This window comes from Mustela putorius, unplaced genomic scaffold (genome assembly GCF_011764305.1).
Source record: "Mustela putorius furo isolate JIRA1106 unplaced genomic scaffold, ASM1176430v1.1 tig00000835_pilon_pilon_pilon, whole genome shotgun sequence".
Taxonomy (NCBI): Eukaryota; Metazoa; Chordata; class Mammalia; order Carnivora; family Mustelidae; genus Mustela; species Mustela putorius.
Genome location: NW_025421492.1, coordinates 8,725,952 through 8,795,264, shown reverse-complemented (window position 1 = coordinate 8,795,264; position 69,313 = coordinate 8,725,952). Strand labels below are relative to the sequence as shown.

General features: G+C 62.5%; 1 protein-coding gene across 4 annotated transcripts; it reads right to left on the bottom strand.

Annotated features, from left to right (window-relative positions):
- Positions 1-16,010: 16,010 nt before the first annotated feature.
- CTDP1 (CTD phosphatase subunit 1) lies at positions 16,011-67,454 on the bottom strand. Of its 4 annotated transcripts, XM_045085272.1 has the most exons (13): positions 66,982-67,452; positions 55,964-56,047; positions 55,279-55,372; positions 53,573-53,701; positions 51,311-51,461; positions 48,949-49,039; positions 46,983-47,149; positions 45,168-46,139; positions 43,526-43,667; positions 42,753-42,956; positions 33,619-33,778; positions 24,382-24,539; positions 16,281-16,579 (listed from the first exon to the last, which is right to left on the bottom strand). In XM_045085272.1, exons 1-13 carry the CDS (start codon positions 67,308-67,310, stop codon positions 16,426-16,428), a joined length of 2,835 nt encoding a protein of 944 aa, XP_044941207.1. In that variant the 5' UTR covers positions 67,311-67,452; the 3' UTR covers positions 16,281-16,425. The 4 variants fall into 4 exon arrangements, with proteins under 4 accessions (XP_044941206.1, XP_044941207.1, XP_044941209.1 ...); XM_045085271.1 differs by lacking the exon at positions 33,619-33,778 and having other exon boundaries at positions 16,011-16,579; positions 66,982-67,454; XM_045085273.1 differs by lacking the exon at positions 24,382-24,539 and having other exon boundaries at positions 16,436-16,579; positions 66,982-67,453.
- Between the last annotated feature and the right edge of the window lie 1,859 nt (positions 67,455-69,313).

Here is a 69,313-nt window from a genome sequence, read left to right as displayed (position 1 = left end):
CCTGTGCTGGAGGGCAGGTGCCCGTGTCGCTCACAGAGCCTGGAACAGCATCTTGCCTGTGGCGGGCCCTGCCTTATATCCGTTATGTTTGTTCGAAGAGCAAAGACGATGCTTCCTGTGGGAACGCGTAGGGCTCCTCTGGCTCAGGGTCAGAGGTCTGAGGAACTGTCTGGAAGGCTTGCCCCCGGTAGAGCTCGGAAGGAGCAAAGGACAGACGGGCGGATGGCGGAGGCCCCTACTTCTGGGGCCTTTGAAGACCGTGGGTGGCCTCCTGGCTGCGGCGTGGGGACGGCACTGAGCCGGAGGGAACCGTCCTGCGAGCTTCGCTCACGGGCGAGAACAGCCGCTGTGCTTGGGGCTCAGAGCCGCTGTCCTTCAGCGCCGTCGTCCAAGTTTTCTGAAGGGAAGAGTCATTTTACAGTTCGGCAGCAACTGGTCACGTTTCCTGCATTTGAAACAACTGATCAGAAAACTTTTGAAACCAGGTGCGGGGAAGGGAGGTCCCTGCTGGCCAAAGGGGTCAACTGAAACATTTTCTGCCATTTCGGAACGGCCCTGTGGGCGGTCACCTTGCACCCTGGGAAGGAAGGAGAGTCAGGAGTCGCCTTCCCCACGTCACACCCTGAGGAGCCTCTGAGGGCTTGGCCGGCGGTGTCTGGTCTCTGGCGGCAGCGACGGGGCTGGCGGTGTGAGGGTCGGAGAACCGGAGTCCACGCGGACTCACGTGTCCATAAAGGCTTCGGCAGAAACACGGCAAGCATGACGGCAGAGGTGGATGGAGACGGTCTGCATCCAGGGCTCCTTGTGGCGTCGGGGGCGTGCGCGGCCTGGGGTCTGGGGTTGGCGGGCACGGCCCTCGGTGCACTCCAACCGCGGGAGGGTGTGTCCCGGTGAGGTGGGTCGCTGCGTTCCCGGAGTTCGGCCGAATAACGAGTGTCCTTTGATGGCGCGTCCGGGGCCGCAGACGTCCTCTCTGTCTGCCGGCCGGGGCTCCTGCGGCCAAGGAGGGACCCCATCCTCTAACGCCTGCGGTGGGGGCTTTGCCTTTGTTTCGGGCTGGAGATCAGGACCGTCTCTGCCCGCCAGAGAAGCCGAGTTATTTACCTCTCAGAGCAGATGGGCCTTCAGTGCAGGTGTTTGCTGCTTCCCCCAGGGTCCCTCCGCGGCAGCTCCCGGCCCCGCTGGTCTGCGCAAGGCTGACGGCGACCGCGAGTGCAGCGTCGCTCGGGAAGAATGGCGTCCAGCCCCCAGCCCGGAGGGAGCGCCCCATGGGCCGTGGACGCTGTCCTTCCCTCGTCCTGTGAGAACATGTGAGGCGGCTCCGTCCCGAGGGACCAGACGGAACCGAACCGACAGACGCCTGACAACTCTGCAGGCTCACTCGCAAGGGGAGGGCTCACCGGAACCCCACGTCACCTCTCCTTGCAAGGGGCGCGCCTTCTCAGGGCCCCCGCCGTCCTCGTCGGGCCGTCCCCGTGGGTCGCGGATCGGGGTGGGTGAGTTCAGGCGCTGGACTGTGGACGGAAGCATGTCGCCCACAGGGAACCCCCAGACTGCCCGGACGCGCGGAGAGTAGCCTGCGTACGCGTCCGTGAGGCATCCTTGGGACACGGGGACAGTAAAGGGTGAGGTGACCCGGTGCCTCGTGTTAAAGTCTCTCACACGTGCTCCCGCTTGGGCCCCGCCGGGGGTCGCGGGCGCTTTTTGCTTCTCCGTATTCCCTGGAAAGAACGCGTGCGACTTTCACCACAGCAGCAGGTGGGGTGCGAGGGAGGAGCGTCGCGCCGCCTCCCCTCCGACCCGCGCGACCTGCTCCTCTGCCAAGGCAGGTTTCGCGCCGGAGAGACTTGGAGTTTTTCAGGCCGTGCGGTCAGACGCGGAGGCTGAGAAGTGCTGTTCCCAACCAGAGGACGACTGGACAGTAAAGTTCAGCAGGAGAAACCCCTAATTTATTACAAAAGGAAGGAGAGAAAAGTAATTTGGACACGTTCCATTCCGGATCAGAGGGAAGGGGCTGTAGGGTTTGTGAAGACACTCCGCGCTCCTCCAGGGCCAGCCAAGGGGCCGTTCTGCTGTGTGGACGCACTTTGCCTCCTTCACGGAAACCCGCAGGCGTCGTGGCCGTAGAGCCGCCAGGACTCGGGCTCGGCCCGAGAAATGTTCTCCAGCCGGCTTCACCTTCGGAAGGCTCAGCCCCGTAACGTACTTGCTCAGGCCACGGCTCGGCCCCCGCGGGCCCGAGTGTAGGGTTTCGGCGAAGTCCTGGGTCCGTTTCTCCTTCGGCATCTTGGCCCCACTGTCCTCTCCAGTCGTTCTCAGCCGGCGGCGCACGTGGACAGAGGCCCTGAGGCCGGAGTCGTTCTAAGGATCCGCCGTCTCCTTTCTGTCCCAGAATAATACCACTGTGTCCAGAGGCTCAACTCCCTGGCGGGTCGGGCTGGGATGGTGGGGCCCGTGCAGGCCGGACAGAGCTCAGGACAGCCCGCACCGTGACCTCGCAGCCGCGGCTCCCTCAGCATTCGGGCGGGTCATTTCTCGGGGTGGGGGGCTGTCCTGGGCCCCACGGGATGCTCAGGAGCACCCCAGCTGCCCCCATACATAACCAAGACTGTCCAGACATGGCCGGACGTCCCCATGGAGGTGGTAGAGACACCACGTGAGCGTCATGGTGTTATCTGACGTCCACACCCCAGATCCTCGTAGAATAAAGAAAATCATGTATTTTAGAGCTGAAATGAGGTTCTCCCACTTAGACTTCCTCTCAGACGTCCTCTGGTGCTGTTGCCATGGGGGGAGGGGTGTTTAGTAACGCGGCGAGTACAGTTTGGCGGAACCGAGCGCCAGACCCCGGCTTGTTGTGCTTGCTCGAGGCCGACTGTCCGTCGCAGCGGGGGACGGCGTGACCCTGGCAACAGGCACGGGACAGAACCGTGCACCAGTGTGCTGCTGAGTCAGGAACGGCCCCTCCCCCCCGACAAGGCAGCCCCTAGTCCTGGCCGGTGACCCCCCATCGTCCCCTAAAGCCCCGAGGCGGGAATCGCAGGGGTAGGCGTGGACGGCGAACCCGGCGCGTCTTCCCCGAGAATTCAGGCTCCATCAGTGATTTCGCACAAGCTCTGCCTGCCCGTGCGTCACCCGCCTTGGGCTGGTGCGGGACCCGGCCGAGTCCTCGCTCTCGTGGGGCCGGAGCCGAGCCGGCGTCTGAAGTCGGGGCAGCCTTCGCCGAGGCTCCGGTCAGAGAAGGCGCCCGTCAGAGCAGAAGCCAGCCGAGCTGTCCCAGGGAAGACCCGCTCAGCCAGCAGCGTGGACAGCGACTGCGGGAATCCGGTGCGGCCCGTGCGGGTCTGTTTGGCGCAGACGGTGGCCGGCCAGCTCACCGGGGGCGTCTGCGTTTCGTGCGGGGTCGGCCAGTTGGGTCCTCCACAGACACCCCCGTTTTAGGCAGGGTTTCCTTCCCACACACCCCGAACGCTGCTGAATCACCCGCTTCCTGCACGTACAAGACGTGTCCTGCCAGGTAGGGGCTGGGCCCCGTGACGCAGCGTCTCATCAGGGAGGAGCTTCTCTCACGGGGGAGACGCACCCGCAGACAGGTAGCGGAGGTGATGGGACAGGCGGCGGTGTGACCGTGCCGGCGGTGTGGCCACCGTGACATGCCCCCTTCGCTACGTACTCTCACTGGTTCGGGGCCTCTTTCCTCCCAGTGGCCGGCGCCTGTCACCCCCAGTCCCGCGAAGGCGGTGCTTGGCAGCAGCATAGAGGTCTCTGGAGGGAGGAAGGAATGGCCTTGAGCTCCCTAAGAAGCGGGGCAGCGCCTGCGCCCCCAAACAGGTTTATTCGGGCCAGGCAAGGGCGGGGAGGGAGTGAGTTCTGCTGTCCGCTGAGCGCTCTCTCCTGACGCAGGACTCGCCTCTTCTCCCTGGTCCTCCCTCCGCTCCACTTGCGGACTCTGCTCTGACCCGTTTTCTAGATGGACCTGGTGCTCCGCAGCACGTCTTTCTGACGACCCCTGGTGACTTCCTACGGTGGTGTCCCCCTGCGTCTCTAGCACGTACAGACTCCCTTCTCCCACTCTGCACCCGTTTGCCGGGTGACCGTGGGCCAGGAGGGGAGGTCTTCAAGCAGGGAGTCATTTCTGCGCCTGTCCCTCCGGTGTCCCAGCAGCTTGAGGGAGACTGAGGGTGTGGGGCTTCCCTGGCCTTAAGTCCTTGTTGGATGCTGAATTTGGACCCATGTGGCTGAAAAACACGGAGCACAGAAAACAAAGCAAACCAAAAACTGCTGATTCCTTGGGGCAGCTCTAGAATGCAGAGTTGCTAGATCATTCTGAACTGGGAGCTGGCCCTGCGGGCAGCCGGGGAGCCTTGCTGAGCACATAGGAACTCGGGTCGCCGCGCAAGGACCTGTCTGGCAGGGGTGGCACCAGGGGACCCCTGCTGGGTCAGGAGTCCAGCTCTGCACTTGGCCACAGCTCCCCGGTGGTGCTGGACAGGCCCTGTACCTTGGGTCAAGATGGCCCGGCATCCGGCATGCTGTGGGGGGCACTTGTTCCCACGGCAACACCCCCGCTCCGGGTGGGGGGACTCAGGCCGTTGAGACAGGTGGAGACCCGGGCTGGAAGTAGGGGTGCGGGGAGCGGGGTGCCTGCCCCCGTCCGTTGCCGGCAGCTGCACCACCTGGCTGTCTTGGGGCCACAGCAGGGGAAACAGGACTGTGTTTTGAAAGGAGACTTCGGGGAGAGTGTTGTTCTGTTCAGATGGCCCCAAACATCTCGTCTGTCTGCTCCTTTCCCCCCGGCGGGGAGGCCTCGGGGGACACCCTCCCCGCCCCGTGCCGGGCATCACCAGCAGGCTCAGCAGCTGCCGGAGGGCCTGCCCCACATTCGGGGTCTGCAGCACCCACGGGGCCCCCCATGGCGTACAGGGTACAGGCCCTAGCTGATTCTGTCCCTCAGTCGACACGCAGGTCTGGAAACATTATTTAGGAAACCGTCATGGCATTGAGGAGACTTGAAGGGCAGAGGCCCGGAATTCGAACAGTTTCCAGGCTCACTTAGTTCCTGTGTTTGCTGAGGAAGGACTGGAAAGTCTCCATTTCTCAACACCTACGGGCCAGAGATGACCAAAACCAAACATTGAAAGACGCTGCACTGTTCCCAGGCAGGTGCAGTGCGTGCTGGAAGGCGTCCCCTAGGACGTCCCCCAGACACACTCCCCGAACGCCTCAGATAGCCAGAGCCGGTGGAAGGAACGCCGCGTGCCGCTAGCTTTAAGTTTTCCGTGTTTCTCAAAACAACAAACAAACAAACATCCAAGCCCCAAATACCTGTTTTCTTTTTCTCGTTTTGAACTCTGGCCAAGTTATGAAGCTGGAAATTAGGATTTTAGAAGGAAAAGCGGCAGCCCCCTGGTTGGAGACTGATCCCAGGTCTTGGGGAGAATGAGTGTCGTCGCAGAGCGTGAGCAGAGGGAGGAGGTCCCTTGTCGGAGCTTGACACGTCTTCCCGATAGAGCGCTGTGTGTTCCAGAACTCCCAGAGTCACGGCCTTCGTGACCACAGCGGCTGTGCCACGGGAGGCCACACGCCCTGACGAGACCCAGAGCCTAGTGGCAGGCGTGTGTGGGGGGTGTGTCCTTTGTGCTCCCAGGGACCCCTCAAGGGCCCTCCACTCTCAGGGATGGGACATCCATTCATCAGTAACAGGGCACGTGGGTGGCCGTGCTGCTCAGTCTGTCCCCGGGACGGCTGGATGCGGGTCCTCACCTCCCCCTGTGGACCAGGCCCATCTCAGCCTGGCCAGAAGGCAGCCGCTGCGAGCTGTGGCCTTGCCCAGGAAAGGCCGGTGTGCGACCAGAGAAGGGTTTGTGGGCCCTAGGGCTGCGGCTGAAGAGGCAGTGGCCACCACGGAGCCCAGCCGGAGGAGCGCGCCGGAGATGGTCGCTTCCTTGGTGGACGGAGGCTGGGAGCAGCTCTGGTTTACAGTACGTGCTGCGCGGTGTTCAGTGGGGTCGGCTGGCTCGGTTCTGAGACCCGGGATGCTGGCCACTGCACGAACGCCGGGCAGGCACCCGCGGGGCCGTGTGCTATGCAAACCAGTTCCAGGAGGGCAGCAGGATTCGGACCCAGTTACAGCTGGCCCCGGGTTGTGGCAGCGGGCCCATGCCCCCCTTCATCCCCCGCCTCCCCAAGGCAACAGCGGGGTTTGGGGCTGAAGCACCAGGGGTGTCCTGTCAGTGGGGCTGGGGAGCCAATGCGGGGGGTGCAGCCAAAGCCCCTGTTTGCACGGGTCGCCTCGTCCTGGCGGCGCTTCGTGTGTGTGCTGGTGAGGGCTCGGAGACAGCTGAGAACCCGTGTAAGAGGAGACGCAGGACGGGTGCCGGGGGGCAGGGGAGGGCCAGTGAGGTGAACCAGGTGGGGGGGGGGCTCGTGAGACGGAACCAGCAGGAGGCGGCAGCTCGGGGCCACGGGCCTCCGGCACCCAAGGGTTGTACGGCTCCCAGGGCTCCCGCCTATGGGGAGTGCCGGGGCTGCGGGGACCACACTGCGTCACAGGACCCCAGGTGACCCGTCCGAGAGCAGCCTGCGCTGCGGCCCCTGAAGTCTGCCCTCTGGACAGCGACCTGGTTCTGTAAGAGCAGGCGGGACCTCAGGGCCGCAGGGAGCCGGCGGTGTGTGTTGGCCGTGGCCAGAGCAGGCAGCAGGGCCGTGTGCACCGGGAAGCTGGGCTCACCCACCGTCTCTGCAGGGCGGGCGCGTCCACGCAGCAGGGTCCCAGGGCCGCGGCCTGTGCCCGAGCCAGGCGGTCGTTACCCATCTGGTTAGAAACTGACTTTCGGATGCTTGTTCCGACTTTCATCATCTCTGCTCTCGAGGTCGTCAGCCCGGGGACTGGCCCCAGGTCGGGGCATGCACAGCACAGAGCCCAGAAGACTTGCTACCAGCTCCCAGCCCGTGGCCGTGCATTTCCCTGCACAGACTGCTTCTGGGAGTGTGGTCCCGCCCAGGGACGGGCTGCAGCAGTGACCATGATGACGCACTGACCCCAGAGCTATGTTTCTGGAAGGAGAAGTGTGGCTGGGTGCCCTGTGGGCAGATGGTCAGATGTTAGCAGCACAGCCCCCCGGCCCCCAGGCACTGCCCAGTTTCTGGGTGAAGTGTTCACAAGCGACCACGTTAAATGAAACAGAACTTTCCAGAAAAATGTCAGGAGCTGACAGGTTCACCGGGCAGGTGGCTGGGCAGCTCCCAGGCTGCAGAGCCCCAAGCCGATCGGCTGGCCGGACCTTCCTCCCGAAGGACCCCCCGTGAGAGCTGCAGTCCAGGGCTCTCTGCAGAGTGGTCCGCCCCGCCCTCCCCGCTGAGCCCTGACACAGCGTGCCCCTCCTGTGGGTTCCGTGGAGCTCCTGCCCTGGCGCACAATGTTAGCATGAAAAACCACGGACCTTCAGGGGCTGCCAAGGGTCGTCGAGGGGCTGGGGATGAGAGCCATGGGGACGCCGTGAATCCCTAACACCGTTCTGGGACAGCATCGGCTCCACGGCTTCTCGTAAACCCACTGGGTCTGGCGCGAGAGCAGGTCGTGGAGCCCTTAAAGCGGGCGTGAGGGCCGGTGCCCAGGGGCACACGCTCCAGCCTCGGACAGGCCGGCCCGGGTCACTGCCGCGTCCAGGGAGCACAGAGCGGGGTCCCTTTGAGCACGAAGGGTCTGAGTTATGCCCGAGGTCTGTCGCTGGTGATGCTGACCTTGTGGGGCGAGAGGTGCCCCCCGAGGTCAGAATGATTGTTACCAAGTCCTGGAGGAGGAACCCAGACGAGGCTCAACTACTCCAGCCTTGGGCCCCACTGTGTCCGGCGTGGGCGCGGCAGGGATGGCCAGTGGCCGAGGGTGGTGGGGAGCGCCCGAACCCTGCTCTGTCCCAGGCTGAGCCACCGTGGGAAGAAGCCTATGGGTAGGAGCCCAGTTTCTCTGAGCCTTAGCTCGTGGTCCCGTGGGGCTCACGGGGCGCCCTGGCTCCAGGGCTGGGGTGCAGGGTGGGATGCCCCTCTGAGGGGCCTGGAGCCGTGTGTCTCCTGACGGCTCGCCTTCCCGAGAGCGTCACCGGGTCAAATGATCCCGTTCCCAAACGGAACCGCACACAGATGGCGTCACGGTGTCCCCGTGTGCTGCCGCCCCCCACCCCTGAGCATGCACTTTACTCGGGGCTGAGCGCGCCCGCTAAAGGGACACGTCCGAGAAATGCCATCGGTTACAGGGAACAGAGCGGCTCTGGTCCCACTTCCTGTCTGTCCCTGAGCACAGCCACGGGCGGGAGTTTCCAGGACACAGCTCGCCGGGCAAAACCCGCCTCGGTGTGTCAGGACTCCAGGCGCGCGGAACCAGATGGAGCTCGGAGCTTCTGGTTCGCGGACGCCTTCTCGTTGTCATCCCGTGCGGCCTTATGTCATGACCTTACTGAGCCCGTGATCCAACACCACTAGCACTGCTACTTCGTCCATTTCCCGGACACGCACATTCAGGCACGATCGGTGCAAGCCATATTCTCCCCGTCACGCAGCCACAGCGGGCGAGCTGGGAGCGGACCCTCTTCTCATCCAGGCAGCTCTGACTGCTCACGCAGGCCAGTGCACTCTGGGGCAGGGCACCCACACCCCAGATAGGTGACCGGAAGTGGGTTGCTCAGCCCAGGATGTGGGGTCTTGTCCCCCTCCCCTGCCCCAAGGAAAGGTCTTCACAGGCATGAGGGGCAGACTCGCGGGATGAGGAGGAGACGTCTGGTCCGTTCCTGCTCGCTCTGGAGCAGAGATCTGGGGGAGGACAGGGACACGCCCCCCCAGACAGCCACGTGCTGAGGACAGAGCTCTGTCTCACCTCCAGGGAGACCTTGGGGCTTAACTTCCCAGAGACGAGGTGAAGACGAAACCGACTTCATCAGCAAGCTGGCGCCCTAGAAACGGCTCTGGACAGCATCAGAGGTCCTCTTCCTATAGGGAGGTGGTTTAATTAAACAACATCACCTAAAAGCATCTGAAAGCAACAGCAGTGTTGACTCAGACTGTCCGGGCCCTGTGAGGAAGGGCAGCTCCGCCTGGGACCCAGGAAGGAGTCCCAAAACGGCCGCCTGGAAACCTCCCTCCACAGGACCTCAGTGCTGCGGGGAGGGTACCCCGGTGCTGGGGGTGGCTGACCTCGGGACACCCGTGGGGCCTGCATGGGAGCCCCCAGGGCTGGGGGTGCAGCTCCAGGCCACCCACAGGCACAGCACCTTGGCCAGAGAGGGGCTCTGTGGTGGGAGGTGCGCGGAGGAAATGAAGTCTGAGTTTTCCAGGCAGGAGAGCAGGAGAGAGACACGGGGAGCAGGAGTCTGCCCGGTCTCGGGGACAGCAGCAGCCGGAGGGCCGGGTGACTGGCTGACACGGACCGGGGGTCATCAGGCTGCGCACGTGGAGTTCATCCCCAGAGAGTGAGCTCTGTGTTGTGACCCTGTGGCCCCAGGAGGGCGCCCAGGAATCCAGACTCCCACACGCAAAAACCCTACCAGGCAAGGACAGTGGCTCACGCCTTCACTTACATCTTCTTCAGCCTCCGTTGAGCCCCTGCCGTATGCACCAACTGCTCTAGGTCCAGAAAACGCAGGATGCACTGGCCGGGCATTTCAGCCTAACTGGGCACACCCCCGAGGAGTGATGGGGAGTGGCCGTGTCGGACGCCGGGCCCACGGGGGCCGGGAGCTCCTGCGCGATCAGAACGCGTCTTCCCAGGGAGGAAGGGGGGTTTCGAACGGCTTCTTCCGGTCTCTGGACAGGACTTGACTTCTGTCTTCCGGTCTCTGGACTTAACTTCTATTCTCTTCTTCCCTCTTTCAAAGGTTCTGATTCTCCAGAGAATCGAGCTTCTTAAAGAACGTGCCCGTTAGTGCCGTTGGCGGACCCGTGCTCCAGATGCCGGGACTTCACGGCCCCCGACTGGCCGACGGTGCCTTCCAGACTCCGGCGTTTCATGCGGAACGTTCCGGTAAGACTCGTGCTCAGGCCACCGAGGTCACCAGGTGGCTTTTCAGGGAGCGTGGATGTCCTGGGTTGCTTTCTTCACTGCCAAAAAATCCATTTTTAGAAACCAGTTCCAATAGCAGTAACAGAACCACTGCCGGGGCTCCTCTTGGCCAAGGCCCTTGGAAGCCGGCTGGGGGGTGGCGGCTGCACTCCGGATGCTGTGGTGAAGACAGGCCTGTCCGCGGCTCCCTCGGCGGCCTCGTGGCCCTTCTCGGCTCCTGCCCCGAGAGGCAGCTGCAGCCCTCCCACAGGTGCTTGGGGATGGGCATCTGGGGCCCAGGACCAGCACCTCACCCTCAACTAAGGCGGACGTCAGGGACTAGATCACCAGTGTGTCCCTCTGGGGACGGCAGCACCTCCATGTGCTGGCGCCCTGGTTACACGGTGACCATCCACATGGCCAGCAAGGGCTTGTCTTTGCGAATGGGCAGACGTATCCCCGGGCAAAGGAGCTTCCGAGAGAGGTTGGGGTCTGTTTTCTAAACCCCAGTGTTTCTGGTAGCATGCGCTCTCGAGTGCTGGTGACCCTGCCTGGGCTGCGTCCCCGGGGAGGCGGGCACAGCTGGCCCATGCTGAGTGGCCGGTGCCAGCCCAGCTCTCTGGTGACCAGGACATGCCATCCACATGCACAAGAACAGTCCCATCCACGGAAGGGCAGGATGTGAAAGTCCATCCATCCGGTGTGGGAACTGGTCCCCAGAGACCGTCCGAGAAGGCTGGTGGCCCAGCAGGGCTTGTGGGAGGTCCCGTCCCCGGACATGGCCCTGCCAACCTGGGAGGGCCTTGGGCCTCTGCTCCTGCGGGCGTGGAGGTCGGGCAGGGCTGGGTGGAGTGTGAGCCCCCATAGCCAGGGTGGTGACAGCTTTGTCTAGGAAACCTGGGGGCACATAGAACGTTCCCAGTGGCCCACTTGTTCATGGAGAGCCAGAGGAGCCACCAGCACAAGCAGAACACAAGACACAATCTGGAACGTTCCTCTAGTGGGTGCTGGAGAACAGGACAGGAACGAACTAGAGCTACACGTCCTACGTGGACAGATTCCTAAAACAACGCCACGTGAGGGAAAGGGGTTTCCCTCTTAAAATCTCAAACCAGGCAAAATGAACCCTGTTGCGGGGAAGACACACTTTGCTCCGAGGGCTGAGGGGTGGACGTCGGCGCCCCGGGCTCTCAGGTCAGGCACCGTTCTTGCTGCAAACGGGGTGGTCACACCAACCCAAACCCTGTGCTGAGTCCAGACAGACCGCTCTTCCTCTGAGAATGAAAGCACTTCCGGAAATCTGACTGCGGGGGAGGGCTTGGAAAAATGCGGAGTAGGAGAAATCCTCTTTTACAAAGTTATAAAATGCAAGAACCTGAAGGAAACTTCAGAAGGTTTTATTTCCCAGGATGCAACTGAACAGGAGGTAGAAGGTTCTGGGGCCCGGTGCAGGCGCCAGGCGGGCGCCGACAAGGAGACAGAGGCGCTGAGGAGATGCTGCTGGGCGGGCCCTGTGCGCCCCGACGGCCGTGGCAGGAGGTCAGAGGACCCGACCTTCTCGAGAACTGGACTGGAGACTGTCGGACACGACACCAGACGCGCCCCCGAATTCAGGACGGAGGACAAAGGGATACGGGGTGAGAAGTGACAGGAAGAGAGAGCAAGGAACCGCAGAACGACGAGGAAGCGCTCAACAACGCCACTTCAGACGAACGGACACTCGCGCGGGGACTGGTCCCAACCCAGAACCCCCAGGAGACAGGCCTCCCGAAGAAACCCTGAGATAAATCAACACGATACAGATAAAAATCCTGAAAGCATCCGGAGGAAAGGGCGGGCCTCGGGGTCGGCGCGCCCTGACCCGGTTGCGATGGGGCCAGCGGGCGGGCGATGACTAAAGCCAGGAGGACCCGGTGCGGTGTGGCGAAGCCGGCTTTCGGGTCCGCAAGGCCTCCGGCAGCCCAACTTACCTTCTCAGGCCGCGCGCAACACACCAGAACTCAAATCACAAGGATCATGAAACTGTGGTTAAAAAAGACAAGAGGGTTTCCCTTTGGAGCCAAATAGGGGCAAATTTTGCAGCGCGGGGCAGAAGGGGTCCTCACACAAGTTCCTGTGGAGACTTTCTCTGCAAACGACCCCCGAGAACACGCCCCCACCCCGCTCTTCACTGCAAAGGCTCCCAAACCTGCTTGGAAAGATGGCGGGGCCGTGGCTGTGTGCCGGCCGCCTGGGTGGAGGCTGGGGGGGTCTCTTGGTGCGTGTCGGGCGTCCCCGCAGCTCGTCCTTGGTCAGGGGACACCGCAGACGTGCGGAAGGCTCAGCGTCAGCTCGGACGCACGGGGACCGCGCTCGCATCCGACCCCGTCTCCCGCACCGCGAGGCTCCGTCTCCTTCAGGATGTTCCTGACAACCACGGACTCTCAAGAAAGCGCGTCCTCTCACACGCGCGACGGTCGAATCGCCGACCCAGGCCGTGTTGTCAGGCCGCGTGCCTGCCCCTCGCCGTTCGCTGGTATCGTGACCCAAACGAGCCCCACGCGGGAGCGGCTGGCGCACTCCTGGGCTCGTGAACCATTAGGGTCCTCCATTTCTTCCTTTTTCCCCTTAGAAATTATGTTTTAAAGAAACCAGCTTGTCTGTCTCAAGAAATTTCTGAGTCTGGATTTGGGTGCTGGGTTTGACGGAAACACGGGGGCACCGAGTGCGTGTCCCCCGGTAGGGGAGGCCAGTCTGCGGAGCTGCGCGCTCCGAGTCCTGAAAAGTCACCACCACAGGCACACAGGGGCCTCGGAGGTCGCCGGGGGACGGCTCCGGAGGGAGGGAGCGAGCGCGCAGAGGACTTTCAGGGCAGCAAAACCACCGTTCGGTGCAGTGATGGTGGGTTCACGACCTCACCCACGCGTCTGGACTCACAGAACACCCACCACGTTACCCCACCGCAAACCACGATGTGGTTTGACAAGGACGCGTCAGCGTGGGCTCATCGACACGGACGCACAACCCTGCCGGGGGACACGGACCATGGGGAGGCCGTGCATGTTTCGGGGCCAGAAGACTACGGGCAATCTCCATACCTTCCCCTCAAATCTGCTCTAAAAAATAGTCTATTACAACCATATGCATAAATGGACTAAAACAGCTCATTGAAATGTTAACGTGGTTACATTTAGTGCCAGGATTCTAGCAATTTTTCTTCCTCTTAGATGTGCGTATGTTAAAAGGTCACAATGAGATCAATTTTAAAAAACAAGGGAAGCCAAGTACAGTAAACGCTGCCGTGTGACCGTGAGACCCGGGGGCTGTGAGGGGTGTGTCGCTTCCTCTTCTGCACTGGTTTTCCACCTGCGAGGCACTTTCCAAACAGAAACTTTGCTTACAAACCAGACTGCGGCCTTGCACGAAAGCACACGCGTGTGCAAACACGGGCCCCACGCGGCATCAGGCGCCGGGCTTCTCGGACACGACTCCGCGCCGTGAAGCTTCCCATGTACAGCTGCGCAAGTCCCAGGGCGCTGGGAGTGGCAAACCCTCCAGGCCAGAGACTCGGCTGGTGGCAAGCAGGGGCCCCTGCTTGGCCCCGACTCCGTGCCCCCTGCCTGACATGGCCTGCAGACCGGGTAGGGGCAGGGTTGTTTGGAAACGTGAAAAACTCAGGACGGGAGATCCACTCATAGTCACACAAAATTTCAACATTCTATTTCCCACGGAAGAAAAATTTCATTGAATTTCCAGTTTGATTTTTCAATGTTGTAAATAAACGGCCGTTTATTACCTACTTGTGCAAAGGTTTCTTGTGGACCGAGAGCTCGATTCCCATTCCCCAGCACACAGCTCCCTACGGCCCTTCTCCGGACCGCAGAGCTCTACCGGACGTGCAGGGAAGCGGCTGAGTCTCCTGTTACAGCTTCGGAAGGCGACGCACAGACAACTCTGTCCCGTGAGCAGACGGTAGTCGGCCGTCGCACCCACCGCCCCTCTGCCGCAGTGCCCACAGCTCCCCCACCCAGGCTCCCGGGGGCAGGAGGACTGGAGTCTGTTTAAAAAGTAGTTTGGTTCATTTAGGGCACAGACATGTTATGAAACCAGAACACTGAAGGCCAGATGGTCAGGGCAGGCCATCGAGGGCACCCCGAGCCGTGTTCCTGCCCAGCTGTCCCACAGGGCACGTCCCCACGTGGACGCCTGCTCCCGGCCAAGTCAATTCCCGGCGTCCAGAGGAAACCACCACCTGGCAGAGTCGAGCACCTTGAGGCTGCAGAAGCCCGAGCAGTGTCAAGGCCCCGACACGCTGGGCCTAGCAGCTGAACTCACGGCAGGGGTGTCCTTCATGGCAACAGCGGGTCAACCTGCGTGTTCTGCTCAGTTGAGCTCACGGCTGGGCCTCACCTTCCCTCCAGACCTCCAGCTTCTCAGGGTCCCAAGGCTGCGGTTTTTCCTTCCCGGTAACACCAGGTCCAGGTCTTTCCCTCCAATTTGGTCATTTTCCCGTTGCTGACTGGGGTGGTGGGACACCGGGATATCTGAGCACAGAGGAGTGGTCTTGTCTCCCTCCAGGACCTGCCGGAAGGGGCCCAACCAGCTGAGAAGGACACCACTTCCGTCCCCCTCCTGGGTGCACAGGGCCCCACCTGCTCCTCGTGAGCCCACAAGGTCCCCACACGTGCCCGCCGGCAGCAGCCCAGGCCCAGGCCCACGGCCTCCGCTCACACCCTTTTCAGCCACAGCTACCGATCAGCGCCTGAGCCCTTTCAGAAACCGTGGCCTGAGGCTGTCTGGCGTGTAAGGTGGAAATCTCCAGCTTCTTCCGCTTCACAAGCCCGGCCCGGGCTCCTGCCTGCAGCTGCTGTGCGTGTTACAGAGGCTCCTCCGCTCCCCAGCCAGCCCCTGCACGCTTCCCTTACTGCCGTTGCGGAGAGAGGGAGTCAACAGCTACGCTCACCTCCTGGAGAAGAACAAGGCCAAGGCAGTGCCAGGATTGCTGGCCGCGTGCCTGCCTGCCCACCCGTCCTGTGCGCAGGGTAACACCCCCACACTCCCCCTGCCCGGCACCGGAAGTACAGACGGGATCTGAGCGTCACACCCTGTTGTGCAAAGACCTCCCGAGTGCAAGTAGCAGAGGGATAGCCCAAACTCCTGGAGGGGATTTGGGTTCTTAATGATGCCTGAGTGGCCAGTGAACACCTAGAACCAGCTGTACCTGAAGCTCATCCATCGCTTCTCCGACAGGTGAGTATCATAGCAAGGTTACCCCAGTGAAGCCGTGATTCTGTTACCTGCGCTCGAAGGCAGCGTGCACGGCACACAGCCGGAGCCCAGCCTGTTACCTCGGACTCCGCGGGCGGTCCGGAAAACGGGGAGGAGAGGCCGCGCAGCTGGAGAAGGTACGCCCCACCAACAGCGTCTCCGAGCCCGCGCAGCTGACCTGCGCTGGAGAAGGTGCGCCCCACCAACAGCGTCTTCCAGCAATACCTCAGACTGTTGTCGAGGTTCAGGAACACATGCCAGGTCACCTGCCACCCAGAGTCCGCCGATAGGAGGTGCCGTCCGGGCCGTCTCAGAGGAGGTGCGGAGACCACCCCCACGGGCAGCTTGACCAAGGCTCGCACCCAGAGGTCTCTGGGCGCTGTACCAGCTCCTCCCGGAGCTGCATGAACGCGAGGGATCATGGGTCAGACCCGGACCGAGCGCCAGGGACCAGGTACCATCAGGCTGTCTGGGGGACACGCCGTGTGATGAACCGTGCTCCGGCTTCTCGGACGGCTCGGAGCTGCCTGGGGTCCTGGGGTATCTCCGATCCAGGCTCGTCACCTGAGAGTGAGCACTGACGGAGACCCTCCGTGTTCTCAACGCTTCGCTACGAGTACCGCGACGTCGGGCCCACGGGACGGCCTGCAGGAGTGAGGCCCGTCTGTTCTCCCAGGGACGGCCCGCAGCGGCCGGACGCCAGCCGCTCCTGCCGCAGCGCACCAGCACGAGCTTACAAAAAGGAGTTTTATTCAATGAAAGAGAAATTTGCTTGGTGGGTCAACGCGAGATCGATATACAAAACTTTACATCTGAGTCCCGGGGGAGGACCCCGCGCCCCTGCGGCCCCGCTGCCCGGCCCCCACTGCGCACTCTGGCCGCCGCCCGCGTCCCACCTCCCGATTCGCGCCGGGCTGCGCAGGGGGCGGCGACATCTTTGGCACACCGCCTCCCGGGACACCGTCCCTTAGAAAAGTAGACTTTCCATAGTAAAACCTCTAAAAACACCTATTTCTGCAAAATTATGTGTCTCTGTATGTGGAGCTCCGCCAATATGCACGTCTTTCTGGAGAAGAGAGAACATCCAAGGGCCCACGCTGCTGGAGCCCTCCGGGGACGGAGTGCACGCCTGCCCTGTGCCCCACAGGTCACATGAGGTCGCTGAGCTCGGCCTCCAGTGCTGCCGCCATCTCGTCTGCCTCCGAGCTGCTGCCTTCCTCGTCCGCCCCGCTGGACTCCCCGCTGGACGCGCCGCTGGACACGCCGCCGACGTCCTCCTCGGGCAGTTTACGCTTGTGGCCCCTACAAGACAGACGCAGACCATGAACGGCTCGCAGCAGGGGCCGGCCCGGCCCGGCACACACGCGCGCATGTACCCCGCAGGCATGCCCCGTCACCGGTGTCCATGTCCCGGCACACACACGCGCATCCACCCCACAAGAACACCCTGGCATGCACACCCCCACACGCTTGCACACACGCTGCACTGTCCTCTGGGGAAGGGCACTGCAAAGTGCTAGTTTCACGGCAAGAGCCAGCTGGCACTGATGGCCAAAGTCAGCTGACCCCAGAGTGAGGCACGCGCTCTGTTCCCCGTGCCGCCGGGCCCCGCAGAGGCAGCCCCACAGCAAGAGTCCGGCACGCACGAGGGAGTCCCAAGCAGGTCAAAGCACAAGGCCGGGACACCGTGAGTGCAGCAGGTGTGGCCGAGGCCCGAGGCCCAGCCCTCCACCTGTGAAGCCGTGACCTGCCTCCTTGGCAGCACTCCAAGGACCACCCCACGTGAACCACCCGTGAGAAACACTCCCGAATCTAAAAACGGCAACGGTCAGAGCTCAAAAAGGACAGAAACCCTGAGAAGGACTCGGGAAGCAGAACTACAGCGTCCGTACGAGGGCTCAGGCTGGCGACGGGGAGCGCGGGGGTTTCGCTTCTGGGGGGAGGCGTGTGGGGGGAGCCCTGCGTGCATCCGTAGGACTTGAACCCGGGTCGGGCCCAGACCAGGCCCAGGCGCAGCCTGACGGACACGCGGTCCGGTAACTCAGCCGTGGCTGACTTCTGGGTTTGCAAGATATCCCGAGACAAGGTCTGTCACAAGGATTTTACTTTCAAGGGAGCCCACGTGCGTGTGCCAGTCAGGGGGAGGGAGAGGCACAACTGACTCCTTGGGCAGCCTGAATCGGGGCTCGACTCCACGGCCCTAAGATCACAACCTGAGCCGGAATCAGGAGTCAGTCGCCCAAGCGCCCAAACAAGCTGCTTCTGTGCCCACCTGGAGGACTGTCCGCTTGCTGAGCGGAGAACAGGCCGTATCCGCAACACCAGGCAGGCCAACAGCTGACCCGCTTCGCGTGCGAGCGGCAAGGGGCCGTCAAGTCACTACAAGGGGGTGTTTTTATTGTTCACACGACTGACGACCCCAATAAAACCAGTGTCCCACCGGGCACTGCCCAGGAAAGCGTGCGTGAGCCCGGTGCCCAGAACAGTAGTGCAGGAACACGTCTTGGCTGCTGGCATGCGGTAGAGGTTCACCAAAAACGCCAGTGATTTTGAGAAAACCTGGGAAAACACCGGCTGGACCCCACCCTGCAGCCGGAGAGCACGCTGAGGGATCGTGAAGGCTCGTCTCCTGTCACCTCACGATCTACCGTCAGGACGTGCTCCTGGTCCTGGGCTTCCACCCGCCCCCGGGGTCCTGGCTGGACTGGGAGCCCAGCTCGCGCTGCGTGGACACACTCCATCACACCGTCTGGGGGGGTCCTCTGGTTTGCGCAGAGCCGGCCTCAGGAAGGGACAAACGCGACCGACTTCCCTCGCCGCGTCCTATGAACAGTCTGTTCCCCGTGGAGAGCCCCGTCCGCACCGAGGGTCCCTTTCATCCCTTTGAGAGCTTGAGACAAAAAAGCAAGGACAGAGAGTTCCTGCTGCTGGGGAGGAAGGCCCTGAGTCCAGGAAAAAGCTGGACCCACTGCTGTGCGGACGCGAATCAGGAACCCCAGAAGCAGCTCAGACGACCCCCTAGGCAGAGGCGTGCTGGCGGGAGCAGGACAGCAGAGGGAGAGCTTGGGGAAAAGCAGGGACCCCTGGGGTCAGGACCAGGACAGGTGGAGAAGCCGCAGCCGGCTCGGAAAGTTCTCTCGAGACAGCCACCTTACAACGATGGTAATTTAGGGTAAAATCTTTTGTGAAAACCTTTCTTCTTTCAAAGAAAGATTTGACTCATTTATTTGAGAGCGAGAGTAGGGAAGGGGGAGAGGAAGGGGGGAAGCAGGCTCTCCGCAGAGCAGGGAGCCCAAGGCCGGGCTGGAACCCAGGACCCTGGGGCTGTGACCTGAGCCAAAGGCAGCCCCTCACCGGCTGAGCCCCAGGCGCCCCTGTGAACCTCCCGCCGGCTCTAGAACGTCTGGGGCAGCGGCGCCCGGTCGCGCTTGGTTAAGTAACGTACAGCAGGACTGAACTTTACCGATTAAGAGCGACCTCGGGACACCTGGGCGGCTCCGCTGCGCATCTGACTCCTGATTTTGGTGCAAGTTGTGATCTCGGAGTCATGGGATCGAGCGCCAAGTGGGGCTCCATGCTCAGCAGGGGGTCTGCTGGAGGCGCTCCCTCCCCCCAAAACTCATCTCCAGAATTGGAAACGGGGCTGCAGGCGACAGTCAATACGCCCCTCACAACGCGTGGCACTCGCACGCGCTCACAGACAGACCCTGCAGAAAGCGGGAACAGGACAGCAGCATCGGCACATGCTTCCTCCTCGACGTTCCCGCCTCCAAACGCGCTGCTGGCGGCCGCCCTCCGGCGCCTCGAGCTCGCTGTCCCTGGCGTGTACAACGGTCCCGCGACTGTGACAGCCGCGCACACGTGGGTGTCTAATGACGACCAGCACCCAGTGTCCACAAACCGTGTGCTTTCAACTTGCCGGTTAAAGCAGCTTGGTTTTTTAGCAGAAAGAAAGGAGCCGCCGTGCTGCCCTCGGCGAGGCCACTGCCCGGATGAACACACCTGTTCCGTGTATGCGTGTGCCCGTGCGTGCAAGGGGGGGCCAGGCCGGCATCCTGCGGGGACAGCACGTAAGAGGCCGACCTGGCTGCTCCCTTCTCAGACGTGTGTGCGGCACAGAGCAAGGGCGGCGTGCTGGGGTCTCCTCACCTGAGCGTGGGCTGCAGGGAGCCTGCCTTTCGCTGTGAGCAGGCACCCGGCCATCCGGTCACCTGACATGCGGGGTTAGACTTGCTAAGCCTACAGGGCGGCCATCAACTCCCCGCTGTGTGGTCGGTCCACGTCGGGTGTCACGGCGGCTGTGGAAGGCAGCTGGGCCCGGAGTGTGCAGACAGCCAGGGCTCAGGCTGGAGGCTGGGTCCCCTGTCCGTGTCCGCAGGACTCCTCAGCCGTGCGCAGGAGCTGGGCCACACTCGTGCTCGAGCTGAAGAGCACACGCTGCTGTGAGGCCAGGCCTGTCCCGCACATGGTATGGGGGTCTCCGGGGAAGGAGACCCGTGGTGGAGTGGAGGGCATGTCCCCAGCCATGTCCCCAGCAACTACATCCATGGAGAACCTGTCATGGGGCCTGCTCCAGTGCGAAGCTCGGTGCCACAGTGACAGTGACCAAGGTGACAGCCGCCAGCCCGTGCGGCCCCTTTAACAGAAAGACCAAGACGACATCCACGGCTCCCGCTCGGAGACACGGGCAGGCACCAGAGCAGCACACGTGGGACCCGACCTGGCAGTCTCCTACACTCCTGCGCCGAGCCCACCAGCTGCCCCGACGTGCGCTCAGGGACGTGGCAGCCTGTGTGGCCGGGTGGGCCGTGCGCCGCCTCAGGTCACGACGTGGAGAGCAAGGACGCCCGCGGCCCGACGGTCCGGCCAGATGGTCTCCGAGAGGCTTTGCTGCTTCCTCAGGACAAACGCCAGGTCACGTCCCAGGAACCACGGAGGGAGTTTTCACCAGCAAAAACCATGGGGACTGCCGCATCCCCAAGACGGCCTTCGGGAAAGTCCCAGCAGGGGCGGCGAAAGGCCCGGTCTGCAGTCTGCGTGCAGGCGTCCGGCGGGCGTGTTTGCAGAGGGGAAGTTCTCTGGACCACATCTGCGGCAACTGTTTTTGAGAAGCCTGCCGATGGCCACGACGCCATCGGAGTGCCCTCGCAGAAGGAGCAGGAGGGCACCAGCGCCCCCCCTCGCTCCACAGCCCGGTCTCCTGAGCGTCCGGCCTGGCGGGCACCGTGGGTGGCACGAGTGTGCGCTCACAGACGCTCACCCCGACCCGGTGACCACCACCCCCGTGCCGCAGCCTCACCACCTGGGACCAAGAGGGCGGGTCCTCTGGCTCCTTCTCCCGGCGGCGTGGGCTGCCGTGGGGCCCAACCGTCGTGTGTGTGCGTGTGCGGGTGACGGAGCAGCCGCCGGTCTACCTCCCACTTCTCGGCCCTCGCCAGGATGGACGGCGGCAGCCAGCCTCGGAGCACTGCCCGCTGCTCCCCCCGAAGCAGCGCACACGCGGGCCCGACAGTCAGTCTGCTCTCATCTCGGACCTCCCGACCTGCTCGCGCTGCAGGCTCGAGGGTGGTGCGGCTCGGACCCGGTTCGTCTCCCCTGCCTGCCGGGACGCCACGGGACGGGCACAGGCACGGGCTCCTGGCCTTCCCTCCCGACGGGGGCTACGGACGCCGCGGCACGCGGTCAGGATGGATGGTGGCCAGCCTGAGTCTGCCCCGGTCAGACACGGGGACGGACTCTTCCCTCTGCTCGGGCCCTGTCATTCGCGGTACCTACGTGTGCCACGCGTCCCCACGAGCCGTACACCGCGCGTGACTTCACATCTCACACATGAGCGGGTGGAGAGCACACACTCCTGGCACGACACACGAACCTTCCCGTTCGCCGTTTCTTCCGAGATGCGTCGTTCCCCCTGCCTCTGCCAGCCGACGGCCGGCTCCCCGCACTGCTCGCCCCGCAGACAGCACCACACACGTCGTCTTACACACCTGCTCCTGCTGCGACCCCCGTCTCCGCGTGGCTCCCCGGCTCGCGGCCAAGCGCGTCCTTCAGGATGTTCTGGGAGGCAAGCTGGCTCCGGGCGAACGCTCTCTGCCCCGGGCCGGGGACGCCCTCCTCTTGCCGTCTGTCTGATGGGGTCCGCCTGCTGCCGGCCTTCTCTCCCACACCCGCGCGGGCCCGGTCTCCGCAGCAGCGGCCACGCGTGCCCAGTCCCTGGCGTCGGCGCGGCTACTATGGCGTGTGCCGGTGGGGGTGTCTGCGCCGACCACCACCCTCCCCGGAGCTGGAGGAGCTTTCGGGGTATGTGTGTGAGAACCCTGTCCCTCCGCCCCGGGAGCTCTTCTGCCCCTGCCCCGCTGCGCCCCCCCGGTGCACAGGCCAGGCCGCTGTGCGCTCTTCTGAGAACGCTCGCTCCGCTGGCTGCTACTCACTCTCACTCCACGCGGCTCCCTGGGCCGCGCTCCCGGCAGCTTCTCTGGGAGTGGAAGCCGGCGGTGCGGTTCCCATGCTGTGGAGGCTGGTTTGGCCTCTCGCCCGCCGGGGTGGCCGCTGTACGCCAAGGGACCAGCTGGGCTGTCTGGGCGTGAAGACCCGTCGAGCAGCTCGGCCACGCAGACTTGGCGAGAGGGGCTGCCAACCAGACACCCGGGCGCAAAGCCGGCCCTGCCTCCTGACGGCCCTCACTTCCGCATCCAGTCCCCGCGAGCGAGAGAAAAACACAACCGGACGCGCACACCGGCCAACTTCTGTTACAGGAAGAAACAAGGTCCGCAAACGCGAGTCACCCGCGATGGTTGACGGGGAGCCGCTGCCGTCTGACTCTGCTGCAGTCGGGGGTTAGAGCCGTGGGGCATCCCAAGATACCCCGAGCTCCCACCACGGCCACACGTACCAAGCTCAGCAGAAGCAGGGGAAGGCAGGAGGGAAAGAGCACCGTGAGTGTCTCCAGGCTTGGTGACGACAGGAGCCAGCTCGGACGTCCCACACAGCAAGCAGAGCCCAAGCACAGTCCGGGGGTGCCCTGCTCTCCTGGCCTTGGGACAGGTGTGGACACCGGGCGCCTGCTGGGGGCTCAGCCCCACGTCTGGCCCTACTTACGTCTGGCTGCCCCCCACCCCGTCACGTTGGAGAATTTCAAGCTTCTTATCGCCTTGCTGGCACCTTTGGTTCCGATGTTCTCCACAGCACAGGAGAAACTTCCAGCTGGAAGCTGGACTGCCTCTCCCTGAGTGGGCTGGCCACGGAGACGCAGGAGACCCAGCCCCCGGGCCTAAATCCACATTGCTCCACGCGCCTGCAGGGCAGAAGGCCAGCACCCGATCCACGTCAAAGGCTCTTTCCGACCAGCCTGGAGTCTGTCGTGGGTGGGCACGGCCCCATGAACACAGAAACGGTAGAGCATGTGCACTCGGGGGCTCAGTGGCGCACCCACGGGCCCAAGAGAAGAGGACACTCCTGGTCTGCTCCCCCCAGGCCTTTCTGATCTCAGTGAAAAATACTTTCTTTTCCACTCGACAGGGAAAGGTGGCGTCGGCGTCCTGTGTCACCGGCACCAGCCGGCACCTGCACCCCCGGCTCCACAGACCCCAGGGTACCCCTGCACCGGGAGGAAGACACGGCCAGCACGACGACCGAGCAAGGCTTACAGCACCTCACGCGGCATTTTAAACAACTCGTTCCCGAGACAAGGCGACAGGCTTCACGCCGGCTCTTGAGAGCTCCGCCGTGTGACAGGCAGGACAGCAAGCGCGCCTGAGAGGCTGACGTTCTCCTGCTCCGCAGCCGGCACGTACACAGCCCTTCTCGGAGGGACATTCCCACACACGGGGCCACGAATCTCTGCGCCTTCTCCCCGTCTGCTGTTGGCACGTCTGGCCCAGTCCTGCTCTGGAACTGGACTGCTCACGTAAACAACTCTTTTGGGCTGTTTCTTTACCCACAGAACATCTTGAGGTCAGACCCGATGGGTGTGCGGACTCAGTGGGGAAAGAGAAGAGCCCCGGCACAGAGGGAGATCCCAGGCATGGGGCGAACACACGCGTCTGTGTTGTATCGGCCCTGGTGACCCGAGACGGCACCACCGATGCCCCCATTTCAGAAGAGGAAACTGAGGCACAGAAGCTTTGAAGGCAGGCCCACCGGTGTGTGGCTGGGAGGAAGCTCTTGGGACACGCGTCTGCCAGCTTCTCATCGTGGGGGTCGACCGCGGCTGGGGCTGCATGGGGGGCGTGCAAACCGCCCAGCGCACGGGGCAGGGGCGCAGTCCTCCCCGCGGCAGATGGCGGTGCCCCCCGTGGACACTGCCGGAGAGAGCTGGAGCCACGCCGCCTGCAGCCCCCACCCCACTGTCAGGCCGGCGGGGGTGAAGCCAAGGCAGCCTGCGTGGCCACACAGTGTGTCCAACACGCACTGGCCCAGGAAGCTTCTGGAAGACGCACGGACTCCACCAACACGAGGGAGCAAAGCAACGAAGTGTTGATGCCAGGAAGTGGGGACTGTAGCCTGGAGGCGGCGAGGCCAGTCCCAGCATGCAGCGGGGCCCCGAGGCAGCTCAGGCACGTGGGGACAGTGGCTCTGGCTTTGGCGGGATTGAGCCGGGCCACTGGAGTGGGAAGACTCAGAAAGAGGCCAAAAGGAAGGAAACTGAGCGAAGAGCAAATGCGGTGATCAGATCCAAGGCAGACAAAAAGAGGCTTCGGAGGAGGAGAACCGGCAGGCTGCCCTCGGTCCAGGAGAGGACGGGGTCAGTGTCCGTGCTGGTGGAGAGGCGGCTGCGGCCCCAGCATGTTGCCCACGGACGGGGCCGCGAACAGGGCAGGGCACGCCGGAAAGTGGGCGCTGTGCCCCAACGTGCCAGCCCCGGCGCCACCTTGCCCTCTGCCCCAGGCTGGTGACCGCTGGCCCCGTGGGGTGTCCCCACTAACAGCACTGAGGACGGGCTCCCCCAAGGGGAAGAAACTGGGGTCCACGAGGAGTAACCTGAAGCACGAGACGTGGAGAGAAATTCCTGTCGCCTTCTGACACGCCCAGGTCTGGGGACTCTGTTGAGACTCCGTCGCACCCACAGATGTCTCCAGGCCGGGACCCTCCCCCCGGCCCCTCACCTGGGCCCCCGGCTGCCTGCGCTGGTCCTCTCCCCACATGGCGTGGCCTCCAGCGTGGCCTGGGGCTCCCGGGGCGGGGGCTGCTCCTGCTGCTCCTCCTCCGGCCGCTTCTTCTCAGTGTCACTGTCGTCACTCCCCTCTCCCAGGATGTCATCCACCTGGCGGAGGGGGACAGTCAGTGCCGGAACACAGCCTCCGCCCGTCCCGTGGCCCACGGCCCCCACCCAGTCACCCCCGGCGCGTGGGCAGCACGTCGGGTTCCTGGGTCTGCAGCGCCGGGCCCTCTGCCGCGGGGCTCTGGGAGGCGCACAGCAGGTTCCGGAGGCCGAGGGAGAGCCGACAGGGCCAGGCTGCCTGTCCTGGGCTCCCGGCACCCCCCATGGGGCCCTGCTGCAAGTCATGCGGGCCTGGGCAGTCACTTCTTGGCGGCATGATTCTGACGGGTTTCTAGCTGGTGCGCGCATGAGCTGCGCGGTGAAAAAGACCGTGTTAAAATGCTCGTGACCGATGAGCCGCACAGAACGACTGCTTCCCAGGAGGTGCTCTGGAGTGTCGGGGGGGCTGCTGCCGGCGGGGTCCCAGCTGTGTCTGGGGCCTCGCTCTCTGCAAACTGAACCATTCACGGACATGCCAAGCAGGGGCGATGGGGACTAGTAGTCATGGGGCCTAGCACGGCCCTCACTGATCCTCTATAGCCGGGGGCAGGTCTGCTTCCAGAGGCCAAGCGCCCGGCCCCCAGGGACGCCGGGTCCCCAGGGAGAGCCACTGAGGGGGGGTTCCCGCGGCTCTCCCACCGGAACAGCTCGGCTGGGCAGCCTCCCAACACCCACTCAGTCAGACGGAGCTGTCACTTCAGGCTGGGGTGAGCCTACGGACAGAAGACGGGGGAAGGGTCGGCCTTCCACCTTGGTCTGACCTTGGTCTCTCGGCCTTTCTCTCAAATTCACTCTGGTCTTTTTTTTTTTTTTTTTTTTTTAAAGATTTTATTTATTTATTTGACAAAGATCACCAGTAGGCAGAGAGGCAGGCAGAGAGAGAGGAGGAAGCAGGCTCCCTGCTGGGCAGAGAGCCCGATGCGGGGCTCGATCCCAGGACCCCGGGATCACGACCCGAGCTGAAGGCGCCGCTCGCCCTGGTCTTCTAACACAGACACCAGATAACGACAGAGATCGGGTGAAAAGGAGAAAATATGGAACGGAGGTTACCCACGGCAACGGGACAGAAACGTCCTGCTCACTGCACTGCGCTCCGGAGCCCCTCTAAGGGCGTTTCTGGGACGCTGCTGTTTTCTCAAGGAGTGGCGCTCTGCTCACACAAGGGAAACCGCGGTCCTTCTTTGCTCTGACCTAGTGTGTGACGGACAAGCCGGGGGCTTCTCTGTGCCCCACAGTACCCGGCAGCAGGCCTGCCTTCCGCAGCGGCCTGGGTGCTCAGGGCAGCCAAGGCCAAGGCGGACGCTCGCAGAGCCAATTCCCAGGCTAGAAGCGCTTCTTTGACGGCTCCGGAACGCCCCCAACCATACGCACGCCTGAGAAGTGCCACAGCGTTTCAGGATGTTAACGGCAAACGTGTGGCTGCATCACTACAAACATGAACTTACTACAGAAGGCGCCAGTGGAGCGCAGAGACGACCGCACTAACCCGGCGCCGTGAGTCCTGGGTGCCGCACCCCGGGCGGAAGGCCTCTCTTTCTCCCCAGAAATACACACACAGCAAAAGCCAGCAAGGATGTCGAACACCATGTAAGCCAACAGGATTACGTCTTTAAGACTGCAAAGTGGACCCTACGTAACAAGGTTATCTGCTGTATGAAGCAGTGAGAGAGAGATCCGCTGGCCTCTGTCCCTCTGACCTGACACAGCGCTCCCGGCCACACGGCAGACAGACTCTTGGTGGGCTCAGGACGGGGCGAGGAGCAGAAGCCTGGAGCCCTCGGCCCCAGCCCCGGCCTCCAGGGAGGGGAGGGGCCCGGAGACGGCCGGCGGGGCTGGCCAGCAGCAGCCCCGCCCTACAAAGGCGAAGGGCACGCCCCCCCCACCCCTGCACACTCGGGGACTGGGCTGCCCGCTCCTCACCTCCCTGGCCTCACGCACCCCAAAGCACCCCTGGGCTTCTGTGCACGGACTATGAGGGCTCGGACAGGAGAGGTGAGGTCCCAGCACAGGGCAGCTTCAATCCTAGCCCAGTTCCGTCACCGCCACGCTGACCTCAGTGAGAGCGTGGAAACGGCCCAGCGGCAGCTACAGCAACGCGGCAACGGTCGTTCCGTCACTGTGCTGTCTGCAGGCGACACGCGGGCTTCGCTCCTACGCTGAGGGCAGGTGCCAGCAAGCACGGGGTTAACTGAGAGCGGGCGCACGCGCCCTTCACCGCTGCGCCCGCTCTCGGCTGATGAGCCAGCCTCCTGTTGGGATATTAAACTTCCTCTGAAGACACTTCGGGCCTGTAACTCTGCATCGTTACCTTTTCAAGAGGAAAAGGAGGAATTAAACCAGGTCTTCGAAAGACAATCACGGCCTCCTGGAGACCGCGAGGCGGCCCGGGAGCGTCAGCACCATCCCCAGGCAGGAGCCCGTCGACCGTCGCGTCTGCAGTTGGCAGACCCGCGTGCGCGTCCGTCCTGCCGACTGTTTGGCAAGATTCAGACAAACGTTCTGCACCAGCGAGAATCGTGCGTAGGGAGGAGCCGTACCTAAGTTATGCTTCAACCTGCTCGGGCTCCTGCCTGACGCGGGCACAAGGGTCTGTCTCAGAGCCAAGACAGGGCTCTAGGCCTGTCCTTTACACAAGGGTAACTGGGCTCTTTGAAAAACAGTAAGGTGTAATGAACTATTTTATAAACACTACTTGAAAGATGCCGGGTAAAAACTTTAGAATCTTAAGGAAAAACCTAAAAGCCAAGTATGTGAAGAGAAAAAACTTGCTTTCTACGGATTGAACGACGGAGGTCTGTCAGAGGCCCCCACGGCTCCCGGCGCAGGCCCTGGAAAGCGTTCCCATCGTCTTGTTGGGAACACGCAGGACCGTGGGGATCCCGGACTCCTCACGGCCTCTGCCGGCGCAGACATAAGGCCGGCGAGGGGCCACGGTAAAGAGAGGAACAGAAGCGTGCCCCAGGCTGGAAATGCACCTTCCCGGTCACTCCCTGTGCCAGGCGACTTTCTCTCTTGATAGAAGGGAAATGTGCTCAGACGTGTTAATGACCCTTTACCCACGGAGGACACAGAAAAGGGGACAGAGGCGGTTCTGTCCCAGTCCGCCTCGGCCCGCACGCTTGAAGCAGACAAGCCCGCGGTGACGCCTGGTGTTCCCTCCAGCTTTAGGCCAGCAACGCTTGTCACAGCTCCTTTGGCCACAGCCCCCTGGACGGACTGGCCCGGGAGAGTCTGCAGGACAGGCCCTCTAGATCTTGAGAAATAAATTAGGACCTGTGTTCCTGTTTCACTTTCCGACTATAAAGACGCCGTTTTCACGTATTATCTTCAATCTCGAGTGTTTTCTCTAAAAGCTAACGTCTGTTAACTATCTCGAGCTGTCCGGAACGTTCATGACGTGGCTGGCACAGCTTCCCAACATGCGGCCCAGCACTGAGCAGAGACACAAGAGCCCTCACGGCAGCCGTCTGCTGAACTACCTTGGGGAGCTTGCTGACTCACATAAAGCCCTGAACGGCACAAGTGAATCTGCTGGTCCGCAAGCTCCTGCTCCCAACAGAGGCGTGTGAACAGAAGGGTCACTTGGCAAAGTCACGGCGGTGTCCCTGCCTGATGTCCGTGCCGGACTCAATCTGAGGAAGAAAGCCCAGTGGGCATGACCGCGAGGCCGCACACACGTAAATGAGACGGCCCGTGAAGTCCGACTGCCACGAGGGCTGAGGACGCAAAGGAGACGTTCCAGCCGTCAGACAAACAAGCAATTAAAGCTCTGCAGGACGTACTGTTCCTAAAGTGTACCCACGACACCTAGAATGAGAGACTTGCGTGACCTAGCCTCAAACCACTCTCCGCACGGTCTCCAGCCGCCTCTTCTGTGCACGTCTGCCCATGAACACCGAGTCCTGCCATGCGGCCGGTCCCTGCGCCCCTGCCGGGGAGACACGCTCTCTGAACATGCACGAGTCCGCCCGGCGCTCCGCAGGGCCCTCGTCGAACACAAGCCTTCTGCGCGCAGCCTGCTGTGGTCCTGGGGAGAAGGGAGCCACGCGGAGACACAGAGCGTGGACGACACTCTGCTTTATGAAAATCTATGACTGGCCAGACTGGTCTGTAGCATCAGAAACCAGTAAATTGATGGCTTTGACCAAGTTCCTGGGGTCTTCAGCCATCGTTCCTCCAAGTATCCGCCCCATGCCCCGTCCTCCCAGCTGTGGAGTTCAGTGGCGCACACAGAAGGCTCTGCTGCTGACCGGACGTACTGTGGCTCTGACCACAGACCCCCATCTGTCTTCCGGCTCGTCTCCAGGGGGTCTCCGCGACCCTGTTCGTGGGCTCTCCCTTCTTTGCCTCCACTGGGTCGGGCGTGTGGGGCGGCCGTCAGGGACCCCGCGGAGCGTGTCTCTCTCGGTTCTGAAATCCCTGCTGCTCACCTGTCATTGCGTGTGTGTTCCCTGGAGGCTCTGCGCCTCTGCCCGGGGAGCCCAGCCACCGAGCGGCTCTGAACGTGCTGGTCTCCTAACCCCGACGACTGGGCTGGCCGGGGGTGGGCGTCTGCTGCCACTCAGGCTGTGCCCGGATGGCTCCGACTGGACAGCTTCTCCAAGCCTCTGGGGAACACGGGTCTGTGTTTGCAGGTGACCAGCCTGGCGAGGGCCTTGCCTTCCGCGGACAGCGACGTGGATTTTATGCCTCCGTAATGCCGTCTGTCCCACGTCTGCTCTCGGAGGCAAGCCTGGGGTCTGCTTCTCCCCAGAATTGGGGCGCTCCTTTCCACTCTGTGCTGTGCCTGGGGCCCCACAGGGGACACAGAGGCAGAGGAAGGAGCCTCCATACTCTCTGGGCCACAGACTCCTGTCCCTCGACCCTCTGTTTTGGGTGCCTGTCCCAGAGCAGAGCTGGGAGAGGGGCCCCGCCTGCAAGTAAGGGCGAGAGCTGGGGACCTGCTCGTCCCGCCGCACCCACGCTTCCAGGAACCGCTGCTCTTTCTTCCGAAGCTGTAACGTTTTTTCTTCCTTAAAGAAAGCTCTTGGTCCAACACGGGGCTCAGACCCCTGACCTGATGGAGAACTGCCTGCCCGACGGACTGAGCGGGTGCTCCCTTCTCTGTTCCGTGGACTTCAGCTGCAGGGAGCGCGAGGCTGGGGGGCCGTGCTGGGGGCGCCCACCTGGGGCCGACACGGGGGTCAGCGACAGGCCGGTTGTCCACCCGCCGTGATGCTTCCCTGTGCTTAGGGTGTGGGCGGCATCGTGCGCCAGCCCTTCTCATCTCTCGTGGCCAGCGCTTCCCTACCGATCTGACTCAAAGCACCTCTTCTGTCCTGATGGGACTGCGAACGTTCCCCTGTCGGAACGGACTTGTGCATTTTAACTTGAAGGGTGGACCTTTCTTTTATTCTGGAGACACGACCCACACATCCCAGCACAAAACCTGCTCACCAGCCTGTGGCCACACAATAGCGAGAGTTCCACACACCTCGTGTGTTTGGCTCACGCGGGAACACAGGTGTGCAAACCTGGTCCGTGAGAGCACTGCGGGACAGCGGGACATGCAGCCTCCGGGAGAGGACACCGGTGAAAACTCACGCAGTGTCCGATGCCCCACTAACCCCAAGCATCGTCACTTGGGCAAAACGTTGTGAACGTGTCATTAGAACAGCCCTGAGCGGGGAAGGCTCAGACAAGACCACGGCCACACCCACACCCGCAGGCACCCCCACCCGCCCAAAGCTGGGGTCCGTGGTAGCTTCTGAGATAAACTTGCTTCATCTCAACATTCTGAAGCCAAGAGACAATGAGCCCATTCTACTCCGAATATACCTGCAGAACAGCACTTGCTCCGGTGAGGCACACCTGCCGCAGGGACAGGACAGCAGCCCTGAAGGTGTCCCTGACGCACGCGTCCCACACCGAGTGCCGCTTCAAAGCAAAAGGGAGAAGCCGGTGTGCGAGGCACGAGGCCGAAACCCCAGCCGGGTAACTCCCCAGTGTCGTGCGAACCCTCCAAGAGCCAGCCCAGTGAGCGAAACCGTGTGCGGGGACAGACACTCGGGTCAGCTCTCAGGGGACCATCTTTCAGTCCCCCGACGGGGCACGCCCATGCCGGTGGCCCCACATCCTCTCAGGAAGGCGTCCCTGCGCACAAGCAGCGACGGGAGGCCTGAGCTCACACCGCTCACCGCCGCCGCTTACTCAGCAGCAGCAAACCTACAAGCTCGGTAAAACCAGAGCGCCCAGGCCACACAGGAAGGCTCACCGTCTCACGTGTGACAGAACCCGCCACCGTGCCGGAAGGAAGCTGCTGCCCACGGGGGACACTGGTGTCCAGGCCCCAGCACATGGTGATCGCAGCCCCAGGGTCTCGGCAGAAGGCTCTTTGCGTGAGCCCCAACACACACGAAGTGCAACCCTAACCCAGCACAACTCCCCACAGAAATCCTCACACTAGACACACGCGGACCGTAGTCGGTCCCTCGCCCACAGGGCAGGCTGCAGAAGCCCTGCGGATGCCTGAAGCCTGTATGAACACAGCGAGGACGGCGCTGGACTGACACGGAGACTTCCCAGTGCCCCGCGGTAAAACAGAACGTCACAGCAACACACGGCTGGGAAGACGTGGAGAAGCGCAGGCTCTCGGGGAGCATCCGGCCATCTCTCACCGCCCCTGCCCTTCCTCCTCCGATGGAGACATGAGGGGGCGAAGGCCGTGGGCCCGTGATGTGCTGTCAGGGCACTACTGGCTGTCTGACCATATGTCCAGAGGATGGCCCCCAGCCTCCCGAGTGCAGCTGGCCACAGTACCGGGACACGCCTCAAGTCCCTTCCAGGGACTTGAGCTGAGCTGTGTTTCCAGCGAGCTCTGGCAGCAGAACAAAGGAGGGACAGAATCGAAGGGGACCGTGGCCGCTGGGGGCCGGGAGAGGCGACCGGTCCCAGACACAGTGCCTCTGACAGACACGCTGGGGAACGCCCATCAGTGTGAGCTACAGCCCATTGGAACAGCCCTCTCCAAAGGGTTGGACAAACACGACAGGCATGGGTCACAGCACAGGTGAGCACGGGGGCACCAGGACAGGGCACAGGTGAGCAACGATGAGGACGAGGAGATGGAAACAGGACACAGATGGGCACAGGTGGGCACAGCAAGCCTGAGCCAGGGCACACGTGGGCACAGCAAGCCTGAGCCAGGGCACAGATGGGCACAGGTGAGCACAGAGGGCACAGGTGGGCACAGAGGGCAAAGGTGAGCTCAGTGGGCATCAAGACAGGGCACAGGAGAGCCCCGGGGCATCAGGACAGGGCACAGGTGGGTGTGGGGATCTCCCGACAGGAGACAGGTGAGTAAGCTCACAGTTCTCAGCCCTATGTCCGAGGACCCCCCCAGTCACTGAGCGGAGTGAGACAACTACCTGGCACGTGTAAATTATGCCAGGGTCCTGCGGTAGATCTCACAGTTCCCAGAACCCAAGTGTACTGAAAAACAGAGGTTTTTGGCAAACAGACCACGGAAGGAACTCCTACAAAAGACAATTTGTTATTCGATCGAATGTTCTTGATAAACCAAGAACAACTGCATGAACACCAAACCACCTACGTAAGGTCCCCAGTGTGTACAAATCTAGACACACACAAGGACAACTCTAAAAAAGCAATCCACCCTGAGTCATCTCAAAAGAACAAGGCCACGTGTTCTTTTAGAGAACAAAACCACGTGCTCACTTCTGCCAGCCCACTAGTGACCCCTTCCTCTGGCAACTCACTCGTTTTCAAGAAGCTTCCTGGGATTCTCTCGAGGTTTCGGAATTCCCTACATGCTTCACCCTCCCCGCCAACCTTCCTCTACTCTAATGGAAGACCTGGGGTCACTGCCTCGCAGACTGGGGTGCATTCTGAAACCCACCGGGAGGCAGGACTGGCATACGTTCCCTCATCTTACGATGCCTGTTCCCTCCTGTCAGCCCTGACGGCGAGTGGCACAACACACGGGACTCAGCCACACGATGCAGGACTGTGAGCCCCCATTCAATGCCAGTGTGTGTCTGTGGGGCGGCTGTGGGGCTGGGGAGGTGGAGGCCAGCGGGCCCCTCCCCCAGCCCCCTGTGGGGTCAGCAACTCCCTTAGAGATACAGGAGCATAGAGGAAATTTGTTTGGAGAAAACATTTTTATGAAACAAATAGCACGTCCACCAGCTAACGTTCAAAAAATGGGAGCACGGAGCCTAGCACGTCTGCAAGTAGGGTCCAGCTGTCGCCAGTTAAGCCATCCTCTGCACACGATACTCTGAGCTGCTGGGGAGACTTTGCGCTGACAAGAACCACGGACATTTTCCTGCTGCTGCTCAAAATAAACTAAAATACGTCCTGCTATGTTCGGGTCTTCCCGGAGTGTGGCGTGGTGCTGGGGCAGAAAGGCCACCGAGCACCGGCCGGCACACGGCTTCCGTCCCCAGCAGAGCCCAGCAGGGTGCCAACAAGGGGCCATGTTCCCTCGGATGCACGATATGGTTTTCTGCAGAGGCTGCACGACCGTCTACAAACGGAGACCCCTACAGGCAGGCAGGACCCTCCTCTCGAGGGCACTGGCCCAGGGGGCCGGTGGGACTCAGGACCGGCTGACGTGTTTCCGGCCTCTCTGAAGATGACCCAGGAGACAGACAACAGTCTGGCCTACAAAATTACCTGCAGCTTAGTGCCATTTGGTCCTGAAGAAAACCCCCACTGTATTTAGTCTCCAACTCAAAACGTCGTCAAGGCCCTGTAGCCCTTACTCCCACAATTAAACCTTTAACAAAAGAGAAACCCCACCGATGTGGCCTATCTTCGGGGCGTAAGGCTGAGATCCTACAAGGGACTGCTGGCTGCGCCCCGGGCAGGAGGTCATCGAGGGTGTCTCGTGGGGCAGTGCAGGCCGCCAGTGGCCCCGGCCCCACCAGCGCAAGGCCAGGCCCTCGCCAGCGTTGCCGATGCCCTGACGCGTCACTCAAGGCCGCTGCGCGTGTCTCGGTGGAAGCGTCCCTGGGAAACCAAGGGTGGTGGTGAGCACGGTGCGCCCTGCCCCCGGCGCGCTGGCGCCCGCGGGCCTCACCTCTTTGTCCATACTCTCTAAGTCCTCCTTACACAGGGTGTACAGCGGCATTGTCTCGGACATGCTGGGCTGTCGCTTCCGTCCACTGGGGCCGGGCTGCTCTCCGGGTCGGCTGTCCGGCAGCTCTTGAGCAAGCGTCTGCCGCGGCGGCTGAACCACTCTGAAATGAATGTCACAGGTCCCACGTGAGGAAGGTCACTTGGAAGGACTCCTGATTCTCGGAGCAGGTGCACACACACACGCACACGCACACACACAGCATTCTGGCTACGACAAGGCACCGTGTCTCTGCACAGCACCTGCTCAGGCTTTCTCTGAGCGCCGCCTCCTGCTGGAAGCGAACACCCGCCTCCTTCCGCCAGCATGACCCCGCTTGACCCGCCTCCCCCGGCTTCGCGCAGAGGGCGGAGCGGGAAGAGCTAACGAACCACCACGGCCTAGAAATAGAAAGCAGCAGGAAGCGTTCCTCATCCTCAAGTCCCGTCAAGCAAGCCGCGGGGCTTCTAAAACGACAAAGCCGACAGACCGTCTCCCCGTGGTCTCTGGAACAGGAGGACGTGCGGCGCGCAGGTAACGGGCTGAGGTCAGCCATCCACGGGAGGGCACGGCTCTGCTGAAGGGTCAGATACGAACACAAAACCCAGCAGCCCCGGGGAATGCTCTTCCCCGGGGCCATCCCAGGCTGGGCACAGGGAGCTTCTCCCAGCGCCTCCCGCAGGCGCGCACGTCTCCATGTCAGACCAGAAGCACGCTCTGGCGCGTCACTGTCTCGATGTGGAGTGGCTCGTGTGTGCCCGGCGGGTCCAGCACGAGTGGCTGTTTTGAGTGGCTGCTCGCGGGGCTCAGAGCCTGCACGAGGTGCCTCGGGCCCCACGGCCACTGCCACCCACACGCTCCCTCCCCAAGATGCTGATGCGGGAAAACCTCAGGACTGCGAGCTCCACCCACACCCGCAAGCGAAGAGAAGCAGCTGGGGAGGCAGCTGGCGTCCTCTAGCGGACGTGGGACTTCTCCCCGCGAACATGGAGCGCCCCCCTCCGTGCCCCCAGGCGTGGGGACACACGCTGCCTCGCCAGTGCCGCCCACGCAAGAGCGTCTACACAGCTCTCCGCCGGCACGGCTCGACACTGCCACACGCACTGGCCGGCGGACCCAACATGGGAAAACAGCAGAGTGTCCGAAAAACAAGTATGTTGTTGAGGTCTCCCCTTCAGAACAACGATTTCAGTTAAACCAAGACCTGAGACATGCCAACAGGTCAGGGCACGTGGGCCGGCCAGGCCGCTTCTTGCAGGCTCTGGCACTCCCGGGTGGGCCCACCTCCCGGACCCTGGCCCCCGAGCTCCCTTTACCAACGACAGGCCACACCGGTGGTGGGGTCTCCACCGAAGGGCAGCTCCCAGCCGGGGGGCACAGGCAGCCAGGAAGCGCTGTCCTTGGCCAGAAAGCCCCAAACATGCAAACAGGCCACTCTTCTTACGCGTCTTGTCTGCTGGGAACCGCTGTTTCACTACTAGCGCGATCCAGTGTTCACACGAGGTGGCCCACGGCTCCCCTGAAATGTGTGAGTGTCTCCCAGGCGGCTCAGGTCCTGTGTCTGACAAGGTCAGCTCTGGGGGACGAAGGCCCAGGACGAAGAGCTCCGTGTTCCCGACACCAGGCTGCTGGCACAGCTGCCCCAGACGGCACCACAGACTCCAGAGGAAATGAAACACAGAGGGATTCTGCATCTGTTCTGAATCGCAAGCTGACCTCCAGTCCCAGGCAGGCAGGCGGGCCTCTGTCACCCCCCTGGGAGCTCAACCTGAGACCCGGGCCCCCAGGGGACACAGGACAGACCGTGGAGGAGGACTAGGAGCCGGCAACGTGAAGTCCCAATGGGCAGACACGATGCCCCGAGAGCAGGCTGCTCCCTGCAAGGGAGGCTCAGAGAGAGGCCACCGCGTAGGACAGGAATGCCTGGGACAGGCCCTCTCCACCGCGGGCCACCACCGACAGTTGCGGGCCCCACCAGGAGTCTCCGGAAAGGCAGAGTGGGGAGCCAGGACCTTTCCTCCTGTCCAGCCTGGGATGAGCGCCCCATAACCGTGCAGCGTCCGTGGGGACCATGGCAGGCAGAGCCTGGACAAGCACCTCTCCCTGCAGCTGACAAGGCCCTCGTCTGGGCTGGGAGGTGTCGGACTCAAGATGTTCACCTCCACCCAGTGGTGAATGCGGGGGCCACGGGGGGCAGCCGGAGCCCCCACGGCCTGGCGGCAGCAACCACCCCCAGCGGGTGCCACGGCGGCCCGCGCAGACCGGGACTGCTCCCCGCCGGGCACAGGGGAGGCGGCCCGTCCACCTGTGCTGCGGGCGCGGCGCCAGGCAGAGGCAGCCAAGCTCTGGGTCCAAATAAGGTCCCGACGCTCACGGCGTGACCTGAAGCCGTCCCGGCTGCCATCGAAAATCACTCGTCCTACCAAGAACCAGGAAGGTCTCCAGCGGAACGAACGTCCACTCGGGGACAGCGGAGATGCTAGAACTACCCGAGGCAGACGCGAGGGCATCGCAGTAAAAACGCTTCCACGAGAATGACAGGCGCACGCAAGGAGCGTGAGGAAAAGTGAGCAGGGGCTTGGCAGCGGAAGACGCGGCAGCAGCCGCAGTTTCTTAAAAATGCAGGGATGGGATCAACTTTGTAAGGAAGGAGACAGAAACCACAAAAGCTGTAAACCCGAGGAGTCGCAGAGTACCGAGGAGAGACCGATCAGAACAAGCCAGACCGCGACGAGATCCAGTCCTCGCGTCCCACGGCAGAGGTGGAAACGGCCTCAAAGAACTGGGGCTGGAAACGTCCTGAACTTGGTGAAAGACATTCAACTTTCCGTTTAAAATGCTGAGCGAATCCAAAGAGGATAAAGCCCCGAATCAACATTAGGACACATCCTCATCAAATTCATTACTCAAAACAGAACAAAACAAATCTTGAAAACAGCAAAAGAAACAATTCAAATGACAGGCCAAAGGAAACCACGTGACCGTACCGCTGCAGATAAAGCACCTGAAAAATTCCACGCCCGTTCAGGATAAAAACTCACGGAAACCTGGGAAAGGGGCGAACTCCCCCTGCTTGGTAAACAGCAGCTGCAGAAAACCTAGAGCCAGAAACGCACATTTTCACCTGAAGACCAAGAAAAGACGAGAATGTGTGCAGATGAAGGGTCAGTGGGAACGCAGCCGTGACCCGCAGGCGCACCCCGACACCGGCACCGGCACCGAAGCCAAGGAAAGGACGTGCAAGAGCAAAACTGACCCGCCACCCAAAGTCTCATGCCCCGTGCAAAAACCCAGAATGGGTCACGGTCTTAAATAGAAGGCGTGAGAGCTATGAAACTTCCAGAATAAGACGTAGGAGGAAACCTTTAGGATCTAGGACCCCAGAGAGCGAGAGTTCACAGACTTGAGAGCAAATGTGTCCTTCATGGAAAGAACGAATCCACGGAACCTGATTCACCGAAATGAACCACTTCTGCTTCGCCCGGCTCGGTGAAGATGAGGAAAAGCTACAGAGAAGAAACTCCTTCCAGCCACACCGTCCGCGGACGAGCGGTACCTGATGCACAGCAGGACGCACCCTCCGCAGTCCCGTGACCGCCCCGTGGGCAAACAGGCGAAGACAAGACGCCTCACGGAACAGGACGTGGGGGCCCGCATGCCCGTCAGTGGGACCGACAAGAACGCAGTCGACCCCAAACACAGTGGGGTGTGGGGAGGGGACTGTGCTGCTTCTGGAGGGAGTGAGAGAAGGTGCTGCCCCTCCGGAGGGAAACCGTGCGCACGCTTGGCACACAGTGCGGCAGGCACGGCCCCGGGCTTCGGTCCCGCGGAACCGGACACAGACACAAAGGCTAGGAGCAGCCCTCCATGGGGGCCCTCCTCCCGGGGGACCCCTTGGCTGTGGGGGAGAGAATGAGGGAGTACACATGAGTAGTGCGGCAACGGTGACTGGCCCGGGGCCGAGGGGGGCCACAGATGTGCGAGAGCCTGTGTGTGTGGCACTGCTAGGTCGACCGGAGGACTGGGGGGCGGGTTAGCGGTCTCGAGGTTATGGAGGCGCGGGAGGGGGGCCGGCGGCGGGGGCCTGGGCACGGCAGCGGCGAGACTGGGCTGCAGGTGTGCACGGGCTGAAGCAGGGGAGGGCACCCGGGCTCGCTCTCTTTGTACCCTTGCCTGTGGGTCCACAGTGACCTCAAAACAAACTTTCCTTTTACAAGATTCTACTTATTTATTTGACAGGCAGAGATCACAAGTAGGCAGAGAGGCAGGCAGAGAGAGAGGAGGAAGCAGGCTCCCGGCTGAGCAGAGAGCCCGATGCGGGGCTTGATCCCAGGACCCTGAGATCATGACCTGAGCCGAAGGCAGAGGTTTAACCCACTGAGCCACCCAGGCACCCCTCAAAACAAAACGTTTTAACAAAAGCAACAACAAAAAACCCCACAAACGTTCATAACTAAGAGCACAGCATCACGATGGGTTAAAAAAAGAGAGATTCAGAATTCTGGACGCCACCCTTGCGGGGCAGTAAGTCCAGACGGACCGCGTGGTGAGCCCTGGCTGCTCAGACCCCGGCCCACCCCCAGTCCAGGGCGCTCACCTTCCCCTGCAGGCACATCCTGGGGTCCCTGCCAGGGGAGGCCCCTCGACCCAGCCTCGGGAGGGGAGGACGGAGCCTGGCATCATGCCAGCAACAACAGGGGCGCCCCAAGGTGAGCCAGCAGCCTAGAGCCCAAACCATCAAGGCAAGGCAGACACTCACAGCTCCCCAGGCCTCGGTCAGACAAGCGCACAGAGCAGCGTCCCTGCCCACAGGCCCAGGCGCCATGTCACAGTGGGGTCTGCACAGGATGGGGCTCAGCCACCCCTCCTGGGGCTCCCCTTCCCACAGCCCTCGACACACAGGGACAGGGCAGCCTCGGGCAGGAGGGGCACCAGAGCCTCGATGGGGGGCTGGTGCAGGCTCGTAGCCCATGATTCCAGGGACCTGCCTGTGTACATTGGCACCTGTGAGGGCAGACAGAGCAAACAGAGGTGCCCTGGGTCGCTGTGCGTGGATGGGGGACTAAGGACACAGGCGTGTGTGGGCCCGGTGTGAAATCAAACGGACAGGGAGCTCTAGCTCCATGCGGAAAGGACGCCCTTCCTCTCTGCCGCAGCTCTGAGCCGCGTGGGCAGGCTCCCGGTACAGAGCACCTGCGAGAGTGCGACCCGAGCCCTACCTGGGCCTCTGGCCTCTGGGCCTGGACGGCTGCCACCCCTCCCGCGGCAGCGGGGCACTGCGTTCGCCAGTTCTATAACGCAGAGTGCTCTGTACGCGAGGAAGGAGAGAGACGCGGGCCGCCCCCCGCACGCGCACACGACTCGCATGCCCTCCCCCACGGGCAGACGCGGGGCGGCGGTGACCCATGACTCGTGTGGTGCGATCACCCTCCCGAGGTCCAGAGAGAGGAGAATCGCGTCGGGCGGCCTGCAGCAACTAACACTGTGCACTTTCCTCCGGGAAGACGAGCCCGCGGGTTTGTCCTCCTGTGCCGTCCCACTCGCGGGCCGCGGGTCCCGCACAGCTCGCACGGGGCGCTGGCGGCTATGGGACCACTGCGGCCCTGCGGAAGGAGGCGGCGCTCGGCCGCAGCGGGGTCCAGCTGGCCGTCCGTACGCGCTTCCGGCTGATCACGTCTCCTCCCGCAGCGGCCGTCCTGGCCGACCGCAGCTTACTCTGAGCCCGCAGCCCCAGCCGTGTCTGAACTCCAGCTCTAACCGCTCCAGACGCTGTTCTGCGCCCAAGGATTAACTCAGAAGTTCATGATCTAATTCCCGGCAGCGTGAAAGGCGGAGTCTAAAACCCAGAAACCGCTCACGTGAGCATCGGTACAGCCCTGATGCTGTGACGGCTCTGGGGACACCAGGGCACTGAGGGCTCACGCTGGTGCCAGGCATGGGGTCCGCACTGCAGACGCACACCCTGTCCGGTCCGGCACACATTCCCGGACGCGGAGCGCACGCCCCACGCAAGACCACCCACAGAGAGAAGCCCGACACGGCGTCCCCACGGCGGCGCAGCGCCTCCTCCACGAGGGAGCTCTGGATGCTTGTGACAGAAGCCCCCCTGCGCGCCCTGCCCCGTGCGACTGTCGTAAACTGTGACACGGCTTCGCGCTCAGCGCTGGTGTCTGGGTCCATGTGGGCGAGGTGCACGGCTGGGCGTCCGCTCGGCTGGATGAAGAGACACGAAGGGAAGGCTGTCACAGCGGGGGACGCTCTCACCTCTGCAGCTGAGCCACGGGTCCCGGTGCCAGCGGAGTCCCCTGCGGACCCTCCCCAGTCCCACAGCCTGTGCTCCTCCTCAGTCTGACCTGGGACTGCCATCATCTGCCCAGGGTACCCTCGCTCCTCTTCACCGCGCCGCCACCCGGCCGAGCCCAGCGCTCGGGAGCCACACCCAGGCCGTGGCCCTGCCACGTGGAAGGACAAGAAATGGGGCGACCCCGGGGACGCTCCCCCCTCCACCGCATAAACACCTGTGAACAAAGGCCGTGAAGTGGGGGAGAAAGGCACTGCAGCCTCCCACGCCCCCAGAGACGGCAGCACAGGGTCCAGATGGCCACCTGCCTGTCCACGACTGACCCTCTTCTCGGCACCCCCCAGTGTCCCGCACAAGCGAACCAACGGCGTCAGCACCAGCTTCCTGCAAGCGTCCCGGCAGCGTGCCCACATGCACGAGGGCTTTGCCCGCGGGCCCCTGGCATCAGGGTCGCAGAGCCTACCCCCAGGAAACCACTGAGGGAGCCGAGCGTGCCTGTGCTCACGAGACAACCAGCTCCTCCAGAGGGGAGACGCGTGAGCACCAGCTTCTGCCCAGCTCGGCACCTGGCCTCCATCCCCCTGCCCTGTGCTGACTGCGGCCTCGAGGGCTTTCTCAAGTTCTGGTGGCCGCGGCTATGGCCACGGGGAAGCAGCTGTCCTCACGCACCTGCCAGCGCCCAGCCCGCTGGGACCGTCTTCCCTCGGGTCTCCCTGCTCTGCCTTTCTCCCCCCAGCTCGCACCGGGCCAGGAGAGCCGGACCCTGCCCACGGCCCCAGTATGCGCCCAGTGTCCACCCAGCACACACTGCCGCCTCATGGTGTCAGCCGCTGTCCGCGACCCGTGTGGTATCGGACGCCTTGTCTTACTCACACGATCCTGTGACCCATGAGCTCACTGAGCCCGCTGTACGTGCGGCAAATAAGGCAAGCTGCTCTCCTGCTGCTACCGTGTGTGAACACTCGCATTCAAGGTGCACGACGGACCTGTCACCTGAACATGTGTGTCAGCTCAGGCTGCTGGACGCTTTGGAGGACCTTAACCGTATACCCTGAACATCAGTTATCGGTACCCGTGGTTAACGGCACAGGATACATACACTCTCACTGCACGTACAAAAGCTGCACTTTCACAACCCTGCAAGCGAGAGCCCTGACCATGACGGCCGATTCTGTTTCCTGTTACCCAGCTTGGGTCACAAGTTACAGGATCTGAGGATTTGTTTCTTCTTGGTGCGGTGCCGCCTGCAGACGTTAACCGCCCCGGCTCCTTCCGGTTCTTCTCCGCGGCATCCAGCATGCGCGGATTCTGAGGACTGTCCTCCGGTTAACTGTAGGTTGCGACTTCACAGTTCCGGAACAGGCTTTTGTTTTCCGCATCAGCTACAAGTCTCTGCTGACCTTCTCCACCGTCCACCTGTTTTGCCCGTCCAACTTCATCAAGCACAACACTGTTACTTGAAAAGATCTGTCCCCTTCTATGGGACTCTATCCCAAGTCCCAGCGTGCTGACCGCTTCAACCCCGAGCTTGGTCCCCAGAGCCCAGAGGCCTGGCTTCACTCCACACAGACCGAGCCGTGTGCCTCCCACCCACAGCTTCTCCGGCGATTCTTACTTGGCAGGACAAAAGACCGATAAAAGGCCCGCCACGCGCCACAGCCACGCTCCAGCAGCACATTTCCCAGAGGAGGGCTGGTCGAGGGGGCGCGGAACCATCCACATGCTCAGGCCCCGGCAGTCAGCACTGAGCCCAGCACCCGTGAGCAGATCGCCGCCTACTGCCCCACCCGGCTCTCCCCTGCTGGGAGCATCTACTCACACCTGCCTCTACCTGGACCACATCTCAGGGACTGCCCCAGCCACAGAAAGCCCCGAGAGCTCCGGAGCCACGTGGTCCTCCCGCTGACAGGCTGGCCTCCCACTGGAGCCAGAGCCCCTCTGACGGCCTCTGACAGGCACTGAGTCAGTGGCGCCTCCTGCATTAACGGAATCTGCATTAACCGTGGCCTTTCCCCCACCCCAGACCTGTGCCCACACAGCCTGGTTCAACACCTCGCTCCTGACAGCGAGCAGATTGGCCTGTCCCTCAAGGCCCCTGGGGCAGCGCCCTGTCCCCCACACGTTCCCTCCAAACGCAGGAAGCTCAAAACCAGGCTGAGCGCGGCATCTCAGGAAACATGTCAGCAGTAAAAGTGACCATTCGCAGCGTATGGGACGAGGCAGCGCACACAGAGCGTGTCCGGAGCATCTGCGCGGTGTCAGAGCTCCGAGGGGAGAAGGCAGAACTGGCCGAGCCAGGGCTCTCTCCCTCACGTCTCTGCTCACAAGCAGCTGCCACAACCGCCCCCTCAGTCTCATCTGGGCCAGAAAGTGCAATGGGCACCAGGGGACCCCAGAGCTGGCTCCCACTCTGGCCCTGCCACCCCTGCCCGCCGCTTCCCACCTCCAGAAGGGATGGACCAGGGGCCACTGGCGCGGAGGGCCTCCTGCGGGGGGATGAGGGCCGACGACAGGATGCAGGTCAGGTCTGCAGCTGGAAGAGCTTCTCAGGCAAACCACAGAGCGAACGCACGAGTGTGGGGCTAGACCCCGGCCTGAAACGTTCCAGGGTCGGGGACCAGGACGGAACAGAACCTGCACGGGGCCCAGTGCCTCCGTAGGGAAGCCCACCCCAGCTCAGGGTACGGCAGAGCCCCAAGTCCACGTTCCGCCAGCACCGGCAGGTCAGCGCTCAGCAAGCGTGGCAGGCCGGACACCTGGGCACCCCGCCGCGGCGCGGCCGCGCAGACTCATGTACCTGAAGGAGGAGTGCTCCGCGTGCACTGCCAGGGAGCCAGGGGGCCCGGGGCCCGCAGCACCTTTCCGGATGAGCTTGCCCGTGTTGGCGTCATAGATGCGAACGTCCGGCCCAGCCTGGGCCCGGGGATGGACAGGCGTCGGGTGGAACAAGGCAGCCGGTGGTGCGCCCTGCCGGTCCGGAAAGGCCGCTGGGCCATCCTCCCTGTGGGGACAGAGCGAGGGCTGTGAACACGCGCCGGCACGGCCGCCAGCCTGGCCGCAGCTGCAGGCCTGTCCAGACAAGGACGAGCGGAGTGCGTGCCCCGTGCCTAGCCTGGAGCCTCACACAAACTGCAATCACCGCCCCTCTGATGCCAGGTTCAGGGCTTCACCCCTGACCACAACAGCCGAAGTCGGACAGAGAACAGGACGCGTGTTCTCAAGCCGTCTTCAATAGACAGACTGTCGCCCCACAAGCCCACAGAACCACTAGACCCATCAGGCTCCCACCCGCCCCTCGCTCTGGTCACTGTCACCCCGGCCACCGGTCCTCCGTGGGGCCTCCGTCATGCACGACGCTGCCCCCGGGCCAGGAAGGAAGCGCAGGCAAGTCGGTCCTCCCTGCCAGCATCGCTCGGCGGGCAGGGGACAACCGGGCTTTCGGGAGGTGGCGGTGTGGGAGTCTGAGCTCTACAGGGTCGGGCCCTGCTGGTCCCGGAGACGCAGCACGCGTCCGCTGGCAGCACCCCGCGCTCGGGGGAGAGTGGGCAGCAGGCGCGGGCTGGCGCTCACCTCTGCACTCGGCCGTAGTCCTCCCTGAGCGGGAAGAGCTGCTCCTCCACCCTGTCCCAGCGCTCCAAGCAGCTCCACAGCCAGTCGGGGTTGACCACGTGCAGCTGCCCGCACTCCTGGGCCTGGCGCACCTTCTCCGTGCCTGCAGGGAAACCAGCTCTGTCAGTCCAGCCTGGGCTGCAGGCGCCTGGTGGCCTCCAATCACGCGGACTCTGAACCCTGCCCGGCACCATCTCTGTGTCTGAAACCTGGGACTTCACTCCAACCACCGCTGCCCGCCCCCCAAAACAGGGACCCACTGTGGGGTCTCACAGGACCCACGGGCAGGGGAGGGATGTGACGGGCCGACGGACCCCAGCAGAGCAGCCAGCAGGCACCCGTCGGTTTCGGTGGGGAGTGTCCCACTGGTCCGAGGCCTGCCCCACCCAGCCCCTCTGCCAAGGTCACCTCGTTACCGCGCCCAGTGCCGCCTGCCGAAAGACAGCGGCCAGTGGCCAGGGTGAAAGCAGACCAAGCGGAGGATGGCGATGCGGTGTGGGTGCGTCCCTGCCACACACGCGTCTGTGTCCTTGGAAAGGCTCTTCAACAGTTGGTGAGGACACCTGTCCCACCCGCCGCAGGCGGACCGCCCTGTGCTGTGCCCAGGGCGCAGAGGCCAGGCCGGCTACCAGCACTGTCAGCCATCAAGCGTCCCCGAGCGAACAAGCCGGGACACTGAGATCGGGGAGGATGAGGGGCTGGGCACCCAGGCAAGGGGGAGCCACAGGCAGAGAATGAGCCCCACGCCTCCTCGCCCGCGCCCCTGGGCTCACTGCCCATGTGCGATGCCTGAGGGAGGCAACAAGCCTGCCCCCACCTCCTGGTTAAGATCTTCCCACGTCTCGCACCAGGACGGGCCACCCAAGAGCCTGTAGCTCAGTCCTGGCGGGCGAGTGGGCCCCACGAGGAGGCTGTGACCTCGGAGGCCCGGCTGGGCAGGTGCAGGCGTGGGAGGAGCAGTGCCTGAGCAGCCGGGGGCGGTCTTGGTTCAGAAAACACTGCACCATCACGGGTGAGGATGGGTTATTTTAGCAGCCCCGCGTGTTTCTTCTTGATTTGCCCGTCGCCGAAGGGTTGTTTCCTGGACTGAAATCCCGGGAGTGTAAGGGGGACGTTGCTACAGTGACTTTCCCAACCTCATCCCTTAGAACGAAGTGGTTCCAGCCGGAACCTCCGTGCTGGCTCTTCTCAGGGCTTCGCTGCCCACTCCCCACCGAACCATGTGTGCTGATGCCAAGGTACTTGGGCTCCATCATGAACTCCCCATCCCCCTCCTCGGCCCGACCCACATGTGCCCCCCCACAGCAGGCGGAGGAGCCCGACGGGCGGCGGCTGGGAAACATGGAGTGCCGCACCCGTACCTGGAGTGCACGCCCCCGCCCCCCACCCAGGCAGGGACACAAACAGCCCGTGCCACCAACACGCAGCCAGCAGCAGACACGTAAGAGGCAAGGATTCAGGACGAGGCTTCTGACACACGACCGTGCCCTTCCTTCTGGAGTGGCCAGTGCGGACAGACCCCCGCCCGGGAGCACCACGGGGGTCTTCCGTGTCCGCCCCGCCCCCGCAGGATGGCGGGAGGGGGCCGGCCTGGCGCACCTACCTGCCCTCGCCGCAATCAAGTGGGTGGCCCTGTTGGGGCTGCCGGGGTCCAGCGCCAGCTGCGTGAGGACCTTGGCTCCGAGGGCCGTGGCGTGGTAGTGCTCCCGCGTCTTCTCCACCGGGAAGTTGGTCGGGTGCAGCCCGCTGAATATGATGACGACGTCCGCCAGCACCCGGCTCTTGAGCTCCGGCACAATCTTCCGTATGTCGGGGGCCTCCGGGCTGTCCCCGAGGAGGTGCCGGTCGTACCTGGCGTAGTAGTCGGAGTGCACTCGGGCGAGGATGTCCTCCAGGTGGACCAGGTGGTCGTCCCCGTCCCCGTCGTCCTCGTCCTCGTCCTCCTCCTCCACGCTCTGGTCCAGGGACTCGCCCGCGGTGACCCCGGACTGCTCGCTGTTCTGTGACTCCGTCTCGGCCTCCTTCCGGTCGGCAGAGCCGCCGCCCAGCCCGCAGAGGCCGTCCCGCTCACCCTCCTCCTGCACGTCGGGGTGCAGGCCCGGGGCTGGCTCTCCGCATGGCCTCTCCCCTCCTGGGCCGGGCGGGCCGCCCCGCTGCACCACCTTGCCCGCACCGTGTGCTCCCTGAGGCCTCTCCAGGCTCCTCTTCTCCCCACTTTCACCATCAGACAATGACTGCGTGTCTGACTCGCTGTCACTGGAAAGGTCAAAGTCCAGGTCACCGCCTGCTGTGCCCTGAGCAGCCCGCTTTTCCAGCAATGTCCGATCAGGTTGTGGAGCACACACTGGGGGCCCCTTGCCATCAGTCAAGGGGCCACGGGCAATGGGTCGGCTGCCTCTCTCCTCCTCCTGCCCAGGCAGGGGCCAGTCCCCTCGAGCAGAAGCACTCCCGTTGAGTTCCCTCGTGGGCTTCCCAAGGCCATTACTCTGCTCAACCCCAGAGCCTGGCCGGCCCTCGGTCTCCCTGACAGACAGAGCTTGTTCTGGAACATCGGCCCCTCTTGGAGATGGATTTACTACAGGTGTGCACAAAAGAAAAGGTGACTGTTAGTCAGCATCCAGTGTGAAAGTAATGGCATCCCCCCCCCCCCAGCCCCTGTCCCCGTGTTGGCTCTGACCATGCTCTAGACCTGGGCTCAGCAAACTCCAGCTGTCAGGTTTCTGGCCACAGATGGTCACTCTGCCTTGGTTTTACAACAGTCAGAAATGGAGAGGACACGCTAGGCTTCCCCGCTGTGGATGGACGGCCCGCGGGCAGCTTCCCAGCCCTGCTGTGGCTGCACGCCGCAGCGTATCTCCCCTCAGGCCCTACAGCACCCAGCCTGGGCCTCCAGCTCTTAAGTCATTACCGCAGTCCCCGCAAGCCTCCAAGAGCCTGAAGACCATCAGACATACTTCACACGGCCATTTCCAGTCCCCTCAGACAGACTCTGGCTTCACGCTTGCCAGACAGGTTGAGCCGGGGGGCTCCCTGCAGGCTCCGGGCCGGGGCCAGCGCCCACCACCAGCAGCTGGAGCTGCTTCGCCCCACAGCTCGCTCTTTCCAAGGATCGCAACGGCCCAACTCCCGCTGTCCCGCCTTTTAAGAGAACCTGGGATGACAGGCGGATTCAGACACAACGAGCTACGCTAACTCTTCAGTCTTCGTCCAACTGGAAAAACGTTTAGGTTAATGCTATTCAAAAACAAAACAAAAAAAGAAAACCAAAAACCAAAGTGGAAAGCAAACATCCTAGTTTTCACTCTTCTAACTAAGCACCAGCCCGTAAGGACAGAAATAGGAGGAAACAAACAACGCAGCCGCAGCAGCGGCGGGAAGCCTGTGCCAACCACTCCTCCGCCGCCCGGAAGGTCCTCACCTTTGCGTCTTGCCTGGGACTCCCGAGACCCAGAGGGGGCATTGATGTCCCCTATGCCCTGGAAGTAGACGTATTTCTTCACGGTGATCAGATTGGGGGCAAACTTCCAGACATCTTCTCGGTCATCAATAATGCAAACCATGGAGTCTCCACAGGGAAAGAGATTTCTAGAAGTAAAAACCAGAACTAGCACACTTCACGACAACAGTGACGAATCAATTAAAAGTCACGATGGTCTTCGACAGGTAGCGAGCAGATCGCAGATTTATCGGAAACGGATGGAAACTATGCTGAAGGTCTTTTGCTCAGCTCGTGTTGAAACTCGCCAAGTTTCCAGACAAAGGAGCGTTAACACGATCGCGCTTTCTCCACGGCGCTGCCCCTGATGGGGCTGCAGCCAGAGCCTAGCGTCTGGGGACCATGTCCCGTCCGGGGAAGCGGACACACAAACGCCCCATCCCAGTACGTTTACAGACGCAGGAGACGAGCCTGTGGGCGGCCTGCAGGCGTCCGCTCTACGGCGAGGGGCTTTCCTGGTGAAGGCAGGAGGGCAGCCCTCTGTAAGAAACAGTGGGTTCTTGCAGCACAGGACCCACATGGTCTCTGCTCAAGTCCAGAAAAGCTACTAGAACGTACGGGGTCGGCAGGCATGCTAGCAAGGGTCAGCCATCTGACAGATGTAGGCACACACTGCTACCCTCACATGGTCTCATGAAACTCTCTATCCGTGATTCCGGGATTCAGACAGCTCGCAGCATTCAGAATTCAATGCGGACTTTGTCTCGGAGCTGGGAGCAAACCCCAAGGCCCGCCTGCCACTGCTCCATCCTGTACCTGCCAATGGCGGGGACTACCCGAGAAAACACGTTCACGTGTCCAGGAGTAACAGTATCTCCCGAGCCTGCTCCCCTCAAGTAAAACAGAAAGCAGCTACAATAATTTACACAGCCCACGCTCTCTGGCACACTGAACTCCAGATGAGAGAGAGAAGAGCTGGCGCTGTACCTACACGCGCCACAGGCTGGCCACCCACGCCCGCTGGGGAGCACGCCGCTCCCCTCTGGCGCTGTCCCCGTGGGGAGCTTCCCTGACTCCATGACTGACAACACCCCTCACGTTCCTTTGTCTTCGTCCACGTGCTCGGATGCTAACTAGGTCGGCTTCTGAAGCAGAGACTTTCAGATTCTCCTCCTGGTTCCTGCGGCTCTGAATAGGTCCCTGCGCGTGTGGACACCCTAAATCTGAAACACGCAACGTGCGGGAGGATGGTCCACTCCGGCGGAAGGCCAGAGGCCAGTGTCAGTGCCCAAACATCGCCGGGACACACACGCACGGGAACGCGTTACAGCGGACACCGTGCTGGATGGGAGGGAGAGAGAGTGGGCATTCGGGGGGGGTTACTACTGTTCTGGGTAGAAGTGGGGAAATTCCTTGGACAGAGTGAACATGTGTAAGAGCCTCTGGACGGGGGAGGCGCGCCCACTGTGAAAGCACAGAGGGCAGGACTCACAAGGCACTTGGTGACTAAGGGAACGGAACCAGGAGCAGATAGGGCTGTGACTTTGGATCTGGGAACAAACTAAGAGGAGCAGCAGCAGCTCCTCGGGAAACACAACTGTGAGACACCAACACCCGCTCCTTTCCCGCTGTCCTGCACCTGCGGGAGCTCTCGGCCCCTCTGCTTGTCACCTCCCGTTCCCCGCTGCTCCAGCCCTGCTCTCACTCCCCCTCCCCAGACCCTCAACCTGTGGGGCTCTGGCTACATGCCCTGGGAGCCCGCCAGGGAGCCCAGCACAGCCTGGACGCTGGGGGAGCTGGGGGAGGAAGGAGCCCAGCTAGAAGACAGCAGGGTTCTGGGTGCCGTGCGAAGCGGGAACAGGGCCGAGAAGCACAGAACTGCGGCCACACGCGCTGTCCGCTGGACACTGGGCAGGAAGCCGCCTCGCGAACACAACGAAGTACGTACCTGAGGTTCCCCGTTTTAGAAAATGGGTCAATACATTCGTCCCTCGATAATATTCGATGAGAAAAAAGCTTCTTCTCGGGGTCTAAAAAGCCTTTGAAAAGAAGACAAAACCAAGGTCAGACATGTGACAGGCTGATGTCCCTCTCTGTGCGCGGTGAAGCCCCTTCTGCTCACGACACTGGGACACTAAGCGTCCCATACTGGCACCAAACACTCTAGTCTCTCTTGGTAGGACCATGATTCACTTACGGTTCCTCTTAACATCTTTAAGGGCTTCTGTTCACTAACCATTTGCTGAATTTAACATGACCTGGAATTTGGCTGAGCTCAGGACCTAAGGACTAAACAAAGCTTCACATCACCCCCCGGGGGCGTGGTGTCTGTGGGGACAATAAACGCGTGAGTACATCATTTCTACCCACCACGCTGCATGTATACGAGGGGCTGGGCCCCAAAATTCCGGTTCTGCCACTGTGGGCAGCTTCCCTGTGCCTTGGGCTGTTTGCAAAGCAAGGCAGGGAACGAGGCGCCCGGCAGCCTGTCCTGCTCACCCCGACAAGCCAACCATATTCCCTGCACATCGGGAGACCCTGTCAGCGCCGTGACGGCAGACGCGGCAGCCCACGTACGCAGCCCGCTGCTGACGGCCAGCATGCTGAGCAGGCTGGCCTCCCATCCACCTCCCAGCAGGACCCCGAGACCACACATCTGACTCACGCCTTGTCGGAGAGAAGGTGCCCCATGCTCTGGTGTCTGCACACGCGAGGCCAGCCACACAGCAGGGGAGGGCGGCCACCTCCGGCTGCTAACATCTGTGGGGTCCCCAAGCCAGCAGCACTTACCACAGAGACCGCTTGCGCCCACAGGAAATGTTACAAACACGCATTCTTACTAATTAAAGAACACACACATTCTGTGTGGACACGGATGCCACTCGGGGGCTGGTCTCTACGATCCAATCCACGAAAAGCACCCCACCTCTTACTTGCTGTAACAAAAACGGATCTATCCTAATCATACTGAAAACATACACCCTGCGAAAATGGTAACTTTCCCAACTGAAACCTGACAGGAGGAGGAAGCTACAGACGCCGTGGGGGTTACACACCAGGGCAGGACCTCCAGCCTCCTCCGTCCACGGTCAAACCCCCCGATTCCAAACTCAACTCCGAGGCCTTTCCATGCCAGCGACCCTCTCTGAGGGCCGGCCCCCCTCAGAGCCACGCCGGGCACACATCCCAGGGGCCCCAGCTTCCTCCCAAGTCCTCGGGTGGGCACAACGCGGTCGCCAATGCTAAAAGGCAGCCACCTGGCAGTGATGGGTCCCCTGGCCTGTGGCGAGGGTACTTCCTGTGACGTGTCCACAGGTGTTGGGACGCGGGAGTTCGAAGCCGGACACAAGGAAGAGGCAGACAGGCAGACTGCCCCAGGGCCGCTGGGAACGTCCTCTCGGCCTCCAGGTCCCCGGCACCCCAGGCCCTTCTCCCTAAATCAGTATTATCTTCACTACCTCTCCGTGGGCCCCACTGCCGGAGATCTGGAGAGACACCACGGCTCCAGATCATCCTGCGGCCAGGAGGCAAAGCCCAAAGGGGGCACCCGAGGACCCAACCACTCCTTTGCCTTGGGGTGCTACGGGTCACTGGCATGGAGTGGGGACACCAGGCTGCCACTCAGCAAAGGCAAACCCGAGATGATAGGACTCCAGCGCGCGGCCGCTGTGCTCATGGAGGAGATGACAAAGGTGCTATGTGTTCAAGGAGGATTCAAAAGCCACTTCTCCATCAAAAAAGACCAAGACCCAGTAAAAACACTTCCACGAAGAAGGACTTAATGTGGCCACTGTGGAATGACTACGGAGGTGCCGTGGCCAACATTCGTGGACAGTCAGAGTGGGCTGGAGCCCTGCTGTCCCCAGGCAGCACTGCCACCAGCACGCACCACTCCTGGCCCAAGAAGGGCTCCGCACACACGCTGCCCAGCACAGCTCCAGCGCCAAACCAGCACGTCCATCGCGCACAAAAGACAGCCAGGACGCCTGTGCTCCGACTGTCCGGTATGGACAGACACCAGCAACCTGATTCCTGGGGATTTCCAAACCAATGAGCTAAACGACCTGACGTTGCTCACTCTTCCACCTACTCGCAGTCCTGAGCAACTTTGGGACCGGCCCACAGCATGCGTCCGACCAGAGTGCAAGCAGCCACACGTCTGGGGAAGCAACGGCCAGCTCTGAGAGCGAACTGAGCTTGCGAGAGCTGGGTTTCTTCTCTCCACCTGCAAGAAGCCCACCAAACCCACCAGGGACGATGTTCACGCAAAGCTCAAGGCCGCACAGGGGACCGCGGGCGGAGCCGCGCACCTGCGATGGTGTGGGCGTACAGCCGGCTCCCGAACGTGAAGACGTGTAGCTCGTACAGCCGGGCAATCTTCTCCAGGAACTCCCTGCAGTGAGGGCGCACGCGGGTGTGCAGCATCGGCTCGCCCCGGCCCAGCTGGAAGTGGAAGATGCCCTGGAGGAACACACATGCTGGTGAGAAGCCAGAAGCTGCCGGACGACACCCCCAGGCCGCACCCCGCAGGGCGCCCACCCACGACAGACACCGAAGGTCACCACGGAGGGGACTGAGTGGCCTTGGTGGCTGAAGGACCCCTGAGGACAGCACCCTGTTGCCACGGCCTCAGCGACGTCGCCAGACCCTTCGGCTGTTTCATCTACGGTCTTCTCCTGGCAAAGGATAAAGCAAGTGTCCCAGGGTGAGGATGTGCACGTCCTGCTCAATCAGGAGCCTCGGCAGAGCTGAGCCACAGCAGGTCACCCGGAGCAGGTCTCCAGTGACCCGCCGACAGCGTCCTCCCGAGGCCGTGATGGAGGCAAACGACAAAACTCAGTCCCGCTCCTCGGCTGTCGTAAGTGCTAGTTTATGAACCCACAAACACAGCGCAAAAGATGACACGGTATCCTAAGCCCCCTTCAGCAGACGCACAGAATCAGTGATACCAACCTGCTTACGTATGATGAATACACCAGTTAAGTTCACTTTCCTAAAGAAGCTAAACTTTGATCCTTTTCATTCTGCTTATCATTAACTTTCTCAGTAAAAATATGCTGAACTGAAAACAAAAGCAAGCGACCCAGATGCTAAGTGGCTTTCCACTAGCTGTGAACTAGTCAACCTGCCCAGGACGCGGCTGTTCTCTGAAAACGTGCACACGTGGGATCAGAGCCACGGTCCCCTACGGCACAGGTGCAGCAGAAACGTCCTTGAAAACACAAGCTGGGATCTCCAAAGCTCAGAACTGAACACGCCTTTCTAGCTGCCGCGGGCCAGGGTGGCACCGGAGGGCCGGGCAGGGGCAGAGGCAAGGTCGGAACCCCCCAGGGCCAGCTGCAGCCTCGGCCTGTCTGCGCGGGCGGGAGGGCGCCTTCAGCGTGTAGATCACACAAACTGAGCAACAGGCATGCCACGGCGAGTCCCAACTTCTGTGGAGTGAATGAGAAGCGCCAACTTCAAAGGTGCAGGAAACCCGCGGCTGGCGGGCCAGCACACACACCGGCACGTCCGCGCGGCAACCCTCTCTCTCTGCGCAAGGTCCTCCAACTTGCTGCCACACTCGCAAAGCAGAGTTCTCAGGAATGACAAAGTCCAAAGGACTTCCGAACCCCTCCTGTCACACGCTCGTATCACAGACTCGGACTGCACCGTAGGCCGCCGAACGGCACAGGCTGCCTCGGGAGAGGGGACCGGGCCTGAGCGGAGAGCGTCCCTGCTCACTGCCACGGGCAGCAGCGTGGCGGCAGGACCCTGCCGCATGCGGGACCGTGGGGATGGCCCAGGGACGCCAGCGTCACCGCACGTGCTCACAAAGCCAAACTGCTTTCCGGCCGCGTTTGCAACGACTCCCGGGTGACACGCCGCGGTCACCGAGCGCTGTGACCCAACCTCCCCCATCCCTCCACTCCCGCTGCTGGCCTGGCCTCGCCACTCCCGTCAGAGGCCTTCCCGCGGGGCTCGGCCACAGGTGCCGACCTGCTGACGGCCTAATGTCTGACCCGGAGTCTGTGTATCGACTGCCCGACAGCAAAGGATTCTGAAAACGATGGTTTCCATGTGGGTGAGGCCTCCTTTGTTAAGGAGGGCATAAGCTGGTCCCAGCCGCGGAGAGCCACCTGAACAGACGCTATTGAGCGCCTTCCAAAAGGCCAGAAGAACGTCAACTTCTCAGCGTCTGGACCGAGCAGAAGAGGCGGAATGTGGAGGTTTTAAGGACGGTCCCCGACCTTTTAGTTCTCTGAGAATCCGCTTCCGCGGGGCCCTGCAGGCCTTCCCTCCAGGCTCCTGAGTGCAGACCCGGTATCTCAGCTGTCCTTGGAGGCCCAACACCACCTCTCTGCCCCCACCAAGACTGTCCCTCCTTTGTTGTCCACCTAACCCGGGGGCCTCGGGTCTTCCAGGTTCCAAATCCTCGACCCTCCCAACGACCCCGCCACGCGCGGATCTGGCGATGGCCGGGCCGAGTGACCGGGGAGACGGGGAGTGGGCGCCGGCGCTGCCGGGGGGACCCGCTCGGGGACGCGAGCCCGGCAGCACAGGCCTTGGCTCCAGCCCCAGGAGGCACTCACTTTGTTGGACATCTGCTGGCAGTGCTGTTCTGTCGTGTGGATCAGCGTCTGGTCCAGGTCCACCATGAGCACCAGCTTCCTGTTGCGGTGCAGCCGCTCCTGGTCCTCCCTCGCCAGCTTCGCAGCTTGCTGCAGGCGGAATGAAAAGGAAGATCATGAAGTGTGGACGTCTGGGTCCAGAACCAAATCCGATTCGGTCAGGAAAAACAGAAGGAAGCAGGGCAGTGGCTGTGCCACTGCCCGCCCCATAGCGCCGGCAGCCCCACTGCGCGCTAACACAGCCCCCGGGGCACACGGCCTGCCCCCCCCCACCTCGAGCCACCTCTGTGACACGAGAATTTCCGAACATAATCCCGTAACTCAGTGTTAACCAACGAGAAAGCAGCGGACCGCAGCAGCTGGTCAGTGAGGACTGGCTGAGCGCCACGCGCTGCGGGACGAGGCCGGTGGCGAGGCAGGAGAGCGGCCAACTGTGGGGCACCAGGCGGGCGGGGGGCTGCGGCGGCGCTGCCTCAGCCTCCTGCTGCGCTGTGGACACCGCTTCGCCTCGGGAGAGACCTGCAGATGGCGCGGCCCATGGTGGCCTATGGGGCCAGCGTGGGACTCGCGCTGGGGAGGGGCCCCGGCCGCAAGCCATGTTTCGGGGTGCACATCGCTTCTGCCTTCTCAGTTCGGTCTCCGTTGCCACAGACGAGCTCCTGGTCCCGCTTCCGTCAGCCAGGGCAAGGCCGCGTCTGCAGCTGAGAGGGGCCGCGGACACGGCCAGCCAGAGTTCCGCCCCGGCAGCAGCAGCGGGGACCCTTTCTCCTCTGATGCCCCAGCTTCTCAGGTCTGTCTGTGTCCGGCTCACTCACTCACTCACATGCTTTTCCGTATGTACATTTGTTTAAAGCTCAGTAATTCATGGAGGTCAAAATCCTGTCTTGCCCACACAAAAATAAAGCTGGTACGTACCATTGCAAAGCCCAGACCCGACAACTGCAACACTGAGAAACGTGTCACCGGCTCTGAAACGGTCTCACAGGAAGGGCCCGGCGTCCCCAGCACTTGTGGGAGGGTCGTCCTGCCGGCCCCCACCCCTGCACCGCAGCCCTGGCCCGTGACAGCGCGGTCAGAACGCCTCGACCCGCACTGCCCGTGAGGCCCTCAAAACGCGTGCGAAGCAACGACACTCACAAGCACACCACCTGCAGGCTCTCGGATGCTGCCCCGTACGCTTGCCCCTGAGGACCGCGCGGCATGTGTGTGTGTGTGTCCCCGCCGTCCACTCCCCCAGCCCTGCCGGTGGGGACCTGACACTTCTCCCGTCACAGGTGGCCATCTGCTCCTGCCTGTGCCCAGCCCAGCTGCTCTGCACACGGCAGGGCACACACCTTCCCCTCAGCCCCTCTCAGCCTCCGGCTCTGGCCATGGGACCGCGGGAGCCATAGCACCCCAGGGAGCTCGGACTCGGGCTGGCGGGGCTGGGCCTCCCCAGGAGGCAGATCCCTTTGGGAAAGAAATGAGCGCAGCCTTCCGTACGGCAGGCAGACGTCAGGTGACCCCAGTTGCCCGTCTCCCCAGCGGCTATCCCGGAAACCATCCTGACGAAAGGCCTGGTGCCTCCCCGCGTCGCTCTCCGCACGGGGCGAGAGGTCCCCCCCGAGGCGCCCCACTGTGCTCAGGAAACGTTCTCGGGCTTCGCCTCCGCCAGAGGCAGGCCTTACCTCGGAGCTCACCATGAGCTCGGGGACGCTGTGCACCATCGACACCGTGGCCGTGGACAGAGGCACCTGCTGCCCCCCGTTCTTGCTCCGCAGCCTGCAGACACGAGAAGGCACACCGTGTCAGACCCCCGGAACCCACCCACTCGCCGCACAACGCACACGGGGCGCCGGGCCGAAGAGGCCCACCCCCACTCCGGAGCCAGGGCTGGCCGGGGCAGGGTCTCCTCCCGCTGCCAGCTGCCCAAGTGCGGCCTGCGGGCTGAGAGCAGGCGGGAGAGTTCTCCCCGAGCGCTCCCCGAGGTCACCGGAAATGAGCAGTGATGGCCGCACGGAAACGTGACAAGGGACTGGCCATGCCACTCTGCATAGCAAACGCGGGCGAGGGAGCCCGGCAGCGGGGCGGGGGAGCCCAGGGGGCTGTGAGGTGCAGGCCCACCGCGGACGTGCAGCGGACCTGGCTGCATGGGGCCTGGCTGCACGGGGAAAGCACACCCGCCGCGCCCGGGCTTCCGGAACTAAAACCAGAAAGGACGCCTCCCAGGGAGTCGGACCTGACTCGCCCAGTAAGGAGGCGCCTGTCATCTGCCGCCAGCGTCCCCGCCAGGGGGGCCGCCCCTTCGAAGCTGTGGGTCACCGTGTCTCAGGCCCAGAGGCCCCGCCCCCACCGCGAGCGGCCGGTACTTACTGGGTCAGGTCTTGGCCACACTCGGCACACAAGCCTTTCATGACAACCGGGTGGCTACATCCTTCCAGCTGCAGCAGGACCGACCTGGAGACAGAGAGAACGGTCCCCGGTGAGGAAGGGAGCCCGCGCGCCCGCAGAGCCCGGGGTCTGGGACCAGCTCTCCCAGGGACCTCCACCTAGCTCCTGGCAGGTGGCGCCCCCCACGCTGCGGCTCCGCCTCCCCGGCTGTGACGCAGAGGGGGCTTCGCACGCAAACAACACAGCCGCGGAGGCCAAGCCAGAAGAACCGGGGGCGCTGCCAGGAGACGGGACCGGGAGAACGCTCGACTTCGGATGCGTGCGGGAGCGGTGTCTCGTGCTTCTGGTAACGGCGCGCAGGCGCGCGCGTTCCTACAACAAGCAGCACGCCCTAGGCGACCGACAAGAATGGACGTCTCCCGTGTATCGTGCCCAGTCTACAGAGAAGCTACGAGTCACTGGGATTTTTCTGGAACAACTATTGTGCTACTGGCTTTTACCAATACAAAAATGGCCATTTCCTTCATACGCGAGCGGCACAGACCGCCAGGCTGTGTGGTCAGAGCACCAGCGTCAAGCCGGAGCTCTGGGGGCTGGCAACGGCGCCACGGGAGCCTGCTGCTCCCACGGAGCCTCCTCGCCAGACCTGGGGCACCCAGGCACCTGGCAGGCCAGCGTCTACGAAGGGGGGCCTTTCTGGGTGCTTCCCCGCCAAGGCCACAAACCAGACACTGTGAGGTCTGAGCCCACCAGCAAGTGCCACGCACTTCTCCTGCCTCCCCCACACTGCCCCAGAGCTTCTGGACCACAAAGGCCTTCCATGGGCTCACAGAGGGGCCAAGGCCGGCAGCCCCGTCTTCTACGACCACGCACTAAGTGCCCGATGACTGGGCCCAGGGCTTGCCACCCTGTGTGTCTGCAGCCCAGCAGCATGCTTGCCCCCAAACCACAGCGCCACTCAGGTGGCAGGTGCTGGCGTCCTTCAGGGAGGTGCTCACCCAACACGCACGCCACCGCCCAGACTCTGCCCGTCTCCCCGGTGTTCAAGGAAGCCGCCCCTGCAGCAGACGGCACCCCTACCCAGAAACCTTCCCATCTGCATGGCGCCGCTCAAAGATGTCTTCTTGTTCCAGGCTCCTGCCGGCCTAACGCTGGGGATCTACGTTCCAGGAGAAACCCCGACGTGGCCCCCGTGCCCACCGACTGCCGCCCACCTCCACTGGGCAGCCTGCACTTCTCCTGCCTTGTGACAGCAGCTTCTGGGCCGCGGGTGTCAGAGCTGGCCGTCAAGCCTGGCTTGGGACCACGGTCCAGCTGACTTTCTCCGCCGGCCTGGCTCTGCAGCACTTGGCCCCACCAAGCCCAGCCCCCGCTCAGAAGCACGACAGCCTCTTCGCTCCTTTCTGACCCCACACGACCCACTCTGAGCGGCTGCCGGGGTCCAGGCCTCTCATATCATGGCCCTTGTGGCGGGCACTGCCAAATCAGCCCTCCCTCAGACACGAGACATGCCCTCCCAGAGAGCAGCCCACTTTGCAAACAGCCTGCAACTGCGACTCCGTCCTGCCGGCGCCCCTGCCCGTCCTGGTCGCCTGCACGCAGGAGGGTAGCAGCAGGCCCAGGAAGGTGACCGTCTGGGAAGACAGCAGAGCCGGCAAGGGGACTGACTGCACTTGCCCAAAAGTCAAAGGTGTCTACCATCTGTCTGTTGGCTAGCGGGTTTCTGAAGGTTTGTCAGGCCTTCTGGAACCTGGCAAAAATCTGCAGTTTGCCCCCTGGAATGCTGGGGGTAGGTTTGTTCATTTGTTTGTTTTAAAGATTTTATTTATTTGACAGAGATCACAGGTAGGCAGAGAGAGAGAGGAAGAAGCAGGCTCCCCGCTGAGCAGAGAACCCGATGCGGGGCTCGATCCCAGGACCCTGAGATCATGACCTGAGCCAAAGTCCGAGGCTTAACCCACTGAACCACCCAGGCGCCCCTGGGGGTAGGTTTTATAAGAAAGAGAGTAAACTGGGCCATTCACCATTCTTTAGGGTTCACAAATGCTGATGTCACCTGCACTCCAATGACAGGCTCTGTGGACCCACTACTGTGTAAGAGCGTGTAAGGCTGCGCAGGCCACGGAGACGGAAGGTTCACGGCCCGGCGGCCAGGCCCGCAGACGCTGCCTCTCCTCTGTGCCCGCAGCACATGCATGCAAAACGTACAAGACGGTCTGCGTTTACTCACTTCACTCATTTCTGCTCTAAAACATGGCCTGCGGAGAACTCTCTTCAGGAATATCAGAAACTGGCTAGAAGGATTTCGCCCATCTTTCCTAAAATGTTAACCTGAAGACACACTCGGTGCCTCAAGGTCAAGCGGCAAACAGGTCGACACACTCCATGCCGTGCGTTTCCGCCCTGTAGTCAGCTTTCTCATTTTCCCTAAAGGTGCTTCTTGAAGGTTTGGTTTTGTATTTTGATCAAGTTCAACTTATCAGATGTTCTGTGTCCTTCAGAAATCTTTCTTACCCACGTCACCAAGATTCAAGGGGGACCCCACTAATTCTAGAGCATTAACTGTCCTTCGGCAGGACACTTCTAGGACGACCCCCCACCAAGACGACAGGATGCAGGCGGGGTGGCGGGGGAGGCAAGGCCAAGCCACACCGGCGAGGGGCACCAGGCTTCACATCCCCCAGCGAAGAGCGTGCTGAAAGTGGCAGCTTGGGGACCAGCAGCTCTGGAGCCCACAGGTGGTGCTGGGAACGGAGCCCGGGGTGGGCGGAGCAGATGGGCTTGCAGTGTACCCGCAGGACAGAGATGCCAGCAGAAGTGTGAACCGCGAGACACAGGAGTGTGTGGACCCTTCCGGGCGTCCCCGAACGCACCTGCCAGGGACCGAGTGCAGAAGGGACCGTTAAGTCCGCATGGAGCACAGAGCAAGGCGAGCGCAGGCCCCACCAGCCGCCGGCCGGCTGAAAGCACGGCTGGCGCATGGGTCTGATGAGCTGTGTATCCCGGCCCAAGGTGCCACCATCTCACAGCATACAGACAGCAGGCCTTTGGGGACCCCCAACAATTAAGGCACAGGCAGAAAAAAAGAATGTCAATTTTAAAACACCCAACCAGAGCACTGCCCACAAAGGCTGAGAAGCATATGCCAAGGAGCAAGCGCCTTGAGAAAGGGTGTCAGAGGTAAGCGCCCCCGGGACGGACCAGACAGGGTGAAAATCCCACCCAGACCAAGATATCCGCACTGTGACGGGGGGCTGCCAAGGCACACGCTTGTCTAAACTCACCGAACTCTGCCATTACAGTGTACGCCCTACGCTGGTCGACCAACCACTGAGGGCCCGATGTGCTGGACTCAGTGAGGAAGGGTGCCAGTGACCTTTCCGAAGGGCCATGTGGTGGAGCCCCATAGCGAGGCCCAGAGGAGCACGGGGATGGGGACGACCCCTGGATCCCGGGGACGCAGCTCAGTCCTGCTCGCCCAGCGCCATCCAGTCCCTGGGGGCTTCTGGGGTCACCCATGCAGGCCCCTGGGACCTCACCGTGCCACTCCATGGCCACTGGGACCCACGTGGTTGGCCTGGGACATGCTCCCAATGCTGCTGGAGTCCCCCCAACATAATAGGGTCCCTCTGCTCAGACCAGCCTGCTATTCACTATCCACCTCAACCTCATCCTTTTGTCTGAACCCAAGCTCAGAGCCGCACTTCCTCCCAGAAGCCCTCTCAGCTCCCACTGCTCTGGGTGACACGCACCCGCCCCAGAGGCTGCAACACCAAGCGCCGGCAGACACAGGACCCTCGCCGGAGCAGGGAGGCGCCAGCAGGCAAGGAGGCGGCCAGCCGGGATGAAAGGGCGCCGAGGCGGGGCACGCAGGATAACCGTGCCACACGGCCTTGGCTACATGGCCTGCACGTGCACCTTCCTCTGGATAGTTCACCTACGGGTCGCATTCAAGGTCACATAACCTTCAGTGCTGGGGTCAAAGCGTTTTGCCCGTCGTATTCCAGAGCAGATCAGGAGGCACCTCTGGCTGTCACAATGCGGGGGCAGCTCTTGGCATCTCCAGGATGGGACCGGGGTGCCCTGAAGGCGTGCCCCGTGCAAGCCCCAGTGCACATCATGGACAGACGGGTGTCAGCCTCTACGGCTGTCCTGGCGGACGACCCAGAGCTCTGTGCGCCGGTGGCCTGTGTCCCCGAGAGGAGCGCAGTCAGCGACCGCCGGGGGCAGGCACAGGGAGGCCCCTGCTGCACAACGTACCTGGGACAAATCCAACCATCCCAAGGCCTGAAGCGAGGATTTAGTGTTGACAGGGACGACCGCAGGAGACGAGCGCCACACAAAGCTTGCACAAGGACTCCCTCTGTGGTGACAGGACACGGGTCTCGTTGTCACCGGCATGTGTAAGAGATTCACAGATCGCTCGCAGATCAATGTCATCCCTCCTCAAATGCCTTTGTTTCCAACCGTGATGTCTACTCTCCCTGACATGGGAGTCACCCGAGGGCATCCAGAGTTCAGAAGTCCACACTGCTGAGCATTAAGAGAGGATCGGCTAAGTGTAAACACGTGGTCTCCACCTGAATTCACCCTGGCAGTGCGTGTCACGTTTCAGCTAACGTGGCGGGGGGCTCAGCCCCGGAGAGGGAGTCCACGCAGGAAGGCGTACGCAGGTCACCAAATGCAGAACAAAGTGTCATGAGGTTTTCTCAGCCCACCTGTCCGCAGACACCACGTGCTACAATGTAACAAAGTGGGCCCCACACCAAGCAGCATCCCACCAGAAACCCCCCACGTCCTACCCCTAACCATGCAGGACATTGAGGCCCCGCTGGCCAGGCTGGGGGAAAGTGTTTGAAAGCACAACACCGTCTCCACTCGCGGGAGAGGAGCCCTAGGTCTGCAGAGATGTTTCTGACGAAGGCTGGCCGAAGAGAAAGTGAAGATACTGCGAGCGGCTGTGAACCACCCCAGCCTGTGCGGTTTCAGGAACTCCTGCAGCCCCGCGAGGAGAGCAGGAGAGGCTGGGGGTCAGGACGGGCAGCGCACGGCAGCTGGGGACTACCCCAAAAGACTCCGAGTGAGCCGCTCGTCCCACCCTGCCGCACGGAGACGCACACGTGACCCAAGGACAGCATCTCAAAAACCTCCAGTCCTCGTGAAAAGGAGGGTAAGAGACTTCCTTCTTTGAATTAAAAGATCATTCAGGTGGGTCTTGCAGGCTCAGAGCGTCCGACATTAGCCTCTGGACTACTGCTTCTGCATCTCTGCATGGGCCAAAAGAATTCTCAAAATCAACCGAAGGAAGGATCAAGACAGAGGAAAAGAGTATTTGTAAAAAGTAACAGTAACGTCCTTTTACAGCACGAGCCGATTTCGAGCTTGCAGATGCCGACGCAGGAAGGACGAGCGGCAGGGAGCGACCCTAGTGTTTCTGCCCGCGGGCCAACGCACACCAGCGCACAGCCCCAACGCACAGCCCCCGCGCCATACCCTAGGGGGAGAGGCACACTGCGACCTCTTGAGAAAACAGTTCAGCCAAGGAGAGCAGCCCCAGAATGTCAAGTCAGTCACCAATAAATGTTAACTTTCCTCGTTTGTCCTTGAAAAAAAATCTATAGGAAAATCATGAAATGCAATTTCTGAAGAAGTTATTTTCCCCCAAATACAAACACCAAACTCCCCGGAATCTTTTGTTCTCACTGGCTTTCCTGTCTACTCTGACGGGCCACCAGGGTGCACGCACCGTTGCAGAAGGCAGAGGGGAGGACACACACCCTGAGCTCGTGCTCGCAGAAGCCGTCACTGTCAAGGTTGGGTGCGACCCGTCCCTCTCCCTGCAGGTTAGGAGAGCTCAAAGACCTCCTCCAAGCACTACATGCAGACCTTAGCACGAGTGCATGCGGAAAACGCATTTTGTGCGCCCAGATCCTGCTTCCTAAATGTCACTCTCCATTACAAGGAAGCAGGACTTCTCGGAGCAACGGGTGATTCCAGAGTTGGGGACCAGGGGCCTCAGTAACACTTGTGTCGGAAAACGTGGCCATGCTCTCAGACCGACTGCCTCACCACAGCGGTCAGCTTCAGGGGCTCCCGCTGCCAAGCCCGCGACAAGGGGAGCGTCAGGACAAGTAACAGTGGTGGACAGTAAGAACCCACGAGTCCACCCTGTGAACTAGCTGCTCCCACAGCAGACAGCCAATGCAGAAACGGAGAAGAAACAACAGCTGAAGAATGTCACAACCGGACAATCCTGAGTAAAGTAAATAAATTAATAAATAAATAAAACTCCCCCAAAACAGGAGACTCAGACAAGAGTCATCAAGATGCCAAAAACAATGGCTGACCGTCTGATGAGAGAATTTAAGATATTTCCTGAGGAAGAAAGTATCCCTCACAAGACACTGAGCAACTACAACAGGAAAATGAGTCCGTTTTCACCAGAGCCACCACCGTAACAAACCACAATGGGCCACACGGAGGCCACCTGCTGCCCTATGGGCCCGCTCAGGACACACACAGGCGCCCCAGCAAGTCCTGCCCAAAGGCACACATGGGAACTGACAGCCAGTCTGCAAAACCACCAGCTGATCAGGAGATGAAAAGGAATGGACTGAGGAACCACCAAGGTTAGAGACCCAGGAGCTCTGACAGTGGAGCCTAACGTGTGATCTGGGGTTTCTTTTGCTTCCAAGGACAATGCTGGCCCCTCAGGGAGCTCTAGTGAGCAGAAAACAGCCCCGCATGGGCGTTATTTCTGATTCTGATCGTTGTACCACGGGTAGGGAAGAGAACTGTTTTTAGGAAATTGAACATTAGGGATAAAGTGCATCAAATCTGCAACTCACTCCTAACCCTCAGGAAAGAAAATAGCCCATGTGAGGGGAGAAGGGTAAAGCAGAGAGAGCAGCTCGCTGACCTCTGGAAAACCCGTGTGACGCGTCCCTGAGGATTCCTGGTACTCCTCTCGCAGCGCTTCCCTAGGTCTGGATTATGTCCGCAAAGAAGCAAAAAGGCAGACTTGCTTTGTGAATGCGGCAGGGGTGGGCGAGGGGCCAGCGACAGGGCGCAGAGCACGACAGGGCGCAGAGCGGCGGTGGCGGCTGAAGCAGCCCCCCGCGGTCCCTCACTCAAGCTGGGCCCCCGCAGACGTGAGAGCCAGGACAGGGCCACTTCGGAGGCCCCGGCCACCTCCAGGGCTATAACGGACAACACCCGCTGACGGCAGGTGTGCTTGTAAGGGGCAGCGCCCAACGCATTTGAAGCCACCAAAATAAAAACAGACGACCCAGTCCCAGTGCCGCATAAAACCTACACACTTAGCTACGGAGACTCCACAAAGCCAGTCTTGACAGAATTCTCTCCAAACTGTGTGCACTGCCAGCGTGGCCTCCTACGACGTACCGGACAAAACTCCATTTCCCTAACAAGTGGCGCCACGGCACGCAGACCCCCGGGCACGGCTGGGTTACACGGGCAGGGGAGGACTCCCAGCCCTGGGAAGGACAACGGCCTCTGAATTTCAACATCGTCTCCAGGATGCACCTGCAGGGCTGCCAAGTTCAAAACAGCACGCCGGCAACTGTCAATGCTTCCAGTTCGGGGTGTGGGGTGGCTCCGTCAGCTAAGCGTCTGACTTCAGCCTGGGTCATGACCCCGGGGTCCTGGGATCGAGCCGCGTGTCAGGCCCCCTGCTCAGCGGGCAGTCTGCTGCTCCCCCCCAACGGCATGCTCTCCCTCTCATACTCTCTGCCAAATTAAAAACAAAAAACAAAATAGCTTCCAGCTTTAACAAGCAAGAGCCACCATCCCGCAGATGAAAAGCACCCCAGGGCATGTGGAGAATCAGCTCACGGGTAAGGCAGATTGAGCTCCTGACCTCCATCATCCCACCGACTCGCAGCCCGCACGAGGCCAACTGGACGGGAGGAAGTAGCACCACCCACAACCCAGAGCACAACCATAAAGCCAGGACGTCTTCTAAAAAGTTTCTTCAAAATACGACGACTACCCAGGTCAACATTTAGCTCAAGTTCTTCACGTTCTAAGGAATTTCATCGACATCAAGCGCTAAATAAGAAATACTTAAGATCTAGTTACAATCTTTAGAAATTATATTTATCTTTCAAGATATTACACAAATACTTTGAAATTGACTTGTTCTACCTTGTTTAGGTTCTCACTCCCCTAAATAAAAAAAAAAAAAACACTTTTTCTGAGATAACTGATAAATTGCTTCCTTTGTAATAACTTTTGGGTTTACCATCAGTATTTATGTCATTCAAAAAAATAGATGAAATTAAAGACTTGCCTGTTCCTCTGTACCTTTTTAATTTCGTATAATATACTCTGAAATTAATATGAAAATGGGAATAAATATGGTAATGCATGTTCCAATCTATTCAAAACTACCCATCAGTTTCTAGGCAAACCAAGCTTCAAAACCCATTTGGTCCAAAGGTCTTTATTTAAAGGATTAGACAAGATGCTTTCAAAAAAAACAATAAAAATAAATCACGCATGCATGTAAAATTAAGTAGATGAAAAGGCCAATGGTTTTCTGGCTAAGTGAAAACTGGAAAAAAACAAAACAAAAACTCATCTGAAGTGGGTTCAATTAAATGAAGTGACAATTTTCCCAATTTTAGACATAAGTATCTTTTTAACGGAGTAATCTTTTATTTAACATTTTTTTTTTATTTAACATTTTTTTAAGAAGATTTTATTCACTTATTTGTCAGAGAGAAAAAGAAAGCGCAAGCAGGGGAGCAGCAGATGGGGGGAAGCAGGCTCCTCGCTGAGCAGGGAGCCTGATGCGGGACTCGGTCCCACGATCCTGGGATGGTGACCTGAGCCCAAGACCGATGCTTAACAGACTGAGCCACCCAGGGGTCCGTGGAGTCGTCTGTTAAATAGTGCAGACGTCAACAGAGGAGGAGGAGACCGTGTGAGTAAGAGAACGTTCTAGTTCGTCAAGATGGTCCGCTATCAGAACGGACAAGTAGCTTCCTTCCTTCCACGGCAAGACCTCTGCAGACCAGGACCGTGGCGCGTCACGCGGCCGCGCTCGGAATTTTCAACCCACGCAAGCGAACTCCAGCAGCTCAGCCTGTACTGTTTTCTCTGTGAGATCCTCTGACCTCTCTCCTTCTAGCACTTACGAAGCAAGCACGAGCCAGCAGTGCTTGGCCAGTCAGCGGCCCTCACCCCGGACCCTGGCTGACGCAGGCGGTCTTCGGTAGACAGACTACAGCACGGAAGGAACGGGCGGACATCAACTAGACACAACCACCGCCCACCACTTGGGTCCTTACCCACCACCAGACGGGTCCCCAGGTTATTTCATATAATGCTTTTACGTCTGTCGTCCTGCCCTGGGAGGCGATGACGTCCAGAAGAAGAACTCTGCTGCCTCCCAGTGCACGACAGCGGACGTAGCGGCAGACGTCATCAAGTCTCTGACTCACCGTGCCTTGTCAGATTATTTTCAAGTCAAAATAGTTTTAGGCACGTAGAAATCATGAAGACAGGTAAGGACTCTCATTCCATCCATCTCCCCACACTGGGACTCCCTGGACGCCGACCGGAAGCCTCCGCGAGGGGAGGTGCGGGTACGTCAAACCCCCCGGACCCCAGTGCTGCGCCTCCTTCCTCCCCTCCCTATCAGAGCAGCGGGGACACATTCCTACCTCTACCTGAGAGCAGGTACAAAACATGCAGGCCTAGTCAGCCCCCTAGGACCGTCCCGCGATCAGTTTGACTACACCCAGAAGCAGTTCCTACAACGACCTGTTCACCGTCTGAGCACAAATGCGGACGCGGGGGAGAAAGCCCGCGGAGGCCAGCGGTGACCAAGACGGCAAGGGCAGCTCCGGGACCTGGGCCAGCCGGGCCGGGCTGCGCCGGGCTCCAGCCGCACACACGCAGCCCTGCACCCGGGAGTGCTAGCATCAGACTCTGGAGAGCCTCGCCATGAACCACAGCAGCGAGCGACCCTGAATCGCAAACACCAAACGCTCCAAAGGAAAGAACTCGTCAGCACTGAGAGCTCATCACCGGTCAGCTGCCTGCGTGACCGGGAGGCGGCTGGATGGGGTCACTGTGCGTCGCTGGTCTGGCTGCTGCGAACGGAGCGCCGCACGTGCAGTTCCTCACCAGCTGGCTGCAGCCGGGCCCTGACCTGCCCTGGCCTTTCTCGATAACCCGGAGAGAACAAGGACCCCAAGAAGCGCCTCAGGAATCTTCTACACCGGGCGCGCCGGCGCTGGTCTCAGCTGCAGACGACGCGCTCTCGGGCTTGGAGGCCCAGTATGGCCAGGTCGGCTCCCACCGCGAGGGAACGACGGCACCTGCCGCAGCGGGCGTCTCCCAGCCCGTCCCAGGCAGGTGCAGCCCCAGGCAGCTCGCACCGCACCCCGCCTGCAGTCACGGGCCTCACCCCGAGGCCAAGCACCAGCGCGCGGTGCGCACACAGCGAGCTGCAGGAACTGCACGCGGGAGAAGGCTCGGGGGTCTCTCCGAGCCGCTGGGGACGGTGTCGGTGGGGAGCGGCGCGGGCAGATGCTCCGCAGGTGCCGCCAGAGCCCGAGAAACGGGAGGAGCCGCCGGCCGGGCCGCGCAGTGGCCCCGCAGAGGGAAGCCGGCGCCCGTCCCCGCAGCAGGACGCAGGGCGCCCGCCCGGCGGCTCCTCCCGACGCGGAAACAACGTCCCGAGCCTCGTCCCCGATACACCGGCGCCCGCACCTCCGCGCGACGCCCCGGCCCGAGACCCGCCCCCGAGCTTCCCGGGCGGCCGGAGCGCCGCGCCCCGCCCCAGCCGCTCCCGCCGCCACGACCGGGGGGTGGGGAGGGGGCGCGCCCGGCCGGCTGCCCGGGGGCGGCGGCACCGGGATGGAGGCCCCGCCCCGCCCCGAGGGCCCCCCTCTGGCTGCAGCCCCGCGGCCCCCGCGGCCCCGTGCCCGGCCCAGGCCCCCCAGACCCCAGGGCCGGGCCCCACTCACCCGGGGGCCACCACCTGGCCCGGCTGCGCGCACAGCTCCCGCACCACGCCGGCGCGCTCCGACCTCAGCCGGCGCTCGGCGCGCACGCAGCCCCCGGACGCGGACCCGGACCCGGACCCGGACCCGGACCCGGCGCGGGCGGGACCGGCGGGCTGCACGGAGGCGGCGGCCTCACACACGGCCAGCACCGAGCCGATGCGCACGGCCGCGCCCGCCGCCACCCTCCACTCGAGCAGCCGCAGCGGCCCGGGGCCCGGGCAGCGCACCTCGGCCACGGCCGGCGGCGGGGCGCCCTCGGCGGGAACGCGGCCCGCGGGCGGCGCCTCCATCGCGGCCGGCCCGGGGCGCTGGGGGAAGGCGGGCGGGCGGGGCGCTCAGGGCCCGGCGCCCATCGCGGGGGGGGGCGGGACCGCGACCCCGGCCCGGGCGGCGGAGGCGACGGCGCGGCACTTCGCGCTCCGGCACCGGCTTCCACCCGCCGCCGGCTCGCGCCGACTTCCGGGACGGCGTCTGACGTCACGTGACGCCGCGTGACGCCGCGTGCGTCCGCCCGCGCGTCCAAACACGCCCCCGCGGGGCCGGGCCGGCGCCGAGTCGGCCGCGGGGGCCCGGGGCGTCGCGGAAGCGAGCGTGGGGTCCGGCCCGGCGGGAGCGGCGTGGCCGCGCCCCATGTGCCCCGGGAGCGCCGGCGGCGTGGGGTGCGGGTCCCGGCGTGCAGCGCGCGGCGCGGCCCAGAAGCCCCGGCATGCACTGCGACGTCCCGGCATGCCGCGCGTCCTCCGGGCCCACAGCTCCCAGGGTGCACCAGGGCGCGGGGTCGTTAAACCATGGGTCCCGGCATGCAACGCGGCCGCCGGCTGCGTCCCCGTCACGTGCTGGGGCCCGTTGGGGAAAGACTGCGAGTCCCGGCATGCCGCGCGCCGTCCCGGGTCAGAGGGCGGCAGGCCCCGCCCCGCTCGCCGGGCAGCTCGTGCGTTTCCGCGGCCCGTCCCGGTGGCGTCCGGCCGGTGCCCGCGCGTGCGGGGAGGAGCAGCGGTCGGTGATGACCTCTGGGCCCGGAGCCCGGGCGGGAGCGCACCGCGGGGGCCGGCGAGGGGGACCTGAGTCCCGGAGCGCGGCGCGGGGACGCGCGGGAGCAGGAGCGGCGGGTCCGGCGGGGGCGGCCCTCCTGGTCGGCGGCTGCGGGCGTCCGGCGCGGGCTCCGCGGTGTGCGGGGGCGGCCTCTCCCGCGGGCGGGCCCCTCCCCGCCGGCCCCGGACCCGCCGCCCCGGACCCGCCGCCCGCGGAGTTCCGACCCCCGGAGTCCCGACCCGCGGCGCCCGCAGCCGGACGAGGGGATCGGGACACGGGCGGGGCGCGCGGGTGTGGACGAGCCTCGCCGCCGGGACGCGGAGCGGTGGGAGCGCCGGGCGCGACGGCCCCGCGGCAGCCGCAGGCGGTTTCGGGAAAGACCCGCGACGACCGGACCCGGCCGGGCGCGGAGCACGAGAAGCCGCGGAGGGCGCGCCGGGCAGCGCCGCGCTGGACCCGGGGGACGGTCCCCGGAGACGCGGAGACAGACGCGACCGCCCTCGCCTCCGCAGCCCCGAGCCCTGGGCGCGGCCCGGCGGCCCCTTGGGGGGTGCGTCCTGCTGGCCCGGCCGGGGACGAGCAGCGGGGGACGCCGGGGACGCGGACCGCAGGGCCTTGCGCTGGGAGCGGGTTGGAGGCGAACACGACTGGATCCCGACCCTTGGAGAGCGCGGGTGCGGGAGGGCTGCCGGCTCCCCCGGGCCCAGCCGCCGTGCGCACGCCCGGCTACCTGCCTGGGACACTCGTGTGCTGTTCTGGGTCTCTGATTCCCGAACCCCCCGGCCGGCAGCCCGCGACCCTCCACCCCTTCCCGTCCCCAGGCGCCCCGCTGTCACGGACACAAGCTTTCTCGGGCTCTGGCTTTGCGAGTTGCCCGGCCCCTGCCTGCCCCGACCTTCCCCGGAACAGCCCTGGAAGCCTTCCAGGTCAATCGGAGATGACACAGAGAGCCCCTGGACTCCTGCCAAGGGGCGTCCCAAGGAGACCCTCGGGGCTCACTTCTCTGTCTCCCTTACTCCCTTCTGTGTAGGTCTGCCGGGCCCGGGGCCCTCGGTGGACGCACCGTGCAGCCGTCCCGCGTGTCCCCAGCCGCGCCCCAGCATGCTGGGGAGAAACCTAGAGCCTCCACGGCTCAGGCTTCTGCGGGCGCAGCGGGCTGTGGCTGGCGGCCTCCGTTGGGCAGCTGCGGCTGTGATGCAGCCTCAGGCGCGGCTCCGTCCCCGTCCAGTTTCACGCGTCCTCCCGGGGTGCCCTGCAGGCC

Bases quoted from the DNA above. Each gene is read 5' to 3' on its own strand.
- CTDP1 (XM_045085271.1), bottom strand. From the start codon at position 67,310: ATGGAGGCGCCGCCCGCGGGCCGCGTTCCCGCCGAGGGCGCCCCGCCG. The intron at 43,668-45,167 runs GTAGGTGCGCCA...GTTTCCCTGCAG, and splicing joins CTTGATTGCGGCGAGGGCAG to GCACGGAGAAGGTGCGCCAG. The intron at 16,580-24,381 runs GTGAGGGGCCGG...TCTGTCTTGTAG, and splicing joins GCAGGCAGCCGGGGGCCCAG to GGGCCACAAGCGTAAACTGC.